This window comes from Schistocerca americana, chromosome 1 (genome assembly GCF_021461395.2).
Source record: "Schistocerca americana isolate TAMUIC-IGC-003095 chromosome 1, iqSchAmer2.1, whole genome shotgun sequence".
Classification (NCBI taxonomy): Eukaryota; Metazoa; Arthropoda; class Insecta; order Orthoptera; family Acrididae; genus Schistocerca; species Schistocerca americana.
This window is the reverse complement of record NC_060119.1, coordinates 63,178,982-63,251,070: the sequence shown is the minus strand read 5'-3', so window position 1 is coordinate 63,251,070 and position 72,089 is coordinate 63,178,982. Positions and strand designations below refer to the sequence as shown.

The 72,089-nt window shown below is 44.0% G+C and overlaps 1 non-coding gene across 1 annotated transcript; it reads right to left on the bottom strand.

Annotated features, from left to right (window-relative positions):
- Positions 1-46,786: 46,786 nt before the first annotated feature.
- Positions 46,787-46,861, bottom strand: Trnat-cgu. Its single transcript has one exon. It is a non-coding gene; the product is annotated as a tRNA-Thr (tRNA).
- Between the last annotated feature and the right edge of the window lie 25,228 nt (positions 46,862-72,089).

The window sequence follows — 72,089 nt, the reverse complement described above, 5'->3', positions numbered from 1 at the left end:
CGTTCGCATTTTTATGGCGACTGTAACACAATACACTTCAGAAGCTCGTTTGCATTTTTGTGGCGATTTTAGCACAACACACTTCAGAGTTGATCGTTTGCATTTTTGTGGCGATTGTAGCACAATGCACTTCAGAGTTGATCATTGCCCAACGACTCATCCAGCTTTTCTTCGTTATCAGGTCGCCGGAGACATTCTGCAAGCTCCCATGAATATCTGGGATGCTCTGGTTTTCCTCCAAAAGAAACTGAATGACAGATCTCTACTTGGAACCAATCTTCGTTAAAGATGGCATTTTGAAGGCTACGTATAGTGTCACCACCTACTGAAACTTCATGAAATTATAGGGGCTAAAGTTGGAATCTTTCAGGATGCCCCACGGCCAATTCCGCATATTTTCAACCGAAATTGGCCGAGAAGGAAAGTGTACTGCATTAAGTATTGAATGCCCTCGTAACTAATAGAAATGTACTCAATAAGAAGCGTTTCTTATATCTTCCAAACTTGTTTTTGGGGGGGGGGAATAACAAAATTAAATTCAAGGAAAAGAAACTTTCAGTATTGGCTTCTTTTTCTTATACAACTTCATTTTAATATCAGATTCTGTAAAGATTGTTTTAGAACACCATGAGCTGTTCAGGAGGAAACGGCAACATCGTCCATAGGTCTTTCTGCTTTGCAATTGATAAACAAGACTGGAGTTTAAGATGAAATGTAGCATGATATACCTGAGACATGTTATTTTCTCATTTGAAGACACTGAAATTTTTCTGTTCTTCTGTTTCAGAGTAAGAATTTTAATAGTTATTTGAGGTAAATGAGGATAAAATACTTTGATCATACTGCATACCTTACACACGTGCTTTGACAACATTGTTTCAGCAGCATATTTTAAATCAAAAAAGTCAGTCGTATGCATTATAAATACATGACATGGGTTCCTAACTCTAGTTACCTCAACAATGATCTGTAAATCTTGCTTACCTTTCTTCTACCATGTGTCATTTACTAATGAATGTCTGAAACCTTTCTTTCATAATTTGGCACATGGAACAAGTCTGTGGAGATGCAGCATAGGACCAATAACACAGTAGCACTTAAAATGCATTTTATGAAAATATGGCACTTAAAATGTTTGACATTACCGCTTTTATGATGTTCATTTCATCACGAATCCGTGTTATATTTCACGACGAACGTACCACTATGATGATTATTATTATTTTTATTATTGTTCGTCTATGTACAAACGTGATTCGTTGTACTGTCTCGTTTAGTGGAAGGTTAGACGAAAAGAGAGCTGCGAAATTCGAAGGTAGTAGTTTGTCGCCTTAGCCAGTTGCACCTGCGCCACTGTTCAATGGCTGGTGTTCTATACTCCGATCGAAATTACACTGTCTTTGACAGGTGGCTGTGCTAGGGAGAAGAGTTGCCGGCTTGTACACAAAATGCCTCGCGCTTATGCATTCGACGGTTGCAGAGAAACATGTCGTCAACTGACGAGCCGCTGCAGACGTATTTGTGGGTGGTGGGGAGGTCAGTGTTGAGGCTGGTGCTGTTGCAGATATAGTGGTTAATACGATACCGTAACCGCACGTTACAGGCGAATACCAGCGATAAGACGAGCATTCAGTCACACACATGTCGCACAGTAAGGGAGGCCACTGGAGTGGGATTGTCCATGCAGGTATGTTAGCTATAGTTCTATCGAGGTAATGGCTGCCATTCCTGCCTAGTAATCTAGGAGACCTGGGTTCAAGTCCTATCGAGGGTACAAATTTTAATTCGTTTCTTCAACTTCCGTCAATATTGTAGGTAAAGATGAGAGCCAAATGTCTCGAGGGAAATTTAATTACATCAGAGAAAAATAACACATAGTCTAAATAAGCTGAGAAAACTGTAAAGAATGAACACAGCTGAATTTTTGGTAACACACTATACCACTAAGAGATGCATGCCATTTATATCTGCATCACTTTCACTATCGTCTGTGTAGTCACTACAACTGCTGTCAGATTTCAATGAAATGATGTTGTCCTATGCTATTTTCCACTACACAATCATTCTGCCATGCTTTCATTATTACTTCCTTCGTGTGTTTGAACATTATGCCAATCTGACGGTGAAGTTTGGTTTATAGCGTCCTTTGTCAATCTTTCCACTTTTGCAAGAGTACATTTTTTGCTGTTTCTTGCCGCATAACTCTTAACATGAGTCCATATGAGTAAACTGGAACTAAAATGGCAGTGATGCGATGGCGACCTGAGGACCAAACGGCCATATTGTTTGCCAGTTCATGTACAACGTATGAAAAGGTAAAAATGGTTTATTCTCTACCGCGAGATGCAGTAATGCGCCCATTCTACAGTCTTCTTGTATGGCAATGTTTTCTCGTTGTAACCAGTCGATAATTTCTTATTTTCTGGAGGATACCGTAGGCACCTTATCAAGGATAGTCGAATGATACAAAGCAATGTCCATAGACATTATTGAAGGTTTGTACAATTTTGTATGGCTCTTTGGTATTAAGAAGTGCTAGAGACCGAGTCACAGATTCTAATTCTGTATTGCATTAGCTGAGACAAATCTCCATTGCATTTTAATACATCGATCAACTAAATCCAAGGAATAATGATGTATATAAAGTCTCAGTTTTGTACGTTTGTGGATACAGAAATAAAATAAGCAAACAGTCTATTACATTGATCGCATTAAGATGGGACATAGTTTGCTTAGAGAAGAAAAAACAGTAAGTTTAAGAAAAAATGATCTAGTATGTATTTGAACTCACTACTTTTCCATTAACAGTCCAGTGGTTTGCTTTTATGTTAATGTGTCAGATAGACAACTTCGTTTCATTTAATCTTGTTACAGTACAGTGTAAATGCAATGCCAACTTAGATTGCGGTGTGATTGATGCAATAAAATGCATAAGAAACAAAAAAAATTGAGCATGAATTCCGCATAGTGCACGTTGGTAACTTTAACTGTGGCTCACAGTGGCTTACAGGGAACATATGAAATAGAAATTCTCCGTATCATAGTGAGATATGGCTCTCCTTTCATCCATAAGAACAATTTCGATAAGATGGATGCATTCCGTGTGCAGTAACATTTGACCTAAATTCCACTGAACGTAAATGGACCACATTTTGACAGCAAACTCTCCGGGTTAACTACAGTAGGTTTCGTAATCTCAAAACATTATATAACTGTGGCCACCAAAGACAAATTATGATGTGAGACTATAAGATGCCATAGAACTGAAGCTTTCAACCAAACAATCTATGATCGTGTAGTAAAGATAGTGAATCTGACATATTTTCTTTAATATTTTGTACAGAAACTAAAACGTTACCTACGTCAAACTTCAGCAGCAGATGTATTTTTCCCTTATTTCCATAAAAATATTTTCATAGCGGCGCAACGCATAAAGCACTGCGTTTTGTTCGCTCCTACCCCTCCCCACCGACCCCTTGCGGCTATCCCCACCTGGCCCTTTCACAACCTCCGCAAGGATTTTCTAGTCAGCTGGCAAGGCTTACGCTCGGAAAACAGGCAAAAAAGCGAACACATGGAGCCTGGGTCCCGGCAGTGACTGGTTGACGCATGACACTACTAGTCGACTTACCGGGAGACAATCACAAAGTAATTTTAATCAGAGTATAGTATGGTATTCAACAGACTCTTAAGACTTTGAACTTCATTTCTCGAAAACTCCTAAGATGCACATCATACGACATACAGAGTGGTAAAACTACCGTATGCTATCATATATAGAGTGGTCCATTGATAGTGACTGGGCCAAATATCTCACGAAATAAGCATCAAACGAGAAAATTACAAAGAACGAAACTCGTCTAGCCTGAAGGGGGAAACCAGATGGCGCTGTGGTTGGCCCGCTAGATGCCGCTGCCATAGGTCAAACGGATAACTGCGTTTTTTTTTTAAATAGGAACCCCCATTTTTTATTGCATATTCGTGTAGTACGTATAGAAACATGAATGTTTTAGTTGGACCACTTTCTTCGCTTTGTGATAGATGGCGCTGTAATGGTCACAAACTTATAAGTACCTGGTATCACGTACGATTCCGCCAGTCCAGTTGGTATTTGCTTCGTGATACACTACCCGTGTTAAAATGGACCGTTTACCAATTGCGGAAAAGCTCTATATCGTGTTGATCTATGGCTATTGTGATCAAAATGCCCAACGGTAGTGTGCTATGTATGCTGCTTGCTATCCTGGACGACATCATCCAAGTGTCCGGACCGTTCGCCGGATAGTTACGTTATTTAAGCAAACCGGAAGTGTTCAGTGACATGTGCAACGTCAACCACGACCTACAACGAATGATGATGCCCAAGTAGGTGTTTTAGCTTCTGTCGCGGCTAATCCCCACATCAGTAGCGACAAATTGCGCGAAAATCGGGAATCTCAAAAACGTCGGTATTGAGAGTGCTAAATCAACATCGATTGCACCCGTACCATATTTCTATGCACCAGGAATTGCATGGCGACGACTTTGAACGTCTTGTACAGTTCTGCCACTGGGAACAAGAGAAATTACGTGACGATGACAGATTTTTTGCATTCGTTCTCTTTAGCGACGAAGCGTCATTCACCCACAGCGGTAACATAAACCGGCATAATATGCACTATTGGGCAACGGAAAATCCACAATGGCTGTGATAAGTGGAACATCAGCGACATTGGCGGGTTAATGTACGGTGCCGCATTATGGGAGGAAGATTAATTGGCCCCATTTTATCGATGCTGCAATGTATCCTGATTCCCTACGTAATGTTCTAGCGATGTTACTACAAGATGTTTCACTTCATGACAGAATGGCCATGTACTTCCAACATGACGGATGTCCGGCACATAACTTGCGTGCGGTTGAAGCGGTATTGAATACCATATTTCATGACAGGTGGATTGGTCGTCGAAGCACCATACCATGGCCCGCACGTTCACCGGATCTGACGTCCCCGGATTTCCTTCTGTGGGGAAAGTTGAAGGATATTTGCCATCGTGATCCACCGACAACGCCTGACAACATGCGTCAGCGCATTTTCAATTCATGTGCGAACATTACTGAAGGCGAACTACTCGCTGATGAGAGGAATGTCGTTACACGTATTGCCAAACGTATTGAGGCAGACGGACATCATTTTGAGCATTTATTGCATTAATGTGGTATTTACAGGTATCCACGCTGCAACAAAATGCGTTGTCAGAAATGATAAGTTCACAAAGGTACACGTATCACATTGGAACAACCGAAATAAAATGTTCAAACGTACCTACGTGTTGTATTTTAGTTTAAAAAACCTACCTATTACCAACTGTTCTAAAATTGTGAGCCATATGTTTGTGACTATTACAGCACCATCTATCACAAAGCGAAAAAAGTGGTCCAAGTAAAACATTCATATTTCTATACGTACTACACGAATATGTAATAAAAACTGTGGGTTCCTGTTTTTTAAAAAAAACGCAGTTGACTTCCGTTTGACCTGTGGCAGCGCCATCTAGCGGGCCAACCATAGCGCCATCTTGTTTCCCCCTTCAAGCTAGAGAAGTTTCGTGCTTTGTAGTTTTTTTCGTTTGCCGCTTATTTCGTGAGATATTTGGCCCAGTCACGATCAGTGGACCACCCTGTATAAGTGTAGACTACGGTAGTTTTCCTAGTACCCTTGGTCAGTTAAGATCGTCACCGTGTAACTTATATATTCGGTGTGTTACGTATCTATTGGGCGTTACCTTATTTCCATCGCTTTGTTTCCATATGCGATCAGCGTCTTAATGGACTCTTCTAGAAACCAGAAGCAAAATTGAAACTGATAAAAGTTTAATTGAGGTTTTATTCGAAAATTAGTGATTTATAACATGAAACAGTGGAACGTTGTAGTAAAAATAAAGAAAAATACAGATTTATCACATAACGCTAGAAATCACAATTTCAGAATGGCGAAAAAAAACAGTTAACCAAAACATGCCAGACTTCGCTTCAATAGTTTGTTGAGCTTATATAAAACATGTTTTGGTTATTCATAAACAACTTCCCACTTAACACTAATAAAAGTTAACTCTTCCCTTTGATCATAATTATGAAAGTTCTATGAACAAAAAGAACAACAATAATTTTATAGATTTATTTCAAACATTTATGCAGATTAACTGTGGCTTCATCGAGTGATATTGCTCTGGTTACATAAAAACGCAGAAGTTACACTATCAACTAATATTTGTTACCTACAAACTGAAATTTATATTTTGTAAGGATATAAAATATACTACTGCCCATTAAAATTGCTACACCAAGAAGAAATGCATATGTTAACCGGGTATTCATTAGACAAATATATTATGCTAGAAATGACATGTGATTTCATTTTCACGCAGTTTGGGTGCATAGATCTTGAGAAATCAGTACCCGGAACGACCACCTCTGGCCGTAATAACGGTCTTGATGCGCCTGAGCATTGAGTCAAACAGAACTTGGATGGTGTGTACAGGTATAGCTGCCCACGCAGCTTCAACACGATACCACAGTTCATCAAGAGTAGTGACTGGCGTTTTGTGACGATCCAGTTGCTCGGCCACCATTGACCAGACGTTTGCAATTGGTGAGAGATCTGGAGAATGTGCTGACCAGGACAGCAGTCGAACATTTTCTGTTTCCAGGAAGGCCAGTACAGGACCTGCAACATGTGATCGTGCATTTTCCTGCTGAAATGTAGGCTTTCGCAGGGATCGAATGAAGGGTAGAGCCACGGGTCGTAACTCATCTGAAATGTAACGTCCACTGTTCAAAGTGCCGTCAATGTGAACAGGAGGTGACCGAGACGTGTAACCAATGTCACCCCATACCATCACGCCAGATGATACGTCAGTATGGCGATAACGAATACACGCTTCTAATGTGCGTTCACCGCTATGTCGCCAAAAACGGATGCGACCATCACGATGCTGTAAACAGAACCTGGATTCATCCGAAAAAATGACGTTTTGCCATTCGTGCACCCAGGTTCGTCGTTGAGTACACCATCGCAAGGGCTCCTGTCTGTGATGCAGTGTCAAGGGTAACCACAGCCATGGTCTCCGAGCTGATAGTCCATGGTGCTGCAAACGTCCTCGAACTGTTCGTGAAGATGGTTGTTGTCTTGAAAACGTCCCGATCTGTTGACTCAGGGATCGAGACGTGGCTGCACGATCCGTTACAGCTATGCGGATAAGACGCCTGTCATCTCGAATGCTAGTGATACGAGGCCGTTGGGATCCAGCACGGCCTTCCGTATTACCCTCCTGAACCGACCGATTCCATATTCTGCTAACAGTCATTGGATCTCTACCAACGCGAGGAGCAATGTCGCGATACGATAAACCGCAATCGCGATAGGCTACAATACGACCTTTATCAAAGTCGGAAACGTGATGGTAAGAATTTCTTCTCCTTACGTGGGGCATCACAACAACGTTTCACCAGGCAACGCCGGTCATCTGCTGTTTGTGTATGAGAAATCGGTTGGAAACTTTCCTCATGTCAGCACGTTGTAGGTGTCGCCACCGGCGCCAACCTTGTGTGGATGCTCTGAAAAGCTAATCGTTTGCATATCGCAGCACCTTCTTCCTGTCGGTTAAATTTCGCGTCTGTAGCACGTCATCTTCGTGGTGTAGCAATTTTAATGGCCAGTAGTGTATATTATGGACTAACACTAAACGATGAGCAGTTCTAATAATGTGCCAGACAAATAAAAAACAAAGGGAAGTCGTCAACTCCCACTTTCTCTTTCACACATTTATTTATACGATACTGCAGTGCCTGTTTTGTGGACAAGCACGATGCGATTTTCATCGCCCTTAAAAATTCAGCTTCTGCAGCATCACATTTAGCCGCCATTGCCATGCAGCACCTTTCAATGTAAATATTTTCCCGGGGTTTACGTAATATGTCTATGAGTGCAGGTTGTGACCCTGAGTGGAGTACGGACAACCAAAGTGGTTAAGGCGACCGATCACCAAAAGCGCGGAATTCCAGTTCCAGCCCCCAGTACGGAACAAATTTTCATTGTCCTCTTTCCCTCATGCAGCTCAGGGTTTTCCGTTATCACAGCTGCAAATACACTTCAAGTACATTATGTTTCGTTCCCTAACAATCAGGCAATCCCACCATTTACTACGCCTTTTATGCACTGTGTCAAAACTATCGAACCGTAGTATCAGTAGAGAACAAGTCTAGCTAGATCTAAGTGTGTGCTGAAACAGCACGGAAAGTGAGCGGTTTCGGTGAGCTGCTGAGTGTTTCCTTTCATCTTGTCAGTCGTGCTCCCGTGTGGAAGCCGCGGTTGGGAACACGGCTGTAACTTGTCAGCGGACTTGTGTGACCAACTCGTGTGATGACGGAGGTGGCGTTGTTTGTGTTGCAGGTAAGTGGCAATACGGGCAGCGGAACCCAGGGAGCGATCATCTGGTCCCGGGCGCACGCCTCGCGTCCCGACGCCGGGCATCGATCCAAGTGAGCAGCGGCCAGCCGCCGGCGCCGCCAGGCAGCAGGTGGAGACAGAGAGAGCGAGGTGCTCCAGTGGGCACGTCACCAGGGCAACGCACAGCACGGCCACTCGAGGTCAGGCCGCCGCGGTCTTCCCAACCCTATATACACTGCCCGACAAGAGAGGTATATCGTATAAAAAGGGTATATCATCGCATTTCAGTGATTACCAACTCGATTCAAATTTACTACGGACATGGCAGTATTAGCACTAAAGGAGGCTGCCAGCAAATTTGGGCTTAACATAAACGAAGTCATTGTCAGACTGCTTATCATCTACAATCATTGCAGGTTGGGGAGCAGTCCTACAAGAGAGTGCAAGAATTCAAATACCTAGGGGCACTTTTCACTGAGAACTCGTCATGTGAAGCAGAGATCAATGCCAGAATACAAGCAGGAAACCGATCTTACCACAGCCTAGCACAACTGCTTTGGTCCAGATATCTTTCCAGACAGTTCAAGATTCGACTGTACAAAACCCTGATCCAGTTCTATATGGCTGTGAGACATGGAGTATCCAGAAACAGGACTTCCAAAGCTCCTTGTTTTTGAGAGAAAAGTGCTTCGGAAGATCTTCGGTCCAGTTCTGGATGCATATACAGGGGAATGGAGGATCAGATACAACCAAGAGCTTGAGGAACTATACCAGCAGCCCCAAATAGCAGGAAGTATAAAAAAAAGGCCAAACGAATGCAGTGGGCCGGTCATGTGGCCCGGATGGAGGATCACAGATGGCCTCGGAAACTCCTGGATTTCACACCTACAGGAGAGAGACCGCCAGAGAGATCCAAGAAGCGTTGGAGGGATGGACTCCATGAAGATTTAAACCAAGTATCAATAGATGTGATCGGATGGCGGATGGCAGTAATGGACAGAAAACAGTGGAGGAGGAAACTTGTAGATGCGTGCGGTCCACTGGGCCTGGTCACGTAGTAGTAGTAGTATGGCAGTATTAGCCTACTTATCACTATGAAGTATTATCGACAGGAGTTAACAGATTTATACAAAATAAATTATGAAACAACGGAGCTGATCACCCTTGGTACACAAAATGGGGCAGAACACTGTTGCAGAAACAACGAAAAAAGCGTCTCAAATTTAAAGGAACGCAAAACCTCCAAGACTGGCGATCTTTTACAGAAGCTCGAAGTTTAGTGCGTACTTCAATGCGCGATGCTTATAATAGTTTCCAAAACGAAAATTTTGTCTCGAAACCTGACAGAAAATCTGTGGTGTCACCGCGAGACACCACACTTGCTAGGTGGTAGCCTTTAAATCGGCCGCGGTCCGGTAGTATACGTCGGACCCGCGTGACGCCACTATCAGTGATTGCAGACCGAGCGCCGCCACACGGCAGGTCTAGAGAGACTTCCCAGCACTCGCCCCAGTTGTACAGCCGACTTTGCTAGCGATGGTTCACTGACAAAATACGCTCTCAATTGCCGAGACGATAGTTAGCATAGCCTTCAGCTACGTCATTTGCTACGACCTAGCAAGGCGCCATTATCAGTTGCAATTGATCTTGTTAATCATGTACCGTCAGACCGACGTTCACCTTTAACGGATTAAAGTTAAGTATTCCACCAGCTACGTACGTTTTTCTAAATTCTAATTTCCTTGTCCTGTTCCTGACCTCACGCCAGCCTGGGTGAGCTAAAACGCGTGCCGTTCGGCTTCCTCTAGTATTCCTGGGTTGGCTCTCCTGCCAATCCACAACATAATCCAAAGAGATTCTGGTAGTATGTGAAGTATGCTAGCGGCAACATACAGTCGATGCCTTCCCTGCGCGATAGCAATGGAAATACTATCGACGACAGTGCTGCTAAAGGAGACTTACTAAACACAGCCTTCCGAAATTCCTTCACCAAAGAAGACGAAGTAAATATTCCAGAACTCTAATCAAGAACAGCCGGCCGCTGTGGCTGAGCAGTTCTAGACGCTTTAGTCCGGAAACGCGCTGGTGCTACGGTCGCAGGTTCGAATCCTGCCTTGGCCACAGATGTGTGTCTTGTCGTTAGGTTAGTTAGGTTTAAGTAGTTCTAAGTGTAGGGGAATGATGACCGCAGATGTTAAGTCCCATAGTGCTTAGAACCATAATCAAGAACAGCTGCCAGCCAAGTAAGTTAGAAGTAGATATCCTCGGAGTAGTGAAGCAACTTAAATCGTCTAATCAAAGCAAGTCTTCCGGTCCAGAGTGTATACCAATTAAGTTTCTTTCAGAGTACGCTGATAGAACAGCTCCACACTTAACTATCATATACAACCGCTCGCTCGACGGAAGATCCGTACTGAAAGACTGGAAAGTTGCACAGGTCTCACCAATATTCAAGAAAGGTAGTAGGAATAATCGGCTAAATTACAAGCCCATATCATTAACGTCGATAAGCAGCAGGATTTTGGAACATATACTGTGTTCGAACATTATGAATTACATCGAAGTAAACGGCCTATTTGACATACAGGCAACATGGATTTAGAAAACATCGTTCTTGTGAAGTACAAATAGCTCTTTACACACACGAACAATTGATCGCTATTGACAAGAGATATCAAATTGATTCCGTATTTCTAGATTTCCAGAAGGCTTTTGACACTGTACCACACAAGCGGCTTGTAGTGAAATTACATGCTTGTGAAATGTTGTCTCAGTTATGTGAGTGGATTCGTGATTTCCTGTCAGAGAGGTCACAGTTCGTAGTAATTGTATGAACTGCAAGTTAACTGTCATCGGGTAAATAGAAGTGATTTCTGGTTTTCCCATAGGTAGTGCTATAGGACCTCCGCCGTTCCGTATCTATCTAAACGATTTAGAAGAGAATCTCAGTAGCCGTCATAAGTTGTTTGGAGACGGTGCTGTCGTTTATCGTGTAGTAAGGTCATCAGAAGATCAAAACAAATTGCAAAGCGATTTGGAAAAGATATCTGTACGGTGTGAAAATAAGCAGTTGACCCTAAATAATGAAAAGTGAGAGATCTCCACATGAGTGCTAAAAGAAATCCGTTAAACTTCAGTTACACCATAAATCAGTCAAGTCTAAAGGCCGTAAATTATTCAACTAAATACCTTGGAATTACAATTAAGAGCAAGTTAAATTCGAAAGAAAACACAGAAAATTTTGTGGGTAAGGCAAACGAAAGCCTGCGTTTTGTTGACAGGACACTTAGAAAATCTACTAAAGAGACTGCCTACACTACGATTTTCCGCCATTTTTTGATGCACTGCTGCGCGGTATGGGGTCCTTACCAGACAGAATGAACGGAGTACATCGAGAAAGTTTTGTATTATCACGAAATAGGGGAGAGAGGTCACTAACATGATAAAGAATTTTGGGTGGACATCATTAAAACAAATGCGTTTTTCGTTGCGGAGGAAAATTCTCACGAAATTTCAATTAAGAACTTTCTCCTCCGAATGCGAAAACGTTTCGCTGACGCCGACCTAAATAGGGAGAAACGATCATCGTAATAAAATAAGGGAAATCAGAGCTCGCACGGAAAAGTATAAGTGTTCGTCCTTTCCGCACGCTGTTTGAAAGTGGAATAATGGATGATTACTGTGAAGGTTACTGCTAGGTGCCTGCTCGGTTAGCCGTGCGGTCTAACACATGGCTTTCCGTATTGGAAAGGAGCGCCTGGTCCCCGGTACGAATCCGCCAGGCGGACTTGTGTCGAGGCCCGGTGAGCCGGCCAGTCTGTGGATGTTTTTAGGCGGTTTTCCATCTGCATCGGCGAACGTGAGCTGGTTCCCCTTGTTCCGTCTCAGCTACACTATGTCGACGATTGCTGCGCAAACTAGTTCTCCACGTATTCGTACCCCACAATTACCCTACAACGCAGACATAGGGGTTATACATTTTGCTGTGAGCCGTACCCTGGGGGGGGGGGGGGGCGGCAACGGAGGCCGAACCGCACAATAAACCTGAAAGAGCGGTTCGGTGTGGGGCGGCGGAGGGGTGAAGTGGACTGCGGTAGTCGTCATGGGTTTGTGGACCACTGCGGCTGCGTCGGGGACGGAGCCTCTCCGTCGTTTCGAGGCAGCCGGTTAACAATACGATACTGCCTGGTAGTTAAGTGTTATTTGCGGAGTATCCATGTAGATGTAGGTGTAGATGGTGCTGCACGCCCTCTGTCCTGAACGTACGCATTGCTTCGGTTAGGAAGGGTGTCATAAAGGAGTTGTATCCTCTCCTGAAGCAATCCGGCGCACAGCTGTTGTAACCGCTGTGCGGTCTCATGGATACTGGTAATGGGATGGAATTGACGACTGAATTCGTCCCACACATGGATCTATTGCGGACAGATATGCGAATATTACTGGCCACAGAGGTAAGTCAAACCCACGAAGACAGTTGATGCAGATACGCACCGCGTAGACGGTCTTCGTGTTGAACACTGGCACCATGATACTGTCGTATGAGAGGTGAGACGTGCCGTCAGAGTTCCCCCAACCATAACCAGCCGTGGCCTGAACTCACACCCGATGGCTCCCTACTCCACAACACTGGGTGCAGCACTGCTTGCTTCTACAAAACATTGGAAGAATGGGATCCCTCACCAGGTCGCCACCATGCCGACGTTGGTATTCCCGGATAGTACAGAACAGACTCAGCACTGAACGCAGTGCGACGCCATTCATCAGCAACAGCTTCCCACACACAGTCCCGCCACAAACGCAGCGGTCTGCGTTGCGGTGTAAACGGCGACCGACGCATGGTTCCAAATGGCTCTGAGCACTATGTGACTTAAGTTTTGAGGTCATCAGTCCCCTAGAACTTAGAACTACTTGAACCTAACTAACCTGAGGACATCACACACATGCATGCCCGAGGCAGGATTCGAACCTGCGACCGTAGCGCCGACGCTTGGGCCACGACGTCCTTCGCGCACATTACGGCGATCCTCCTTTTTGTGGGTCAGACGTGACCTACCGGAAACTTGGCCTGCCCTCACGTTCCCATGCAGTCCTACGTCTGGCCGCTGTTGCATCCAAATACCCCGCAAATCTGGATGGAACACGATTCTACCAGCCTGCCAAAAAGGAGGCCCTCAGTGAGGCCGCTTTCAAACTAAGTCACGCGCTAAGAACGCTTCCTCTCATCTGTACACGGCACTCCGTCTGATTCGCAGTGACCACTCAACACCTGGCGTTGTTCACACCTGCTAAAAACACTGCACACTAGCAAAACTAGTGCACTGTGGTGTCAGCTCTACAGAAGGGGAGCTACAATCATTTACATACCACGTCTAAGAAGTTACACTGAAAACCGACCATGTCTCTTGGGTGCTTCAACTTTTTTTGTTGTGCAGTTTGTTTGCAACACAAATCTTAGTGTTCTGCAAATCAAGTGTTTCTCTGTGTCTGATTTCGAGAGATCTTTATATAAATGGTTTACTTTGTTGTTTTCTACACTTTAATTTCTTAATCTTCTCCAAAACTTTTTTTCTGCGTTAATGACTTAAGGACTTTAGATCTGAGGTATTCTTGGGATACAGATGTTTTTATTTCTGGAACGTACCTTAATCTTTCGTGTACCATCCCTTTTTAGCGTGCAAAGTCGTATATCTTTTTGTAAATGCTACTTCCAGTGTTTCAGTTTTGAGTTATATGTATGTATCTGCTTCGCTTAGTACGATTTGGTGAGTTTTGATCAATTTCGGGTACTAAGTTTGCACTGCCTTGAATTTGGTTACACTGATAGTAGCTTTTTGGTCACTATCAGGATGTAATGAACGTCATGTTATATCCGACAATATGGTTGAAGAGTACAGTGTAACTTGGCTTCTGTATTAAGCCTTCTTTCTCACGATGAACGCAAGCAATGTTTTTAGGTTCCTAGTTAATTTGTTCCTTTTCATGCTATTTTTTGTTTTTCTGTTCTTTTTGTGTTGTTGGTGATGGTAGATGAGTTAGAGTGGTTCATGCTGCATTCTAAAGTGTCATGTGCCGATAATTTTAATGCGGTTTCTCAAGTTCTCTCCGCTATTCAATGTTCCCCTATTGTCTGTTACGTATTTGTTTTAATCTTATTTCATATGCATAAATTATCCCTATCGGAGGATAAAACATACAAACATACGCCAATACTGTTACTAATCTCGATATCTACATTATATGTCACATGTTGCCTCGATTCAGTACTTTTACGTCGCTGTTTACATTATTACCACGTCATTTTTCTACGTGAGACTGTTTTTTACTTGAGAGGAAAACTTTATTTCATTGCAGATTTGCTAATTTTCTCCCTTTGGGAATTACGAAGCAGCGTAGCACAAAAATTACGTTACATCTTTCCGTCTGTTAACATACCAAGATCCATATAGAAGCATTGAAACATCAGACACCAACACACGTACTTTAAGGATCTTGAGGCCGTGCTAAGAGAGAGCATATAGTTGACCTTATATGGGATGTTGGTTTATAATTTCCAAGGGCGGGAAATTTTCTAGTCTTCAGTTAAATATTACGCTCGTTTGAAATTTTTAAAACAGCCGCATGGATGAAAACGACTTCCTTCAAGAAATTTGATCCAGCTAATGATGAAAAAGGTGATTAAAATACACTGTAACAGACGAAGTAATACACTTAAAAAATGGTGCACTACGAAGAATTTATCGGAATGGGACGGAGCTGGGTAGATGTGATGTTACATATACAAATGATTACAATTTCAAAAGGCCGGCCGGAGTGGCAGGGCGGTTCTAGGCGCTACAGCCTGGAACCGCGCTACTGCTACGGTCGCAGGTTCGAATCCTGCCTCGGGCATGGATGTGTGTGATGTCCTTAGGTTAGTTAGGTTTAGGTAGTTCTAAGTTCTAAGGGACTGATGACCTCAGAAGTTATGTCCCATAGTGCTCAGAGCCATTTGACCCAATTTCAAAAGAAATTGGAGGATTTATTCAAGGGAAAGGACTTCATAAATTGAGCAAGTCACTAACGCGTTGGTCCACCTCTGTCCCTTATGCAAGCAGCTACTCGGCTTGACACTCATTGACAGTGTTGTTGGAAGTCCTCCTGAAGGATATGGTGCCAAATTCTGTCCAACTGGTGCGTTGGCTCGTCAGAATCCGGAGATGGTCGGAGGTCCCTGGCCATAATGCTACAAAAGTTCTCAACTGGGGAGAGATCCCGCGACCTTGTTGGCCAAGGCATTGGAAAACACGAACGCACGAGGACAAGCAGTAGAAACTTTCGCCGTGTGTGGGTGGGCATTATCTTACTCAGATGTAAGTCCAGGATGGCTTGCCATGAGGGGCAACGCAATAAAACTGGGCACAGAATATCGTCGACGTACCGCTGTACAGTAAGGATGCCACGAATGGCAACCAAAAGGATCCTACTATGTAGAGAAATGTCAACCCAAACGATTACTTCACGTTGCCAGACCTTGGGGCAGACGACAGTAAGGTTCGTGTCCTAGCACTGTACGGGGCGTCACCAGACACGCCTTCGGCCTGGAATCTCATTGGTTGCAGTAGAACTGTCTACGATCAAGAGTCCAACTTCGAACTGAGCCCCGATGACCGGCGACGACGTGGCTGGAGACGGCTCGGACTGCAGTGGGATACCGACCAGACTGTCGCCCGCCATACGGGCCGACAAACAGGAGTGGTGGTCTGGGGAGCCATTTCTTTTCGTAGCAGGACCCCTCTGGTTGTCATTCGCGGTACTTTTGCAGCACTGTGGCATGCAGACGATATCCTGCGTCCCGTTTCGTTGCCCTTGATGGCAAGCCATCCTGGGCTTACTTTTCAGCGAGATAATACCCACCGACACACGACGAGAGCTTCTACTGTTTGTTTTCGTGCTTTTGAAAAGCTAGCTTGGCCAGCGAGGTCGCTGGATCTCCCCCCCCCCCCCTCACCCCCTCCCTCTCTAATTGAGAAAGTCTGGAGCATTATGAACAGAGCCCTCCAAGCAGCTCGGGATATTGCAGCTCTAATGCGCCAATTGGACAGACTTTCGCACGATATCTGTTGAGTGCTATTGACAAGGGACTTCATATCGATTCCGTATTTCTGGATTTCCGGAAGGCTTTTTACACTGTACCACAGAAGCGGCTCGTAGTGAAATAGCGTGCTTATGGAATATCGTCTCAATTATGTGACTGGATTTGCGATATCCTGTCCGAGAGATCACAGTTCGTAGTAACTGACGGAAAGTCGTGGAGTAAAACAGAAGTGATTTCAGGCGTTCCCCAAGGTTGTGTTATAGGCCCTTTGCTGTTCCTTATCTATATAAAAGATTTGGGAGACAATCTGAGCAGCCGTCTTCGATTGTTTCCAGATGACGCTGTCGTTTATCGACTAATAAAGTCATCAGAAGATCAAAACAAAGTGCAAAACGATTTAGAAAAGATATCTGAATGGTGCTAAAAGTGGTAGTTGACCCTAAATAACGAAAAGTATGGGGTCATCCCCATGACTGCTAAAAGGAACTCGTTAAACTTCGGTTACACGAAAATCAGTCTAATCTAAAACCCGTAAATTCAACTAAATATCTAGGTATTACAATTACGAACAACTCAAATTGGAAGGAACACATAGAAAATGTTGTGGGGAAGGCTAACCAAAGACTGCGTTTTATTCGCAGGTCACTAAGAAAATGTAACAGACCTACTAAGGAGTCTGCCTACACTACGCTTGTCCGCCCCCTTTTAGAATACTGCTGCGCGTTGTGGGATCCTTACCAGATAGGACTGACGGAGTACATCGAAAAAGTTCAAAGAAAGCAGAAAATTTTGTATCATCACGAAATATGGGAGAGAGTGTCACAGAAATGATACAGGATTTCGGCTGGACACCATTGAAAGAAAGGCGTTTTCCGTTGCGACCGAATCTTCTCACGAAATTCCAATCACCAACTTTCTCCTCCGAAAGCAAAATATTTTGTTGGCACTGACCTACATATGGAGGAACGATCACCAAGATAAACTAAGGGAAATCAGAGCTCCTACGGAAAGATATAGGAGTTCATTCTTTCCGCGCGCTATACGAGATTAGAATAATAGACAATTGTGAAGGTGGTTGCATGAATCCTCTGCCACGGACTTAAATGTGATTTGCAGAGTATCCATGTAAATGTATGGGGCCATCCAACAACTCCCTCAATCAATGCCAAGTCAAATAACTGCATGCAAAAGGGCCAGAGGTGAAACGACACGTTATTGACTTTCTGAATTTGTGAATATCTTTCTCTTGAATAAATTCTCCGATTTTCCTGAAACTGTGATGATTTGTTTGTCTACACGTGTAAATCACCTCTGTAGATTTCCGTCCCATTCGGGTAATGTCTTCGCGCTTTTATTTGTGTTAGAGTGTACTTGATATAGGAGCATAAGTATTTTATTTTCCGTAAGTACGAACATAAACAGACAGAGAGAGCAAAGAGAAGATAGTAAGAAATACAACCAATCAGAGCTTTTGACGTTCTAGTTACTTTGCCGCAGTAAGTCTCGGAAAACAGAAAAGGGTTAACCGATCGAAGTCGTTTCTTCCCGAGTACCTGTTTTCCCTCCATGTTAAATTTTATGGTAATCTAGAGTGGAGTTCCCGCCCATCGAGTTCCACTTTGTGGAGCCGAGGGAGGCAGACCCATCGCGATGATGCCGGGTGAGTGCGGCAGCTGGGCCTTAGCAAACAGTTGCTCCGTCTCGCAATAGAGCCACCGATACACAGCTGTTAACCAGCTGTCGCGTAGCCTCTTGACTCTCGTCGCGGAATCTTCAGCCGACGGTCGTTAATTGACTGTCATGACGTTTCGCCAGTACGAGTGTTAGGCATCGTTAAAGATTCATCCACCATTGCTTCTGGCGAGCTATAGTCGAGCCTGCAGCCGTACGTTAGACAGGACAATTCAGCTGCCCCTAAACTTGCGACTTTTGTACTCTCGCACTTGCTACCCGCAAACTCTTACTCCTACAGGTAAACTGGGCATAGCTTTTACGTAGAAAATTTTATGTAGTTAAATCTTGTACTGAGATACGTTTCCGATGGAGTTACTCAAGGAAAACGCGCTTTAAGGTCTCTTTTGTACGTGTTTCTTTCATAATTCGAAAATTACTACCTCTAGCGAAAACGTACGCTTAATTTCTTACAAAAAGGTCGTGTTAATTTTTTCTGTACGGCTAGTCGTTTGAGCGTAGCAAGCGAGAGAATATAAAAATATTGCAAACGGTGTCTGAAGGTGTTGCGGATTGCATAAAACCCAGCAGGTGGGACAGCTGTATCACCCTGCATATACGAGGGCTATTCAGAAAGTAAGGAACGATTATTATTATTTATTATGTAGTATTCTGCCTAGTGGCAGGTCCACGTCTTCGTACGGAGAATTTCTGATTCCATTGTTCCCTGTCTTCACTCTGTTGTATCTCCTTCCATCTTTCATGTCGTCCAGATGTTGTTGTTCCTCGTCCTGCGTTTCCTCTGAGTTTCCCTTCGATGGCATCATGTATGAGTCCCTCGTGTCTATGTGCATGTCCAATCCAGATGGTCTTCCTTCGAAGAATTGTACGCAGAATACTTCTCTTCTCTCCTACTCTTCCCAGTACATCGTGATTTTTTAGGCGATCTGTCCACTTGATCTTTTCCACTCTCCTCCAGCACAACATTTCAAAGCTCCTTAAGTATTTTTTCTCCTTCGTTCTCATGGTCCATGTCTCTGCTCCATACAGTGCAATGCTCCAAATGAAGCACTTTATCAGTTTTTTCCTCAATGTCAAACTCAACTTGCTGGACAGCATTGTCTTCTTCTTGTTGAAAGCAGCTTTGGCCATGGCGATTCCTGCTCGGATTTCGTTGGTGCAGTGGGCATCCGTTGTGATAAAACTTCCCAGGTACTTGAACTGATTCACGTTTTCCAGTTCCCGATTGTCAACAGTTATCTTCAAGTGTTTCTCACGTTTTGTTATGCGCATCACTTTTGATTTTTCGATGTTGATTTCCATGCCGTATTTTCTTCCCGTTTCCGCCAAGTTGTTCATCATGTGTTGCAGCTGTCTCTGATTTTTGGCGAGCACTACCAGGTCGTCTACATACTTGATGGAGTCGATAGGTCGCGAAATGGAAACCACAGTGAAAATCAAAACTGTTTTATTTGCAACGGCTAACTACACCTTCCAGCTACTTCTCTACACAGTAGCCACTCAGACTTAGACACCTGTCGTACTGTTGCACCAACTTTTCAATTCCCTCGTTACAGAAGACAGCCGCCTGTGTTTTTCGACAATTTTCTACTCTGGACGGCAGCTCGTTGTCTGTGTCAAAATATTGTCTTCATTGCCAGCGGTTCATTTGAGCAGAGATGAACCTCAGGGGTAGCCAATTATGGGCTGTATTGTGGGTAATCAAACACTTCCCATCGAAAACGCTGCAAGAGCATCTTCACTGCCCCTACAGAGTACGGTCGAAAACTGTCGTGCAAAACGAACCGCAAGATAGTTATGTGGATTGCATAGCTTCAGGCGAAATCTTTCTCCAGGCCTTCATACTTGCATTCTCACTGTGCGAACAGAACTATAAAGAGCGATATGATGCGATCGACAGGCGCACTAAACACAGTACCCAACACTTCTGTGCAAAGCTTCATCAGATTTTCGCTGTATTTTCCATTTCGCGACCGATCGTTCCTTACTTTCCGAATAACCCTCATACATACCATGCCAACATCCGACTCGAAAGCATCACACTACTTTCAACAACAGATAAGAACATAAATAGAGCATGGATTCCCACACCTTACCAGGTACCAAGGGAATAATTACAGCTGTAAGAACCAGGTGAAAGCCATCTGATGCTAATGTGGTAAGTAAACTGGCACCCCTACGTAATGCAGAACTGATTAATACACGCCACGGGAAGCGTACTTGCCTTTATAAAAAGGGAGGGGGTTGTTGCGTTGTCATCAGAGAAGTGTTGACAGCAGAGTAAGTCGGCCAGGATAGCACAGTGACTTGGAAAATGTACCAGTCACTGGATGTCACCTCAGTAACAAATCCATTAGGGACATTTCAGCCTGTCTAAAGCTGGCAAAGTGGACTGTTGGCGATGTGATTGTGAACTGGAAACGTGAGGGAACAACGACATCTAAACCAAGATCAGGCACACCTCGTGTACTGATGGACAACGACCGTCGAGCATTGCGGAGGGAGGTTCTGGAAAATCGCGTGAAATCAGGAGAAGGAGTCGGTAGTGAGTTCAAAGTACTACCAACTCTCCAGACAGCACAGTTACATTGTGTAGGTGGTTAAAATTAACGGGTACAGTGGTGAAGCAGCCCCTCATACGCCGCGCATTTCTGTAATCAGCGCTGAGCGACGGTCGAGGTGATGTAAACAACGACGCACTATGCATTGGGTGACTGGGAACAAGTGATTTGGAGTCATGAATCCAGCCGTACACTGTAGCTAACCAATGGAAAGGTTTTGGCTCAGCCTGGACAATGTTAGCTGATACCATGCGTAGCGCAAATAGTGACGTGTTGTGGCGTCTTTTTCGTGGTTAGGGTGTGGTCTCCTTACTGAGATTAAGTAAACGCTAAATACGGAAGAAATTGAACATACTTTGCGTCATTGCCTACTGTGTTTAGTAGAGGAACAGTTGAGTCATGGCTGTATCAGCGTGACAAGGCACACTGTCGTAAAGCACCGTCCGTGAGGCAATGCTTTGTGTACAGTAACACTTCTGAAATGGACTGCCCTGTCCAGAGTACCGAACTGAACTCAGTGCAAACCCTCGCCGGTTTCGGCTGTTGAGGAAGAATGCGCTGCCATCCCTCCACAGACATTCAGACACCTCACGGAAAGTGTCTGTAGCAGAGTTCAAGTTGTCACAACCATTTCAGGCCCATTGGGTACAATTTTGTATTTTAAATTTTACTGTCCTTTATTTTCTCCAGTGAAAACTTCATGTCCACATTTTAGAACATTCAACGTTTTTATAATGTGCAAGTGCTGCCAACTGTTGGTCTTCACTATAAAAATATCGGTAAGTGAATGTAGCAATGCACAGCAGCTTGTGACCCCAGAATACACAGAAGTGTTTGTTAGTTATATATCACTCTGTAAATGAATATTATTATTCGTTTGTTTGTATAGCCATCTTCCGCAGCAGCTGTTAAAATCAGTTACTATTGGTTATCCCTTTTGAGGTGACTGAAATTTAATTGAAGAGTATTACTCCACGCGCGTTTCGCTTTTATTTATAAAGCATCTTCCGTAGTTATTCTGCAAAGTGGATACATACGTTTGTACATTTTTAGTTGTTTTAGTTTATAAACAGCGTTTTATTTATTAAGGTGGTGTGCTACATATTCTGCTCCTTCCCTACTTGCTAGCAGCGGTTGACGTCGAAAGACTTCGATTCACATATCCACTTGGCCGTTTTTGTCATTTTTCAGTATTTCTTTCGCTGCAATATTTACAATTCAGTTGTGTAAACTATTTTATACTGTGCACAGTAACAGGGTTTATGTCTGTTCGTTTGTTTGCGGTCATCATTTTGTGAGTGTTACCAACGTGTGAAACTACTTTGTGTGTGTGTGTGTGTGTGTGTGTGTGTGTGTGTGTGTGTGTGTGTGTGTGTGCGTTTAGGTACACCAGAGACACAGATATGGAAATCATGAGGATAAACAACTAAAATAAAACCACCTACTCACCTCACAAGAAAACTACATAAAAAAAAACCACAAGAGAAAAGAAACAACTGATAAATGATCAGACCAGCTTGGTAAACCACACATTTTTTAAGCTGACTGACCACTTAATATAACATTAAATATACACATATAACCACAGGCTCCATTTTAGATTACCATCTTCTCCCAGATTCTAGCTGGCCAGAGTGGCCGAGCGGTTCTAGGCGCTACAGTCTGGAACCGCGTGACGGCTACGGTCGCAGGTTCGAATCCTGCCTCGGGCATGGATGTGTGTGTTGTCCTTAGGTTAGTTAGGTTTAAGTAGTTGTAAGTTCTAGGGGACTTATGACCTCAGCAGTTGAGTCCCATAGTGCTCAGAGTCATTTGAACCCAGATTCTATCCTGTAATCACCAATCAGGCCTATTCCCGCCCCCTCCCCGAAAAGAAAATGTAATCAACACCCCCCCCCCCCCCCTCTTCCACCAATCTCCTCTCATATCGCTGCCTAAGATACAAGACAATTTCTCTACTTTACACATACACACACACACACACACACACACACACACACACACACACACACACACACACCGCACAGACACAGTTTCACAGGTTGGCTACATTCACAGCATTAACGAAAACAGACGAACAGACATAAACACTGTTACGGTGCGGAGTGAGAAACAGTTTAAAAAACAGAAATGTAAATAATGGAGGGCAAAAAATACTGCAGAACGGCATAAACTACCAAGTGAATATGTGAATCGAAGTCTTTAGACGCCCACCGCTGCTAGCAAGGAGGGCAGAAGCAGAATATACAGCACACCAACTTTATAGACAAAGCGCTGTTTTTATCCTAAAACAACCAAAAATGTCCAAACGTATGTATCCAATTTGCAGAATAACCACGGATGATACTTTACAAATAAAAGCCAAATGAGTCTCTTTAGTTAAACTGTAATCAGCTTAAGGCGGATAACCAACAGTAATTGAATATTATTGTTGTTATTTTACATGGCAATTATCGAATGATTAGTTTATTTAATACAACAGTGAGTATATCGAAATTAGTTATTTTCGCCCGTAAAAAAGCCAAATATTCAAAGTATATTTTGGAAGCATTTACATGTTTTTGTATAAGTGTTGCATCTAAAAATCGTTAGTAAAATCACCTAAGAGCATAACAACTAAAGGAAAGTTTTCCCTCCTCTAGAACAAATTTTAGTCTGAAAAGGATAAAGGCGAAGGGTGGACACAACCCATATTAAAGTCCACTAACAGGTGTCCAGATACTTTTGATAAGATAGTGTATAACTTCGGACGTGGGCTCCACTCCAGTCCGCCTGCAGCAATACAAGGAATGCTGATCACTCGGGCTGGTGAAACGTCACAAAAACCATTCGACGGAGATCCCGACAGATTACCTACGGGCAGTACGTCACGAAATGGCTGCCAAGGCATTTACAATTTTATAGTTCAACGATTCTCCGCCGAAGGCCCCATTCACAACGTTCCACTTGCGGATTAATAATTATAACACAAATCAATTAAGCCAGGCACATTAGTTATGAGATTACATTGAGCTGCTGCCATTAAGTACCGTAATCGTTACGGTACGTTACATTCTCGTTTACTGAGACATTCTTGGTTATAAGTAGATTTGAATCTGTCAAGAAGAATTTTGTTCTGAAGAGGTAGTAACTAGAGTTGTGAGGGGTATGTGAGCTGTGACTGGGTAGCCAAGTAGACAATCCACATCGTAGCTCAGCGTGTTTGGTCAGAAGACTAGCCACCCTCCATAATAATAAAACAAAAATAAAAAATTTAAAAAAACCGGAACTGAGTGCAGTTCTCACCGATAGAATTTCAGAGGAGTCATGCGACATCTGCACACAACTGCTGAAGAAAAAGGAAGAAGAAACATATAAGGAAGAAAAGGAGGTAAGAGATTGCTTATTGAATGCAAAGTTCCTGGCTCGAGTTCTGGTGAGGCATACAGTTTCATTCCACCAGTATGTTTCAGTATTTTAGTGGCCAACCGAACAAGTGTCTGTTGTTTTAACGATGTTCCTCTCGGATGACTTGCTCCTCTCCCTAACCGCCTCATAGCTTCAACTTGCTGCCTACTCCTACCTATTGTTCTGAAACTCCACGAGACGGAAGCTGTGGTGAGTTAAATTCCTAAGCCTCTTAGTAGGAGACTACCACAGCGTCGTGATAGAAGAGCAGAGGAGTTTGGCAGACAGGGAGAGGAACCGGGGCCACTTAGCCGTCCTGCGAGGAGTTCCCTGGTAGCTCAGTCAGAAGAAACTGCCCTGCGGTTCCGGTCTCAGTCCTAGTCCTACACAAATTTGTTTGATAATTAAGCAACTGTAATTATGAAATCAGAACAGACTGTAAGCTGATTTTATTTATTTACAGACTAGCTGAGTCCCCGGCATAGTCTGGGTATGTATTTATTGCAATCTTATATTACTACATCTCCCCTTCCACCCTCTCTCTGTCCACCATCTCCACTCCCTTTCTCTGTCCATCCCTTTCACCCCCACTCTCCGCTTCTACCCCTCTCTCTGTCCATCTGTTCCTCCCTACTCTGTCTACATGATCCTTCCCCCTCTGTCAAGCAACTCCACCCCCTTTAATTCAGTCTCCTCCTCCTCCATCTCTCTATCTATTTCATTTCCTCCTCCTCATCTCGCAGTCCTACTCCTCCCCTTTCCTTTCTCTGCCATCTGCTCATCCCTTTTTCTCTGTCCATTCACTTCTACCCTTCTCCCTGTTCCCTGTTCATCTCTTCCTTCCCCTCTCTCTGACTACCTCTTGCTCCCCATGTCCCTGTCCATCTCCCCCTCTTTCCTTTCTCTATCCATCTCCTCCACTCTCCCTCTCTCTTCCTGTTCGCTTCCCCCTCCCATTCTCTCTCCATCTCCTTATGCCGATCTAGTCCTTGCGCCTCGTTGTCTGCTCTCTCCCCTTCTCTCTCCATGTTATCGTGCTCACCCCAATAGCAGGCTGGTAGTTCTTACTTCTCACAGCATTTATTTCCAGATCGTAACAAAACGGAGAGAGGTGTTGCAGTGGTTAGCACACTGCATTCGCATTCGAGAGGACGACAGTTCAAACCCGCGTCTGGCGATCTTAATTTAGATTTTCCATGACTTCCCTAAATCGCGCTGATTGGTCCTCTCCCGCGAATCAACCAACTAACCAAGCGAAACCAATAGAGTACAAAATTTGGATGAAATCGTTTCAGGGGCTTAAGATGAGCTTTTTACTCTTGGCTTTGCCCCTGTATGGACATATCAAATATATATTACATGCACTTAATACATTTTACTCGTATTTATACACGTATTTCACCTGTATTTCTAGCAAATTCCGCTCTAGAGTTGCATTTTCACGCAGCCCAATGTTAATTACGTCGTATCTCCTTAGCCACGTGTAGCACAATGATACAGTTTTGCAGGTACATCGAGTACATATATATCGCCTGCGAAAAATTGTGAATGGAGTTAGTAGTACAGAAATAACAAATTAGAACATCATGCATGATGATGAACATTTTACACGCACCCCCATGTTGATGACGTCGTATCTCCTGAAGTATTTTGTCGTGCAATGATATAATTTTGCAGCGACATTCATTGGTGTATGCGTATACTGTCTGCAAAACGTGTTGAGAATACAATTAGTAGCCAAAAAACTAGTGTATTAATACGTCTTGCTTCATGTGGCAGCTTCACTGCATGAACAGCGAATATGTACTCCGTCCGAACAGGCCTTCGAAAGACAAACCGTACCGACTGGCCGCCGTGTCATCCTTTCAGCTCAGGGGCGTCACTGGATGCGGATATGCAGGGGCATGTGGTCAGCACACCGCTCTCCCGGCCGTTGCCAGTTTTCGTGACCGGAGCCGCTACTTCTCAGTTAAGTAGATCCTCAGTTTGCCTCACAAGGACTGCGCTTACCCCGCTTGCCAACAGCGCTGGGCAGACCGGTCACCCATCCAAGAGCTAGCCCAGCCCGACAGCGCTTAACTTCGGTGATCTGACGGAAACAGATGTTACCACTGCGGTAAGGCCGTTGGCAGCTAATATGTAATAAGCATTAAACTTTTTTTCTTTTCATCATGTAATGGGGGTCGTCAGCGAAAAAAAGTTTCGCAAAGGTTTGAAATTGTGTGTACAGCTTGTTGCAACTGAGTGCTCTCATCCTCAAATAATGGATGGCTGCAGTATGAATATTCGCGCGTCGTCACTTACACTGCATTTTCATTCCCACCCCCACCCCTCTGACAGATAGGTGGTTCTCATCCCCATAACTGTTCTTTCCATATATTAAGTGACATGTTCGCCAAATTTAATTTTTTGCCTTCACCCCTCTGACTGGTTTGATAAAGCTTGCCACGACTACCTCTCCTTTACTACTCATCTCAGAGAAGAACTTCCACACACTCATTGCATCAGTGGAGTAGCAGAGAATCTAATCTTTCGTCTCTTATCATCCACTCTGTTTTCAGAATCGTTGCGCAACACCACATCCCAGTTATATTCGATTACTCCGCAGGCACAGAATGTTCGAGACTTACATTTTCAGAATGCTTTTTCTCAAACTGAGGTCTGTGTTTGGTAGTAGTAGGCATTTTTTGTGAGAAAAGATCTTTTCACTTGTGCTAGTATGTTTACGAGTCCTCTTAGCCTTATCCACCGAGCAGTTCCTATTTTCCATGGTGGCAAAAGTCCTTTACTTTGTTTGCAACATAGACGCCTAGTTTGATGCTAAAATTGTCGCTAATCTCATTTATGCTATTGTTCAATACTTTCGTGTCTGTCTGATTTACTATTGACACTTTTTAATCATGGGCTCAGACTTTCCCAAACTACATTTGTTGTCGATCCTTCCGTATATTCTCTATTTATTTCCCCAGGCGTGCGGAATTTCTACAGAATTACGACATGACGTAAAAAAGGCGATCTCGGTGAATATCATTTTGGCTTTCGATGAAATGCAGGAAGAAGTGAGGCAATGCTGACCCTACTACCTATCTTAGAAGATAGGTTGAATAAAGGTGAACATACATTCGTAGGATTTGCAGATTTAGGAAAGGGTTTAGACGATATTAACAGAAATGCTTTTCTTTTTCAAAATTTGAAGATACGGGGGATAAAATACAGGAAGTGAAAGCTTATCTACAACTTGTTACAGAAATCAGTGTGCAGTGATAAAGGATGATCGACATGAAATGGAAGCAGCAGTTGAGAAGGGAGTGTCACAGGTTTGTAGTCTAACGCCAATTTAGTTCAGTTCGTACACTGATAAAATAGTGAAGAAAACCAAGGAGAAATTCTGGAACGGAGTTAAAATTTTGGGACATGAAACTTTAACTTACAGGTTTGCCGATTACACTCTAATTCTGACTGAATTATGGAACAAGTTTTATGCTCCTGTATTATGACGTTTTTAAGAACGAAAAGTCCTCTGTGAAAATCAACATGGATTCCACCAACACAGATCATGTGAAACTCAGCTCGCTCTGCTTGTCCATAAGGTCCACAGCGCTGTAGAAATCGGCGCTCGGGTTTGTGCCGTGGTCCTCGACTTCAGAAAATCATTTGACACTGTCCAGCATTGATGTTCAGTGGGAAAAAAAGACGAGCTTATTGAGCATCTGAGCAGATTAGCTACTGGATTCAAGGCTCCCTTGCAGACAGAATTCAACACGTAGCTCTTAATGGAACAAAATCGATAGATGTAAAGGTAATTTCGGTGTACCCGAAGGAGGTGTGATAGGAGCGTTACTATTTACCGTGTATGTATCTAGTGTAATGTGTCTGAAGCTCTTTAAAACTGTTAGCAGACGCCGCCGCAGTTTACAAGAAGTTAGAAATGTCAGAAGACAGTATCGGTTTGCAGGAGAACCTGTAGAGGTTTGAATGCCAGTTGACCATGAACGAAAATAAGTGTAACATATCGCGCACACATAGGAAAATAAACCACTACTATACAACTGTGCTACTGATGATAAATTGTTGGAAATTATAGTAAGTTATCCATGAGTATTTTTCCGGAGCACAGATGACCATATAGCCGGCCGCTGTGAACGAGCGGTTCTAGGCGCTTCAGTCTGGAACCGTGCTGCTGCTATTGTCGCAGGTTCGAATCCTGCCTCGAGCATGGATGTGTGTGATGTCCTTAGGTTAGTTAGGTTTAAGTAGTTCTAAGTCTAGGGGACTGATGACCTCAGACGTTAAGCCCATAGTGCTTACAGCCATTTTGAACAAATGACCATATAAACAAATTAATAGGAAAAGAGGATGCGAGATTGAGATTCATAGGAGGAATCTGAATAAAACGTAATTCATCCACCAAAGAAGTGGCTTATAAGGCTCTTATTCGAACGATTCTTAAGTATTATTCATCAATCTGGGGCCATTACTCGTTAGAAGTGACAGAACAGATAGAAAAGATCCAACTATGAGTAGCGCATTTCGCCACAGGATCGTTTAGTCGAAGCGAGAGCTTCATCACGATGCTCAACGAACTCCAGTGGCAGACGGTACAAGAGAGGCGTTGTGCAACACGGAGAGGCTTACTATTGGAATTTCGAGAGAGCACTTTCGGTGAAGAGTCGGACAACATAAGTTTGTCCCGCCTATGTCTCGCGAAATACCTCAACGAGAGTATCCGAGAAATTAGAGCTAATACAGAGGCTAGCCGATAGTCATTCTTCCGATGTCCGCCCCCGGTAGCTCATTCGTCAGCGCGACAGGATGTCAATCCTAAGGGCCCGGATTCGATTCCCGGCTGGGTCGGAGCTTTTTTCCGCTCAGGGACTGAATGTTGTGTTGTCCTAATCATCATAATTTCGTCCCCATCGACGCTCAAGTCGCCGAAGTAGCGTCAAATCGAAAGACTTGCACCCGGCGAACGGTCTACCCAACGGAAGGCCCTAGTCACACTTCATTTATTATTATTCTTCCAATGCATCATTCGCGAATAAAACAGGGAAGGGAGGACCAAGTTGTGGGACTAGAAGTACCCTCCGACACACACCGTAAGGTGGCTTGTGGAGTGTTGATGTAGATGTAGACGTAGCGTGCAGAGATTGATGAAGCTAGTCTTCGAACTGAAAATCACAGCTTGGACAAGTAAATTTCGTTTCGGAGTATCCTAGTATCTTTGCAAAAAGTAATTTCTGTATGATGGCACGGGAAAGAAAAGGATCGATTTCGTAAGTTGTTAAATTTACTGTATGCACAAGTATCCGGACAGACTGCTGCGCGAGCCATTCATACACAGCACGTGGGTCCGTAAAGCTGAATCGTTAAGGGGGGACGTTCTGACCCGTGCTGCACTTGCAGAATCGTAGTTTCGCTGATGACGTCACGCCATTCGCCATGTAGGGCGCACGACAAATGCCGCTATCAGGCGCAAGATTTCCCGGGGGAAACTGCGATTGCTGACGGTGGCGGACGCAGACAACCGGCGAGAGATGTTCGCTGCAAGCGCGATTCTAACTCTCGCATTTTGGTGCGTGGAAGGGTCAAAACAAGGCATTCATTATCTGCAAAGCGTGGGCATTCTATCTTTTTATGTTCAGTCGACATTGTTGCGTGAACTTGCTCGACTACACACAAACTTTCTAAAAAGGGTTTACGTAACGAGTGGAGTAATAAGATAAGAAATGCTTAGGTTCTCCGTGGAAACCTTGAACAGAGGAATTGTGAAATCATCCAAAGAACGTGGCGCCACATCAAAGTCGGCAAAACACTTCGATACCACAGACATTTCCGATGTGTCGCTGCAATCCACAACGACGAACGGGAGAGGCTGATGAAAAACGACGCTCCTCTTTCAGCACTGCACGTCGCTCACATGGAGGTCAATATAGAGGCGAGCTTATACCACTGTACCTCGGTTCATGACATCAGCTAAAGCGGTCAAAATCATAGAGTAGGACTAAAGAGCTATCCAGGTCCCTAACGGAAACGTACTTCTGTAAATGTTGAACATTGTACTTCAAGAGAATAGTTTTCAGAATGAAATTTTCACTCTGCAGCGGAGTGTGCGCTGATGTGGATCTTCCTCGCAGATTAAAACTGTGTGTGTGTGGGACAGAGACTCGAACTCGGGACTTTGCCTTTCGCTATTTTAATCTGCCAAGAAATTTCACATCAGCGCACACTCCGCCGCAGAGTGAAAATTTCACTTTGGGAACATCCTCCAGGCTGTGGCTAAGCCATGTCTCCGCAATATCCTTTCTTCCAGGAGTGCTGTTTCTGCAAGGTTCGCAGAAGAGGTTATGTGAAGTTTGGAAGGTAAGTGACGAGGTACTGGCGGAATTGAAGCTGTGAGGATGGGTCGTCAGTCGTGCTTGGGTAGCTCAGATGGTCGCACTCGGCATTTAGCCGTGACACGGCTCGGACGGGCGGCGCGCTGAGCAGCGCTCCGAACGTGTTTGTTTACTCGTTGTTACGATTTATAGCTCTGACTAGATATGGCGTTCTCTTCCCGCCAGGTGACAGTGAAACTCACGTTCGAAGATTCCTACGCGCGTCCGAATGCTTATGAAATCGAACAGTTTTTGAGAGACGACAAGCATGTCAGTCTCCACGAGCTGATAGGCGCACATCTGTCTATCACTTCCAGTACAGTCTACCTCAAGATGAAGAACGAAGAGGCATGTGACAACCTAGTCCGACGTTCCACCGACGGCTACCGCTTTCGCCATGCAGACGGTAACGTCAGCACGGTAACTGTGGACAACGTGGGCATGAGAGTGCGCACGATGCGCATAGTCGAGCTGACATTGGAAGTCCCGGCCGCGCTAGTCACTGACTCGTTGCGGCCATATGGAACGGTCCTCAGCTACACGGAAGAGAAGTGGAACACCTTCGAAACGTACTGCGATCTCAATGGCGTCCGACAGGTACACATCGAACTCCGCAAACACTTGCCGTCGTAAGTGTTCATCCGCTTCAGTCTGGAACCGCACGATCGCTACGGTCGCAGGTTCAAATCCTGCCTCGGGCATGGATGTGTGTGATGTCCTTAGGTTAGTTACGTTTAAGTAGTTCTAAGTCTCGGGGCTGATGACCTCAGATGTTAACTGTCATAGTGCTCAGAGCCATTTGAACCATTTGAAGTGCAAATCGGAGGTTGTCGAGCCATCATTATTCATGACGGACAACCGCAGACGTGTGCCGGCTGTGGACAGGAAGGCCACGCCCAATGCAACTGCCTCCAGCGCCGCGTTCTCCAGGTGCCACGTGCGGAACCAGTACGGACCGCTGTGCCGACCGCAGTACCGCTTACGTACGTGGAAGCCGTGCGGCCGGTGAGCACAAATGCCGCGTCCACGCTGCAGTCTCACGCGACCGCGAGCTCAACCGACGACCACGCCGTGACGGCGGCACCGCACGACGACACGCCCTCGATGGACACAACGCCCGCCACCACCACCGCCACCACCACCACCACCGTCGTCGTGCCTGAGGCGTCGGCTCCGGACGACGGTCTCATGGCTGAAGGAACTGACCCCAGCCCTTCGACGGGAGCGGACACACTGACGCGGAAACAACGTTCCCCGATGCGTCATAAGAAACGCCACCTCTCGACGGAAGACGACGAACGGGGCGGAGGCATGGAGCACGCTGCTGACGCCGTCTCTGACGCGTCGTTGCCAACAGACTCTACCAGTACCGCTCCAGGCCGGCCGGAGTGGCCGAGCGGTTCTAGGCACTACAGTCTGGAACCGCGCGACCGCTACGGTCGCAGGTTCGAATCCTGCCTCAGGCATGGATGTGTGTGATGTCCTTAGGTTAGTTAGGTTAAAGTAGTTCTAAGTTCTAGGGAACTGATGACCTCAGCAGTTAAGTCCCATAGTGCTCGGAGCCATTTGAACCAGTACCGCTCCAAGGCATCCATCCGACACCACGTACAGGACGGTGGCCTCACCCACCCCAGATGTTCCCACGACTGAAGCCCCTTAAGACAAAGACCAGCTGTCGGAGCCGAATGCCCACTACGACGCGCCGTCACTGACCGCTTCCCCGCTCGGTGACTGCGATGATGAAATGGAGGTGGGGGACACACAAGACACGCTTCACACTTCTTCGCCACACGGGACCTGCACCCCACATGGGGAGATCCTAACACCCGCAGACAGGCTGCGTTAAAGATACCTTCCACAAGGATGCGTAGCCGAGCCACCCCATTATTACCGAGAGGCCGCCATTTGCACCTACACACTCCGCATTAAGGTGTCCCAATCCCACCGTGAGAGCACAGTCATTGTTAACGTCATACATTCTGTCATCAAAACGCGCATGTTCCATGATATCCTCCGGGCGGCGGACCTGGACGTCACCCTCTTTCAAGTCCATGCAGAGTTGCAATTCAGCATTTATGGATACACAGCCCACAGCATCCCATAAAGCGACGGTGTCGGCGGAACCGCCATCCTATTGCGCGAAGGCATCGAGACATCGGAAGTCAGGTACCTGCCATCTGCATGAGGTGTTGCCGTCACGGTGGGGGCAGTCTGCATTGTCAATTTTTACGCGCCCTCCGGGTCATCTCGTCGCAGTGAAAGGATCACAATTTATTCCGACGAAATTGCTCCATGGGAATACGGAACAGTACATCATAGGCGGCGATTTTAATACTCCACATGCCCAGCACTACGGGCACTCGTGCGAGATTTGGCGCTACACGACACGAGGCGTCTCCTTCACGGGGACCGCCGCGGCTACACATACTTCACCGAACACTCTGCCACCCGCATCGACCGGATAAACGTCACCCGGTGACTCCACGCTGCGACAAGGGACGCAGAACTGTGGCCGACAGCCTGCACCGACCATTTGGCGTACATCTGCTCGGTCGAACTCCCCCGACAGCCCACATACCACAGCCGTGGTCCGTGAACGCTGAACGTTTCCTAACGGTACGACGACGCATGTCGGCGGGAGATCGCTGCTACGTGTGACCGCTGCCTCCTTACATTGGTGGCTCGACAGCGCCAAGCCGACACTCCGCCGGACACTCATGAGATATGGCCGTGACAGAGCGTGTTGGCGTCGGGCGACGTCGGAATTCCATTACACTGCGCCGAGTGAGCTGATGACACAGCTGCCATCACGAGAACGGCAGACAGCTCGCCTACTCCGCCTCACCGCGGAACAGCTTGACGGAGCCTGAGTCAGGGCGAGGGTGCAGGATACCATACCCACCGAAATGGCATCCGCATATCACGTTATCAGACAGAGACGCCACCGCAAGCACCACCTTATAACATCAGTAGAGACAGCAACGGGTGGACACGTCGAGTCGCAGAGTGCCATGCTGCAGCATTCGTCCACCATTACAGGACATTTTATACCGAGGACCACAGGCCATGCGCGAATACAAAGACATCCTGGCTCCCATAACTGCTCAAGACTTAATAATGGACTTGGAACGCGGTGCCCCAAACAAGTCAGCGAGCCCAGTCGGCTTACCGAACGAATTCTATCGAGTCTTCTATCCCCTGATGGCTGCTCAGTGGATTAAGATGTTTCAAGACCTCTTCCGCGACGATTTTTCCGTCCCCACAGATTTCCTCGAACGCGGATTATAAACTTTTCGCCCGTACCCTCCGCACACGTCTTCAGATCACCATCGAACGCGTGATCCATTCTGACCCGACATGTTTAGGCGGTGATAACAACATCCACAGGGCACTTACGCGCCTACCGCAACGCCACGGCGCTGGTGGCGGCCTGCCGCCTCCGAGGCGCCCTTGTCGCCGTCGATTTTGATCACGCCTTTAATCGTAGCGACCACGGTTTCCTTTGCGGCCGTGCTAAAGCACATGGGCCTCTCGCAGACGTCAGCAAAGGTGTTCTCACGCTTAATCCACGGGCGCACTCCCGTATTATGTCAATGGCCACCACACTGAACACATCACTCCTGGACGGTCGATGCGACATGTATGTCCTTTATCGGGAAGCCTATTCGCGGCGGCCCTCGAACCTGCGCTGTACGGCCTTCAACACTCACTGGCAGGCATCTGCATTCGAGACGTGACCTACCGATGTGCTGCCTTTGCTGACGAGGGGGTGTTCCCGGTGCGGTCAGGCGATGTAATCCAGGCGACGCTTCAGTGGTTGTGTCAGTACGGCGCGGTATCGGGCATCGTCGTCAACATGCGCAAGACGACGTACATGGCTGTCGGGAGAGGCCTTTTACACCCGACAGCGATCCCCTTCCAAAAGGTCCCCTCACTCAACGCATCGGAGGTGCAGTTCTCCAGTACAGTTCGCCACTGTACGACAGCCGCATATCGCCAACTACTACAAAGGACACGGAGCTGCTCTGTGACAGCAGATTCCGCAATATGGATATGATTACGTCAACACATACCTAGCATCCAAACTTAATTATTTCGCGCATATTCTTCCACTGTCACCATGGCCCATAGTTTCCAAGCAGCGGACGGACAATTTGTGGGTACGGACAATTTGTGGGCCAACTTATCAAAAGGGAGGATGGATTGTTAGGACACGTCCCAGGGTTTCAATAATTTGTTCACTTGGAGGCAGGTTCAAGTGGATGTGTGGATGGAGAATGTAGAAGTTATACAGAACTGAAGAGACTTGTTCAGCGTAGAGTCGCTTGGAGATCTGCAACAGACTAGTCTTCAGACTTAAAACCGTACCTAGACCGTATAACTATTACAGATTATGTTGCAGACACCCACAATACAATTCTGTGCCAAACGTGTGGGAAGGTAGTACCGCCATATTTACTTTTTCAAAAGCGCTAAAATCCAAGAACCATCGTGTACTTCAGCAAGTAAATGAAATCGAATGTAACAACAAGTTAACTGTTGCCAGCCACAGTGTATTTATTTCCATAATGCGTCTCGAAGCTTTAAACCTGGATCATCAGGTGGATTTATATGGATTAATGTGGCGTGTATGTGTTGTGTTAAGACTTTGGAGTTCCTCTTGACACTGCCTGGTAGAGGTAAACGAAACATTATTTCAGTACACGGCTCATAGTGTTGTGAAGGACTTTGAAAGGACGAACGAAAATATAAATGTGATAGAAATAAATATACCTCCAGTAGCCAAAGGCCCCTTTCTCTGACATGTTACATAACAAACAAAGTCACACTTAGGAAGCACTGATAGGAGCAAACATGGCTTCTGGGATCTAATAAGTGCGAAGAACATACAGAAAAGTAAAACACGATTATCGAGGAGCTCTCAAACAATTGCGGAGGTCTGAGGTTGTGTAGATGTATTGAAATACAAGTGTAAGTATCTCAAGTGGACACAGATTCTTTGTCAAGTTTACATAACTTTATGTTCTGCATAAACTTAAGTGATCATGGGGATATGTTAGAAACATGAAGCGTACCAATTATGTTGCCAACAGCGGCAGAATTTGTATATAAACAATCATTTACTTATTATTATATGTTACATACGTAAAGCGTGCGCGCGCGTGTGTGTGGGTGTGTATTAATGTATACGTGAGAGCTCAGGATTCAGAGATAGGGTGTACAAAAAGTGACAGACGCAGAGCAACGGTTCGTTCTTCCAGATTTGTGAGTTGCTAAGATCACACCTCTTAAGTGGTATATCTAAATAAATTTTAAATAACACATTGATTATGATTTAAAATAACTTATGCAAATAAGTACATTCTTTTCTCAAGATGAAATGGGGGGGGGGGGGGGGTTGGGGGCGGGAGGTTTACAAAGTTTTGGTGTGTGGATGATTCTGCTGGGTTTTGTGAATCAGGTCAAAGAACAGTTGATTTAAAAAATATCCCACAGACTCATATACGAATGCGAAATAGTAACAATAAGTAAACTGTAATTATGTATAAATTCTGCCGCAGTTGACAACATAATTACTACACTTTATGTTCCTAATATGTCAGGATCATTACTTAAATGTATACGAAATATCGAGTTATGTAAACCTGACAGAAAAGAATATGTGACCACTAGAGATTTGCACTTGCAATTCTGTTCACCTGAGGGCGCGATCCAAGATGTCCACAATACTTTTAGAGTTACTCCAAAATCGTGTTATATTTTGCTATCTATATTCCTTACAATTATTAGTTTCTAGACGCCATCTTTGTTACTATCAGTGTTTTCAGTGTGTGATCGTGTATGTGATGTAACGAAACAGGGAATGATCTTTTGACCACTGGAGGTATTTTCATTTTCATTTGATTTTCAGATTTATATTTTCGTTTATCCTTTTAAAGACCTCCACAAAATTATGAGCCATGTATTGATGTAGTGTTTCGTTTTCCTCCACTACACGGTGCCTCATGTGAATCCATAATCGCAACACAACAGATTCGTGCCATATTAATTCGCATAAATCCACCAATGATCTAAGTTTAAACCTCAGAAACGCGTTGTGGAAATAAGATAAAGTGACCTCAGAAACGCGTTGTGGAAATAAGATAAAGTGACTGGTAACAGTACTTTTGTTGATTCATTCGGAATCAATAACAGTCACAGTAAGGACTAAAGTAAAGTGTTGGCATTTTACTGAAAGAGTGGATTAGATTGTGAAGATGTCCAGGCGGAATGTTTTCCACAGAGAGCTCCAGCCAGCACAGGCCGAACGTTTGCAGAATTTTCCGTTCGCCCGGGCTGCTACCTGTCAGGTAAGAGGCTCCAGACGGCCGTAATCCACAGCTAGGCGGCTCCGCCCGAAGCGTTACCCGGCAGCACCTTTCCGTCAGTTTTATCCCAGTCGCTGCTGTAAGTGGATTGTAAAAGTTTTAAGGTCTGAAGACCCTTTACGGAGGCGAGGAGAAGGGAAAAAATAAGCTACTGGAAAATATTCCCACTGCCTTCTGTGAGCTGGGAGCCGCCCGCCTAAACAGACGCGGGCGAATGTTTTCGGAGAAAATATTGCCGCGAAAACAGCTACCGACCGTCTTCCTGCGAATCTGCGAAATGGAACAGATGGGGCCAGTTTAACCTCCTTCGCAGGAACTTACGTGACCGCTGTTGAGCTTAGCTCAAGCCGAGCAGTCCTCTTACAGGGAGACTACACTTGTAATGAGTATTATCTGTTACTCGGATCTGTTTTGTTCTAATAGTTGAATATATGGTATTTTTATGTAGTCCTACAAAACAACCAAGTGACGTGACTTATCCGTCAAACACAGGAAACACATTTGGCGCTATGGCGGTTCAAACCACCCTCCAGCCATCCACGTCTGGATCTTCCGTAGTCTCCCTAAAACGCTTAAACCGAATGCTGGGGTGGTTCCTTTTCCTATCTTCACCCGAACAGACAATCCGATCTTGTTATCTACCACTAATGAATATTCGGCGACGGAACGATAAACTGTATTTTTTTCCTCGACGTTATGGTCAGCTCAGGAATATATGTAACGTCAACTAGCTGACGTCTCCCTGTCCAATTCATGTTACATCTAGTATGGTTTTTCCTGCAAAAGATTTGCTGTAGATTACAGTTTTGAAATTAGTTCCGTACTGAAAGCCATAATTTTTGTGTGGTGCCTCTTTCGTGATGTTTCTTTCAGACTGCACTGGCAAATCATTCCAAAATTTCATTGGGTGGAAAATTTCTTGAATCCTTGCAAAACAACTCAATCTGAAGCTGTGCCCGTAAAATTTAATTCGTCTCTTCCTAAAACTGTTGTTCTAAATTGTCAACTGTATAAGATTTTAGCAGGATATTAGTATAATGCACAGGATTTTCTTCAGATCAGGTTCCTACTGAGCAGAATTATTCAAACATTCTGTATTTCCTTTTTCTATCTTTAATTAGCAATGGCCTTCCATTGATTAACCCTTCGATGCATTTAATCACTTTGATTCCATTATCTTATTTTTATTTCTTAGTTTCGCAATCCAGGTGGTTGTATATTTTATTCGCAACACCAGGGATATCTGATAATTTTACTAGCTTCACGATTTTATATAAAATTTTAGACTATTTTTCACAGGTGTTTTACTTTAACTGAAATATTTTTCCGTATCGAGTTACCAAGTGTTGGCCATCAATGTCATGTGTAAATACAGGGTGTTCGAAAATTCCCGTCACAAACTTCTAGGACCTGTAGAGGGGAGTGAGTATGTAATATTTTGAATAGGAACCTACGTTCTGAAACGTACTGACTCCTTGCTACAACCGTGTGGAAACATATTCTTCATGGTGGTGGTGAGGGTGGGGGTTACGTCGGATCGGCTGATGTTGTTTGATGTCTGTACTACTTCCCCCATCTGGTTCGAGTCTAATTCCCGTGTCTGCGAATGTTAGAGAAACATGGCTAAGTACACGTTTGCAGAATACCCCGACATGATCCTTCGTATGTTGACTAATAGAGACCGCCGACAGTTTAAGAGTGTCGTAATGTGTAATGGATGGACAGAGTAAGAAATGAAGAGGTACTGAGAAGAGTGGGAGAGAAAAGACAGTTACTAGATGTAATAAAGAGAAGAAAAAGAAATTGGATTGGGCATATATTAAGAAAGAATGACGGACTGATAAAAACAGTTTTAGAAGGTTATGTAGAAGGGAAAAGGAAGCGAGGAAGGAAGAGATTCCAGATACTGGATGACATGATGGACGGTACAACATACAGCAGCCTTAAGAAGGAAGCAATGGATCGCAGAAAATGGAGAGGCAAAGGACCTGCTAATATAGCAGATAACTGATGACGATGAATGTGTAATAGGCAGACATACATCCAGACCATCACACAGGAATTCCAAACTGCTTCAGGATCCGCTGCAAGTAAGATAACAGTTCGGCGGGAGGTGAGAAAACTTGGATTTCATGGTCGAGCGGCTACTCACAAGACACACATCACGCCGGTAAATGCCAAACGACGCCTCGCTTGGTGAAAGGAGCGTAAACATTGGACGAATGAACAATGGAAAAACGTTTTGTGGAGTGATAAATCGCGGTACACAACGTGGTGATTCGATGCCAGGGTGTGGGTATGGCGAATGCCCAGTGAACGTCATCTCGTCATCTGCCACTGTGTGTAGCGCCAACAGTAAAATTCGAAGTCGGTGGTGTTACGGTGTGGTCGTGTTTTTCATGGAGGGGACTTGCACTCCTTGTAGTTTTGCGTGACACTATCACAGCACAGGCCTACACTGATGTTGAAAGCACTTTTTTTTCTTCCAACTGTTGAAGAGAAATTCGGGGATGGCGATTAAATCTTTCAACACGATCGAGCACCTGTTCATAGTGCACAGCCTGTGGCAGAGTGGTTACAGGACAATAACATCCCTGTAATGGATTGGCCTGCACAAAGTCCTGACCTGAATCCTATAGAACACCTCTGGGATGTTTTGGAAGTCCGACTTCGTGCCAGGCCTCACCGACCGACATCCATACCTCTCCTCAGTGCAGCACTCCGTGAAGAATAGACTACCATTTCCCAAGAAACTTGGCAGCATCTGATTCAACGGAAGCCTTCGAGACTGGAAGCTGTCATCAAGGTTAAGGATGCGGCAACACCATATTGTATTGCAGCATTACCGACGGAGGGCGCCACGGACTTGTAAGTCATTTTCAGCCAGGTGTTCGGATACTTTAGATCACATAGTGTATATGGCACTGTATGACAATTTCGTTTCTTTTTAAGAGATGCATCTGTGACCTGTAGATGGCATAGTGGAATGCCGAAACTCGTAGTCAAAATAAAATAATATAACATCTCAATTACATGGATGTTGGCGAATTTCATTAATAATTAGTGATGTACTGGGTCACGCCTAATCAGTTACTTGAAAAAGTGGTCGCGTTACCAATAAGTTTTGAAACGGTTATGTAGTACGGAAACAGTATATTTCCGGACATGAGTTCCAATTGGAAATATTATCTACTCAGTCCTCTCTAAAAGTCCCAGAAGTTTATAACGGGAATTTTCGAATAACATAGAAAAAAAGTAAGAGAACTGTTTATTGTTTCTAAAGTAAGCGCCGTAACTATCAGTGGCTTCATGGAAAAATGTTTGCTGCTGTTTACGGAACCGTGAGTATACACAGACGTGCACCTCTTCGTCCGAAGCAAATCGACGGCATTTGGAAATCGATGGGAAGAGATTGTGACTGCATGGAGGCCTTCCCAGTGAAACAGCCTTGGTAACATGTGGTCGGGCCATATTTAGACGAGATTGTTTCGGCTACGGTGCAGAAGTTTCAGTGGGAAACCCTTACACATCCACCATGCAGACCGACTCTCCTCCCACGCGACTTGCATAGTTTTGGATCCCTGAAGAAAGACATTTTCGACTTGCTCTGGAGGAAGTGGTGCAGTCCTGGGTAGGCAACAGCAAACATTTTCCCACGAAGACGTTGACCGCCTTGTCTCACAGCGAGGTAAGTGTATTAATAGTCATGGCGATTACTTTTCAAGTAACAAACAGTTTACATCCTTTTTAGGGTTCTGTAGCGCAATCGGTAAAAACGGAACCCTAATAGGATCATGATGGAAGCTGAAGGACTGAATTAAAATTTGTGCTGCAGACAGGACTTGAACACAGATCTCTTTGCTTACTAGCCAGGGATGCTAGCCATTACATCACCGCAGCGGTATACTTCCACCGCTGCGTGATCTATGGTAGTTTTTTGCTCTCCCCGACACAAATTTCTATTCATGTCTTCAATGTATGTTCCATTTCTTCAGCTTCGATCATTTTTGTAGGTAAAGATGAGATGCAAACGTCTCAAGGAAAATTTAATTATATTAGACTTGTAGGCTCAGTTTGCTGTCTGTTCGTCTGTTTCTGCATCCATCAAAAACCACCTCTCTTTCTCAGGAACTGGTAAAGCTATGAAGTTGAAACTTACGTTTTATCCAAATGTCTATAAACCCTCGGCAATGTAACAAACGTTAGCGTCTATGACAATGCAATGAAGTGATACGGCCATTCATGGCACATATAGTGATATTCGCAAACTCGCACTTCAAAACCCACACGGTACTACACGTTGATCTAGACTGACGAAATTTGACAAGAAGCAAGGACCACTGTACAAGTAAATGAAGACATCAGAAAATTGTTAATTTGTAGTTGTATCACATAGCAAAAATATTTCTTTCGTCATTTGTTATCTGATTGCAGATGTGAAATTAAAACATTCTCGAAAGTCTTCGAATCCCTGGGACCGATATCTTGCGAGTATCGATGTCGACAACAGGCAAAAACCGTCGAGATTCACAATTTCCGGAATAGATGAAATGTGTCTATGCGTGATTATGTCTATATGGAACCTCCACAGCATAAGTCCTACTCGTAGCTGCCCAATGTTCTTTCCATCTCTCTCCTTTTCATTTGGCTGCCCCTTCTACATAGACACTTCCTGAAATAACAGAATAATACCCGTGTATCCAAGCATTATGACCGGAGTTTCAGGTTTTCCGTGCATAACAATTCTTTCATTAAAGTTAAGTTAATGTGCTGCGGTTTTAGTATTACCACAAAGTTAGAAATGTGCCTTTTGTCGTTTATTCGGAGAGATCGCCCCACGCGAGATCACGCCCAGGAGCCACGCACTTTTAAGCCGTCCTCGTAAGCGACGCTTTTCTCACTATTAAGCACGCCAGAGGTCTTACTTTGTTTCCATCGTGGTTAGTGCACGCTTAGGGAAGAGCTGGCGAGCCACAAGGAAGGCGCTCTGCACCGTGATTTGCGACCGCAGGGCTCTCCAGCGCAGCATTCCCCTGTACCTGGTTCCCAAATCACACGGATGGTTCACGAAAATGGACGCGAGTGAAATTTCTACATAGGCTCTATTAAACCACAAATTTCCATATGCTTGCCATATTGTTCTGTCGGTAGCATACGTAAATGACAACAGCAGTAACCACGAAAATTATATAAAGCAAAAAAGGAAAACACATCCATTCAATAAGGACACCAGCATTAAAAACTTCCATAACAAATAGTGTGATACAAATATACAACAGACTACAAAAGAAGGTAAAAAATATTTCGTCATTCTCACTTTCTTCTCACTGCTTCTGTTCAGTAGCAGAATATTTAAAACATGTGAAAACCAATACTTGGAACCAAAGAGTGCAAAATATCCTACTGCAAGTAGTGAAAGCTCTCCTGTACGTAGAGCCAAGACAATCATTTCTCTTCTGCAATATTAATGTCAAATTTTCTCTGCTTCATGTACACTGAAGCACCAAAGAAGCTGGTAAAGGCATACGTATTCAGATGCGTATGTAAAGAGCGAGAAAACGGCACTGCGATTAGCAATGCCTATACAAGACAGCAAGTATACTTGGAAGGAGAGACAGCATTGGTCGTATTTTTTTTCTTTTTTTTTAATAAAAAGAAGTACGACCAATGCTATCTCTCCTTCCAAGTATACCCATTATATGGTCGTGGTGCACAGGACACTCCATGGAGTCGCCAATCAATAAGACAGCAAGTGTCTGGCGCAGTTGTCAGACCGGTTACTGCTGCTACAATTCCAGGTTATCAACATTTAGGTGAGTTGGAACGTGCTGTTATAGTCAGCGCAAGAGCGATGGGACACAGCATCTCTGAGATAGCGATGAAGTTGTGATTTTCCGGTACGATCATTTCACGAGTATACCGTGAATGTCAGGAGCCAGGTAAAACGTCAGATCTCCACCATCGCTGCAGCTGGAAAAAGATCCTGCAAGAACGGGACCAACGACGACTGAAGAGAATCGTTCAACATGACAGAAGTGCAACCCTTCCTCAGATTGCTGCAGATTTCAATGCCGGGCATCAACAAGTGTCAGCGTGCGAACCATTCAGCGAAACATCATAAGTGTGGGCTTTCGGAGCCGAAGGCTCACTCGTGTACTCTTGATGATTGCACGACACAAAACTTTACTCCTCGCCTGGGCCCATCAACACCGACATTAGACTGTTGATTACTGGAAACATGTTGCCTGCTCGGACGAGTCTCGTTTGAAATTGTGTCGAGAGGATGGACGTATATGGGTATGAAGATAAACTCATCAACTCATGGATCCCGCATGTCAGCAGGGGGCTGTTCACGCTGGTGGAGGCTCTGTAATGTGGGGCATGTGAAGTGAACATTGAGTGATATGGGACCCCTCACACGTCTAGAAACGACTCTGACAGGTGAAACGTACGTAAGCATCCTGTCTGATCATCTGCATCCAGTCAAGTGCATTGTGCATTCCGGCGGACTTAGGCAATTCCAGGAGGACAATGCGACACCCCACACGTTCAGAATTGCTAAAGACTATCCTCAGGAACACTCTTATGAGTTTATACACTTCCGCTGCCTACCAAACTCCCCAGACATGAACATTATTGAGCATATCTTGCGGATTTATCGACAGTCCTGCAATATTCTGGGTGTCAGTTCTCTCCCGCACTACTTCGGGCATTATTCGAGTCGATGCCACGTCGTGTTGCGGCACTTCTGCGTCCTCACGGGGCCCCTACACGATATTCTACATCTACATCTACATCCATACTCCGCAAGCCACCTGACGGTGTGTGGCGGACGGTACCTTGAGTACCTCTATCGGTTTCCCCTTCTATTCCAGTCTCGTATCGTTCGTGGAAAGAAAGATTGTCGGTATGCCTCTGTGTGGGCTCTAATATCTCTGATTTTATTTTCATGCTCTCTTCGCGAGATATACGTAGGAGGGAGCAATATACTGCTTGACGCCTCGGTGAAGGTATGTTCTCGAAACTTCTACAAAAGCCCGTACCGAGTTACTGAGCGTCTCTCTTGCAGAGTCTTCCACTGGAGTTTATCTGTCATCTCCGTAAAGCTTTCGCGATTACTAAATGATCCTGTAACGAAGCGCGCTGCTCTCGGATGGATCTTCTCTATCTCTTCTATCAACCCTATCTGGTACGAATCCCACCAGGTGTACAAGTTTCTTCGTGTATGTATGTATTTATGTGTGTGTGTGTGTGTGTGTGTGTGTGTGTGTGTGTGTGTGTGTGTGTGTGTGGGTGGGTGGGTGGGTGTGTACGCACATGCAGGTTTGTGATCACAACACACTATATTTACAAACGAATTATTTGTCCCACAATCTGGAAAGTTTTCTTGGACGAACACTCCTGAGAGAGAACGCTCCTGTATTTACACAACATTTAATATTAAAGAACACACTTCTGTTAAATCAATGAAAATCTAAAGTATTTTAGAAAGCGTGAAGCTGAGCAAGAAAAAAAATTTGAATGTAACAAGACATGAACCAATTCTCTTTAACTCTCTACCTCCACCCGTTTACCGACTACAACACAATTTTTAACCAATTATTTAGTGCACTGAAATACAGTAATGTGCAACGTTTTACAAATGTGGATGATTAGCTTAACCACTATCAGTATGTCCTTTAATTTAAATAATTTGGACAGGGAATTAATAGTTATAATAAAAAGCTTAATTCCCTCTAAAGAGGGCCCAACGGTACCGATTGGCTGCCGTATCATCCTCAGCCGAATTCTTTAGCCGCCAATGACGACAAGTTTTGAAGAGATCCTGAATGTGTTGGTGATTTGAATGAGTATGTATAATAGGAGGTAAATTATGATACAAAATCCATCAGGTACGAGCTTCAACTGAAGACAAAGAAATCCCGTATTATAAGTTTTGTTTGTAACGTGGAAGACCATCTTGTATCTCCTTGTCTGTGTTCCTTTCCACAAACTAAAAATGTGACTTGCCTTATTCAGTCTTTCACACTACAGAATGCTTTTTCACTTTACGATCTCTACCATCTCCGCATTCACGAACGCTTTCCCGTCCCGTATGAGGATATCTTTAGCGACGTTCGGCGTGGGAGACAAGTTACTCGACGCAATGTTTCGCAGATTAACTGGGAAATATTTTTCAATGGATGTGTGTTAATTCTGAGGCTAATAAACGTATAGAATTTGGCCTGCGAGATAGACCTAAAATTGTCACAACACCAAAACAAATAATTAACGCTCCGTAACTATATAAATGCATCCAGAAAATGTCCGAGGCCAAGCACTGGACTTAAAGATTTCAGTAGGTAAAAAGACACTAAAATAAAAAATTCTTAAAATCTCTATCTAGCTGGTTAACTAGCTACATTTTACATAGATGAGTTGAACAATTCTCTTATCGAAACGGTGGTGAGTTAGTTTACAAGATATGTACACATTAGTAGAGCTAAAATTGATAAGCACTTTATGCTTTAGTCCTGTTAACGCAACTTCACTTAAAAACACATTTCTTTAGACTATTAGTTTTTGAATAGATGGAATTGCCCAGAAGAAACGATTTCAGTTCAGATTTAAAACTTGCTCTGCTATCTGCTAGACAGACGTATCATACGTTATTGGGCAAACGATCAAAACTTTTTGCTGCTGTATATTGAACTGTTGTTCTGAGCCACTGGCAGTTGTAACAGTTGGTCATTAAGGTCGTTTTTTTCTCTAGTGTTGCACATGTGGATAGCACTACTCTTCCCAAATAGCGATGGACAATTTATGACGAATTTGATTAGTGAATAGTGTACTTCAGTTTGGGGGTAGGTTTCCAGTTGGTGTGCCATTTGGCTTTCACGCTATGATGCATCACCTGTTAGCAGCACAGCGAAATTGTTCTGCAAGAAACCCAAAAAAATGTACTGACTTCTGACAATGTGGCATTCTTGTTGCGCAACGATCTTGGCGTGGGAAGATCGTAGTTGCTGTTTTCCAAGTATATCTGTTATGTTCAGACGAAACTACAGGATGAGTCAAAAAGGACTTTACAACTTTGAATGATACAGAAATTTATTTAGATAACTTACTGAGTCGGCAGATGTGTCATTTTGTAGCAGACTACCTCAAGCTTCACAGAAAAATGTCAAGCGCCAGTTTGGTTCCATGTGGCTACCATTTGTGATGCGGCAAACATATCACTGCTAATAAATTTCTTCCCCCACACTCGTTGAAGCAAATCGGGCATAACTTGTGCAACGGCAGCATAGTTTCAATTTTTCAGGTCGACTAAATTGTCTGGTAGGGGAGGAACATACACACGGTCTTTAATGAAATCGCAGAGAAATAAATCCAGTGGCGGCAAGTCTGGGTAGCGAGGTGGGCACGCTCCGCACCAGTGAAAGAAGCCATTTTAACTATGCACTATGCTGGCGCTCCTGGTGGCGGAATGAGGTACTTATCCGCTACGTGAAACGAACTTGAGTTTGTTTGCTACAAAATGACACATATACCGACTCTGTACGTTACCTCAATAAATTTCTGTATCATTGAAAAGTTGCAAAGTCCTTTTTGATACACAATGGACTCGCATTCGGGAGGACGACGGTTCAATCCCGCGTCCAGCCATCCTGATTTAGGTTTTCCGTGATTTCCCTAAATCACTCCAGGCAATTTCCGGGATGGTTGCTTTGAAAGGGCACGGCCGAATTCGTTCCCCGTTCTTCCCTAATCCGATGAGACAGATGACCTCGCTGTCTGTTCTCGTCCCATAAGCAACCCAACCCTTTTTGATGCACTCTATACAATCGTCTTGCCGCAACTGTTGGTTCATCGGAACTACAACAGGTGAAATATTATGAAACTTCCTGGCAGATTAAAACTGTGTGCCGGACCGAGGCTCGAACTCGGGACCTTTGCCTTACGCGGGCAAGTGCTCTACCAACTGAGCTACCCAAGCACAACTCACACCCCCTCCTCACAGCTGTACTTCTGCCAGTACCGCGCTAAACTTCGCGCTTCTGTAAATGATCGCCAATCTTAGGGATTTTGCTCAGTTTAAGTTTGGCATGTTGGTTTCGTTGTTTCCGCAACAGTGTTCTAACCCGTTTTGTGTACCAATGAGGATCAGCTCCGTCGTTTGGTAATTAATTTGGTATAAATCTCTCAATTACTGCCGATACTATTTCTTTGAATTTAAGCCACATCTTGTCTTATATTATTTTGGAATGACTGGAGATTGTCTCTTAGGAAGGCGTCAAGTGAATTTTTATCTGCTTTTTTGAATAGGTATATTTTTCGCTTATTTTTCGAGGGTTTGGGGATTAGAATATTCAGTCTCCCTACGACAACTCAGTGTTCACTAATCCCTGTATTCGTTTCGATGCTGGTTATTAACTCAGGACTATTTTTTTCCTAAGAGGTCAATTGTGTTTTCACAACCGTTTACTATTCGTGTAGGCTTATGAACAAAGTGCTCGAAATAATTTTCAGAGACTGCGTTTAACACAATTTCGGATGATATTTTATGCGTATCTCCGAAATTAAACACGTATTTTCGCCAACAGATAAAGGGTAAATTAAAGTCACCACCAATTATTATCCTATGAGTCGGGTACGTGTTTGAAATCAAACTCAAGTTTTCTTTGAACCTTTCAGCAACTGTATCATATGAATTGGCAGGTCGGTAAAAGGATCCACTTATTATTTTATTCCGGTTGCCGACAATGACCTCTGCCCGTACTAACTCACAGGAAGTATCTACTTCAATTCCGCGACAAGATAAACTACTTCTGACAGCAACAAACACACCACCGCCAATCGTGTTTAGCCTATCCTTTCGGAATACCGTTAGGTTCTTCGCAAAAATTTCGGCTGACTTATATCCGGCTTTAGCCAGCTTTCAGTGCCTATAACAATTTGAGCATCAGTGCTTTCTATTAGGGCTTGGAGCTCTGCTACTTTCACAACACAGCTACGACAATTTACAGCTGTGATACCGATTGTTCCTTTATCTAAGTTCCTCCACTGTTTGGCCTGCACCCTTTGTGACTGAAGCCCTTTTTTTGTTTTCCCGAGGCTCTCTAACCTAAAAAAACAACCCAGTCCACGCCACACTGCCCCTGCTACCCGTGTAGCCGCCTCCTGCGTGTAGTGGACTCCTGACCTATTCAGCGGAACCCGAAACCCAACCACCCTTTGGCCCAAGTCGAGGAATCTGGAGCCTACACGGTCGCAGAACCGTCTGTGCTTCTGATTGAGACTGTCCATTCAGCTCTGTACCAGATGTCCACAGTTGGTCCTGTCGACTATGCTGCAAATGGTCAGCTCTGCTTTCATCTTGCAAGCAAGACTGGCAGCCTTTACCACTTCTGTTAGTAGCTCGAAACCAGAGAGAATCTCTTCTGATCCAAAGTGACACACATCATTTTTACCGACGTGAGCAACCATGTGCGGTTGGCTGCATCATGTGCTCTTCATGGCATCTGGGAGGACCCTTTCCACATCTGGAATGACTCCACCTAGTATGCACACGGAGTGCACATTGGTTTTCTTTTCCTTCTTGGCAGCCATGTCCCTAAGGAGCCCTATAATGCGCCTAACGTTGGAGCTCCAAACTATCAATAATCCCACTTTATGTGATTGTCCGGATCTTGCAGGCTGAGTGGTTTCCTCTGAAACAGGACAGGCGACAGCATCTGGCTCAGCGACAGTGTCAGCCACAGACAACACCTGGAACCTGTTTGTCAGACAAACTGGGGAGGCCTTACGTTCGGCCGCCTGGGAAGTCTTTCGCCGCCTGCTTCGCTCCGGGCCGACCTCCGTAATGGTCAGTTATTCTGCTTGTCAAACTTCAAAACTCTTTATAATCTATTTTCCTAATTTAGTCCTCTCAGCATCACCTGATTTAATTCAACTGCATTCAATTGCTCTGATTGATGTTCATTTATTAATCTGTTTTAAAGTATTATCTATTTCGTTTAAATAATGTCCAAAGTCCTTTACTGTCCATACTGTCCATGACAAAACTACAGTGTCATTAATAACGATAATGGTACTTACCTGTTCTCCATAACGTTTATTCCGTTTCCAAAACTTTCCTTAGTTTCCTTTAGTTCTGTCTCTATGTACACATCGTGTAACAGAGGTAGAAGGATAGGCTACAACACTGCCTCGCTCTCGTAGCAACTATTGTCTCCTTCTGATGCCCCTCAAAACCGCGAGGTATGTAGGGATTGAAAAATTCCTACCACTGATCTGGGTTTGATTCCCAAAACGGTTATAATTTTATCATTTGTGACCATTTCCAGAGATCTGCTTATTTTTATTTAAATGAATTATACCAGTTTATAAAAAAACTGACACCTCTGATTTCTTCATTGCATGGGCGACTTAGTTAAATAATTAATGCAGGATATGCTTATAAGCTTTTCCAGTGACATCAAAATGTGCACGTCCCCGTCATTGTAACCGAGCCCTTAGAATGTCTGTCTACCCAGGTTAGATTCTCGGGACTGCCAAGGGTTTTTCCGCAATGAGCCACCCTACTGAAGAAGGACAGGAAGGTAACCCAAGAAGAAAAAGTGGTTCCGATTGCTAAAGCGCACATTGCCGACCATGAAGGCGACGTAATGGTCACCACATGAATCTCAACCGTTACCCTCAGTCAAGTGGCACGGCATTAACACATTGGACCTTCTGTAAGGACCGTATCAACCTACTGGTATTAAACCGCTACAGGTGCATGTCGTAAAAATTGAGCAGATCATGCCCCACTCCTTCTCTGATGCCTCATAAAGTGAGTTTCAGACCCAGACTACGCGCACATCCTCATACTGAACAAAAGTAATCATTCATGTCTGGGACGTTAGAAACGATGTACTTAATGTTGTCTCTTGGATACAACAGCCTATTATCAGCATAACATACACCTAGCTCCCGGTTGCCCCAGTGAAGAGTACGCGGTTTGCGGATCATTTGTGTGTTATCCGGCGATTTTAGAAAAATAGACACGACACGTGAAGTCTTTTGTTACGATTAAACAAAGTTTTTCGTTTAGAATACATGTGCCTCATGTTTTATCACGCACAATGAGGCACTGTAGTATGTTGACCGCTTACTAAAGTAGGAAGTAAGTGCGCTGAACAAGACTCTTTTGACAGTATCAATGATTCAGCTCTACGGAAAATAAGAATCGTCTTCAGTTAAAAAATGAACAAAAAATAGAAACACTGGATAATTATTTCACGAAACTGAAGTGGAACCAAATGTCACGAAAACAATTTTGGAAATAAAATGGAATTTTCCGGTGAGTAAGACGTGGGTAGTGCAGTGTGCTTTCAAACACGGCATTAGCATGTTTTGTACATGAAGCAAAGACAATTTCCGGTAACAATGTGTATAGTTTGGATTATGGGTGCAGTGTTACTTCCCCATGAACCAGTATAATCCTGTATCGTAGATGTCATTTGTTCACTGGGAGGAATTAACGAAGGACTGAGACATTCACTGACAGTACATTTTTCCACCAAAACGTTTTCGTTCCACAGACGGTTCACTGATATAAAGTTACGTGTTAACTGCCGATCTACATAAGTGTACATTTTGAGAAATTCTGCTGTGTCATTTTCAGGGGTAAGGCAGCGATATCTGCGGTATCAAATACCCATGATTGTCAAAATGACTACATTTCCGCGTTCATACCTTGATCTTCCTCAACTTATTCTGTTAGCCCCAATGTAACGACCTCAAAACCCCTTCATCCAAGGATGAAACGTCTCTGGTATTATTTTCATTTTCCTTTCTTCTCCTCTTGCTCAGTCACTTTTTCTACATAACACTACCTCATGAAGTTAAGTCTCGAAAACGTGACCTTTTCAGGCGGAACGAGGTCTCCTGCTCTTTTCACTGGCTTCTGAATATTTTATCTCCGGGCGGCGCTCCAACCGCTTGTTCTTGCCTACCCTCGAGCTGTGATGGAATTCATCGACTTGGGAATGTGGTGGGCGTGGAGCGTCCGACAGTTCGCGAGGACGAATGTGTGACTATAAATTTGCCAGCCATGAATGTTTGCCATCACCCATCCTACTGCTTTTCTTTCCTGTTTTCTGTTCCGACTGCTGTTTACTGTTTACAAGATTTGGTTCCTAGTACTACGAAAGTTGTGTTGTGTGAATAATTTATTACCCGTCCTCTGTGATACTAGTAGGTTTTGTTTATGCAAGACGTTATTTTCTTCCGCTCGGAACTGACGTATCTAGGCTGATACTCGCACGGGCTCTCATGACATCTAATCCTCCATCAACAAACAGCTCTGCCTACGTAAGCCTCAGCCATCCCTAACGCTGCAGTTGTTCTTGCTGTTGTGTTGTTCAGTCCGAAAATTGGTTTGACGCACCTCTTCACGCTACTTTTCTCCTTGCAAACTTCCTCATCTCCGAATAATTGGCTCTGAGCACTATGGAACTTTACATCTTAGGTCACCAGTCCCCTAGAACTTAAAACTACTTAAACCTAACTAACCTAAGGACATCACACACATCCATGCCCAACGCAGGATTCGAACCTGCGACCGTAGCAGTCCCGCGGTTCCGGACTGCAGCGCCTAGAACCGCATGACCACCGCGGCCGGCTCCGAATAATTACTGCAGCCTACATCCACCTAACCCCTTCGTCTCCCTGTACAGTTGTTACCCATCCTCTTTTCCAACACTTCTCTCCGTTACTAAAAACCGACCGCTCCTTTTACTCAAGTTGTGGCATAGATTTCTTTCTCCCCTACTTTCCTCGTTTGTTGCTCGGGCTTCCGATCTAAATATCAGCATTCATCTACTGCGGTACGTTTGAGAAGCTTCTATTCTCTTCTTGTCTGAACTGCTTATCGTACACCTGTGCCTTCCGTACAAGGCTGCACTACGCACAACTACCTCCTGAAAACAATTTTTATACACTACTGACCATTAAAATTGCTACACCAAGAAGATGACCTGCTACAGACGCGAAATTTAACCGACAGGAAGAAGATGCTGTGATATGCAAATGACTAATGTTTCAGAGCATTCACTCAAGGTTGGCGCCGGTGGCGACTCCTACAACGTGCCGACATGAGGAAAGTGTCCAACAGATTTCTCATAACACAAACAGCAGTTGACCGGCGTTGCCTTGTGAAATGTTGTTGTGATGCCTCGTGTAAGGAGTAGAAATGCGTACCATCACATTTCCGGCTTTGATACAGGTCGGATTGTAGCCCATCGCGATTGCGGTTTATCGTATCGCGACATTGCTGCTCACGTTGGTCGAGATCCAATGACTGTTAGCAGAATATGGAATCGGTGGTTTCAGGAGGGTAATACGGAACGCCGTGCTGGATCCCAACGGCCTCATATCACTAGCAGTCGACATGACAGGCATTTTATCCGCATGGCTGTAACGGATCGTGCAGCCACGTCTCGATTCCTGAGTCACAGATGGGGACGTTTGCAAGACACAACCATCTGCACAAACAGTTCGACGACGTTTGCAGCGGCATGGACTATCAGCTCGGAGACCATAGCTGCGGTTACCCTTGACGCTGCATCACAGACAGGAGTGCCTGTGATGGTGTACTCAACGACGAACCTGGGTGCACGAATGGCAAAAGGTCATTTTTTCGGATGAATGCAGGGTCTGTTTACAGCATCATGATGGTCGCATCCGTGTTTGGCGAAATCGCTGTGAACACACATTGGAAGCGTGTATTCGCCATCGCCATACTGGCGTATCACCCGGCGTGATGGTATGGGGTGCCATTGGTTACACGTCTCGGTCATCTCTTGTTCGCATTGACGGCACTTTGAACAGTGGACGTTACATTTCAGATGTGTTACGACCCGTGGCTCTACCCTTCATTTGATCCCTGCAAAACCCTACATTTCAGCAGGATAATGCACGAACACATGTTGCCGGACCTGTACGGGCCTTTCTGGATATAGAAAACGTTCGACTGCTGCCCTGGCCAGCACATTCTCCAGATCTCTCACCGATTGAAAACGTCTGGTCAATGGTGGACGAACAACTGGCTCGTCACAATACGCCAGTCACTACTCTTGATGAACTGTGGTATCGTGTTGAAGCTGCATGGGCAGCTGTACCTGTACACGCCATTCAAGTTCTGTTTGACTCAATGCCCAGGCGTATCAAGGCCGTTATTACGGCCAGAGGTGGTTGTTCTGGGTACTGATTTCTCAGGACCTATGCACCAGAATGGCGTGAAAATGTAATCGCATGTCAGTTCTAGTATAATATATTTGTCCAATGAATACCCGTTTTTCATCTACATTTCATCTTGGTGTAGCAAATTTAATGGCCAGTAGTGTATTAGTCTAGTCGCCCACTTCGACTTCACACGGGTAGCACCAAGTGTCTATGCCAGACGACTCTTTGGAGTAGTGGTAATAAATTATATGCATAAACCTTCCTCGTGAACCAGTCTATCTGTTACTGTAGTTCCGGTAGTTCCTGAGATTAACCTTCACACACAGACAGAAAAACTCAGAGGGATTTTTTAATTTGTTATATACCTTAATGTGGAAAGAAGCGGGATACTCAGATGCTGAGTAACGAAGTGTTTGAAGTTCTCTGAGTCTATAGACACTGAGATAATGAATACCGCATTTGGTGGTTGAGATTCATAGGAAGGATTTTAAGAGAGTGTAATTCCTCCACTATATTAGTGTCTTACGAGGCGCTTATTCGAACGGTTCTTGAGTACTGTTGATGAATCTGGGATCTTTCCAGTTAGCAGTGACAGAAGGGACAGAAAAGATCCAAAGATGAGCGACGCGTTTCGTCACAGAATCGTTTAGTCGGCGCGAGAGCGTTGTCAAGATGCTCAAAAAACTCCAACGGCAGAGGCTACAAGAGTTGCGTTATCCATAACCGAGAGTCTTACTACTGAAATGTCAAGAGAGCACTTTCGGAAAAAAGTCGGACCACATTTCGTAGTTCAGTTAAATGGACATGTATAAAACGCCCAGTCACTGAAGTTGGACAGACAAACATGGGTGCAAGGAAGGTAATGGCGAAAACTTCTTGGATAACAACGTGTTAAAATGAGTGTAAGACTATTTTTCAATCCGTACACCGGAGAACTAATGAAGGAAATAAAAAAAAGGTTCAAGAGTGGGGTTAAAATTCATGATGAAATGATAAGATTCACTAATGACTTTGCTATTCTTGGTGAAAGTGCAGAAATACTACAGGAAGTGTTGAATGGAATGACAGTCTAACGAATACAGAATATGGATTGAGAGTAAACCGAAGAGAGACGAAAGTAATGACTAATAGCAATGATCTTAGTATACAGTATCAAAATTGGGGACCATGAAATAGACAAAGTTATGGAATTTTCTTACCTAGAAACAGAATAAATTAATAGACGAAGGAAGGAGCACACAAAAAGCAGTCTGGCGCAGGCAAACAGGGCATTTATGGCAAGAAAAGTCCGTTAGTATCCATCATCGGACTTAATGTCTCGAAGAAATTTCTGTGCATGTACATTTAGAGTACAGCATTGAATAGTAGTGAGATACGGACTATGGCAAGATCGGAAAAGAAGAGATTTGAGGCGTTTGAGATGTGGTACTGTAGAAGAATGTCGAAAATTACGTGGAGTGATAAGAAAAGTAAGGAATGAGGGGCGTTCTCCGCAGAACTTCCGAAGAAATAAACTTGGAAAACACTGAGAAGAACAAGGGACAGGACGATAGGGCGTGTGTTAGAGCATAAGGGTATAACTACAATGTAGTACTAGAGGGAGCCGTAATGGTGAAGACAGAGGTTGGAATACTCCAACAAACAATTGAGGACGTAGGCTGCATGTGCTACTATGAGGTGAATAAGTTGGCACAACACAGGATTTCATGTCGCGCCACATCGAATCACAACGATTACTCGAAACAGAAGAAGAAGAAAAAAATGGACAGAGACCAAAAAAATTAGACAGATACCAATCGCTATCATTGCTCCTGTAATCGATTTAAAATAAAATGTTGATTTTACTCATTCTTTTAATGGAATAGTGTAATGAATTTGAGGTTACTATCTTATACCGACACTTGAGATATGCGATAATTGTGTTTTCATCAATCGCGGTCTGGTTTAATACAGGTAACGTATTTTGAACAGCGTTCCAATGTCTGACATGCGCTACCCACTCGCAGATCATCAACGCTCCTTGTATTTTAATGAGACGTCTGTTCGATGCCGTCCCGACGTGAAAAATATACGCGCTATGTTCCCAACAATAACCTGTTACACGAGTCAACTAAACACGTCTCAGTGATGTCACGCAGTTAAAAATGATATTACTGTATGGCGTCATAGGCCGGGAAAACCACTCTGGTGTTTTTCGGCCTCCTGGCACAATCTTTTCTGCTTCACGCCACTTCTGAAACTTGCGCAAATGATTACCTCGTCAGCCTGTGAAATGATTCCGATGGAACTTGCATCTGGAGGAAAACTGGAAGGACTGTGAAGAACATTTTGAACGTACTAGATGGTGTACTGTAAAGACATGGACATAGATGAACGTAAATAACAGAAAAGGAGTGAAGTCGAGTTCAGATAGATGATGCTGTGGAAATTAAGCTAAAACTGAGAAGGTAAAAATAGTAGATGCGTTTCGCTGTACGGGCGGGAAAATATCTGATTCCAGCAGAGTAAAGAGAATAGGAATTGTAGACCGGAAACAGCAAGGAAAGCATATCAGGAAATCGAATGTTTTGTGAAAGTACCGAACAGACAAAAAGAGAATACAAACTTGTGATATGCAATGTTGCAAAAGAGTCTTTTAGTTACATGGGTAGATCTGGTAACTGTGAAACCGCCTGATTTTTTTTCCAAAGTTGAAGTTTTTCTTCGAATTTGCTGGGTTACCTTTATCTGGAATAACCACAAATCGTATGAAGTGGTGTAGTGATAGTTTATTGATAGTGTACTGTGCACATAGAGATTCTATGATCTGCTTGTCTTTTATTAATTCCTACCTTGACTCATTCTATGTTTCTGAAGAGTTTGCTTATTGATTGTCTCTATGGAGCACGATGAATGACTGGGTAAATGAGTACTTACTGAAGCGAATGGGGGATAATTAATCTTTATGGCACAACTTGATTACAAGAAGCAACACGTTGATAGAAGGTATCCAGAAGCATCAGGGAAAGTCAATTTGGAAACGGAAAGAAGTGTGGAAGAAAGAATTCTTTAGGCTTGATACAATAAGCTTGTTTATAAAAATGTTCGGTGCAACAGGTATACAGAAATGAAGAGGCTTGCACAGGATAGAATAGCTTGGAGGCATACAACAGACCAGTCCGCAGACTGAAGACGTAACAGGGACAGGTGAGTGTAGCCACCTTGTAGCGATCACAATACGGGCCATGCTTTCGCTCGCCGAAGCCAACTGTCCAAGTTACAAAACTGCTGGAGACACCTCGCACCGCCGGCCGCGGTGGTCTCGCGGTTCTAGGCGCTCAGTCCGGAACCACGCGACTGCTACGGTCGCAGGTTCGAATCCTGCCTCGGGCATGGATGTGTGTGATGTCCTTAGGTTAGTTAGGTTTAAGTAGTTCTAAATTCTAGGGGACTGATGACCTCAGATGTTAAGTCCCATAGTGCTCAGCCATTTGAACCGTTTGAACACCGCGCACCATGACACTCGATCGCTCTCTCGCCAGGTCACTTGTGGAGCTCACTCATTCGTTTCGTCTCACCGTGTACACTGACGCAGCAGTCTGCCGTCATAAAAACAAGATCTGACTCCCATTGCCTTGGAGTCAGTCTTTCGGAGTCCACGTTTACTATAAATTCCGTCACGTCGAGAGGTATGGTATCGACCGACGCTGGGGAGGAGACGACACTCGTCTGGGTTCGATGCTACTACCCGCCGCCCACATACGTAGTGCTAACACGTGATGCAGTCTGTGCTACCACTTGGCAAATGAAGACATGCGCGGAAAAACGGACTGACCCTCAGATATAAAAACTTAGAGGTAAGTGCTGCCATCTGTTGCTGATAAAGGAACTATCAAAGCTGACATTGGTCTCACCCCTAAAAAATGTCTCCAGAATGAAATTTTCACTGTGCTGACATGAAACTTCCTGGGAGCTTAAAACTGTGTGCCGGAGCGAGACTCGAACTAGGGACCTTTGCCTTTCGCTGACAAGTCCTCTACCGACATTTGTACTTTTTTTGCTGATTTCATTGTGTCCGTTACTGTTAGTTGCATTTGTTTAGTGCGGGCGTCCCATGACATCTGTTCAAGTTCACCGTTGCTTCCTTTACTCAGTTTTTTGTTACAGAGGGCAGCTAGCCCTGTGACCGAACACGCTGAGCTACCGTGCCGGTCCCGACTGAGCTACCCAAGCACGACTGACGACCCGCCCTCGTGAGCCACGCTTGGGTAGCCCAGCCGTAGAGCACTTGCCCGCGAAAGGCAAAGGTCACGAATTCGAGTCTCGATCCGGCACACAGTTTTAATCTGACAGGAAGCTCACATTAGGATGTAATACAACGTGGGGAATTCGTTGCGTTTCGCTGTATATTATTTCTGCAATGTCAAAAACGAGTTACGTTCCGCTTCACTACGGCTTCCCTCCAGCAGAAAGAAGCTGAATAGCTGAGTATCTGGATGACCAATACTATGTCATACGAATAAACAAACAATAGATAATAACTCTAATTTGAAAAGGTTTGGGGGGCTAACGCAGGTTGTATTTGAATTAATAAAAGCTGAAAACGAAATATAATCCTTGAATAAAATGTAATGTCAATCACTTTATGAACCTAGTTTAGAGTATCTGAACTGTTAATTAGCACATTCATTACAGAAACCACGTAGAAACGGGAAACCTTGACGAAAGTTCGAAAAATCGGTGGAAATTATCGAAAGAGGAACTGGTGCAAATAAGTTGAGAAGAAGTAGCGAAACAGTGGTAAAAAGAACAATAATTATTAGGATGTAGAGAAAAAGGCAATATCACGAGGTCCAGATTGAGCTTATTCGAGAAAATGCTTCCATATTGTACCGGCGGTACAGGGAAGAAGCTGTTTCTTGACTTCCGAAATCTAAGTAACAATGATCTTCAAGATCCTTACATATTTGGACGTGTGAATGTGAATCCTGTCGAGCGGGGGTACACTGACGATCCGGAGAGGAGTAGGCGGCAGACATCAAACATCTATTGGGTTACAGCAGGTGAAGTAGACGTTCAGATTTGTAAGAAAGCTTGTCTAGCAATCTCTGGTACTTGAAGTGGACGCCTATCCTATGTGAATCAACAAAAGAAAACCTCTGGAACTCCTGAAGTTAGTTTCTGTGTCAAATTAAGCAACAAAACACTAGACCTACATTCACAATGATAGATTTATGAGTACCGTGAAATTAAAAGCTAAATATTTTATTTAAGGTTGATAAGCATGGGTGACTTAAAAATCGCCCAAATAAATGCAGCGTGGAGGACCAGGAGTTTGCGTTGACTCATGTATCAATAAATATCTTTCCTACGCAGTCAAGTGACTACTCCGGGAGAAAGAACCCCAACATGACGTATCTGCTTGCAGATCTGAACATTAGCAAGATCTACAGTCTTTATCAAGTTACGTGTAAAGACAGCAACAAGGAACCTCTTAGCCTTGGCATGTGTTGTAAAATATTTTATCAGTTTTTAAATATTGGCTTTGGAAAACCACGTGGTGGCACCTGTCAAGTTTCTTATCACCTTAAAATGCAAATTTCATTTGAGAAAAACGGTCAGAAGAAGTAAAAACTTGAAGCAAGGCAGAACTTTCGGACTCAGAATAATTAAAAACTTATACATCTGTTGTCGCCATGGCTTTCATCAATGAATGCGTTGTTTTGCGACATCAGACTATGATGGTGGCAATTGGCTCGATCTACTTCGGCCATGTGTGATGTGTTACCACTAATTTTCCATTTTGCAGTACTCTTTACTACAGATAATGGTTATTTGTGGTTGCGGATGTTTGAAAATGTAAAAAACAAGTCTTCACGTATTATTGTTCTTCTTTATTATTATTTTTTATGTTGCGTTCCAATAGAAAGGAAATGACGGATTATAAACAATACTGGTCCATACCATATGGATTCACGTACAAAATATAAGAACTAAATAGTGTGGTATATTTTTCCCGGCCCCATTTACATATATCCATTTTTCTCCATTTCTAAATACTGTAAGTTAGCCCTTTTTCCACGCATGTCGTCAAATTCCCAGGACTCTCCTGCACAGTTAACAACTCCCATCCTCACTCAGCACAGTTTTCTCCCATGCCCGGTTCGAATTTTAACAGTTTTCTTTGTTTCTTACGCAATCTGCGATCTCGACGCTCCGTTTATAATACGTATGGGCTAGCATAAACGAACTTTTGCATATTTTTAATACCAAGCGTTTCAAAATGAATGTCGGATTTTTAAGGCTTTGTAACATTTATTACATTCGATTTACAATTATAAATAACACATCAGCTGAAAGAGTAACTCAAACAATCTTGTTTTTATACCTACGCGCATGCACTGTTTTCTGTGATCCGTTAGAAAGCACTAATAGCAAAGATTGCGGATAGTGAACAGAAAGCTTTTTTTGTTTTACAGTTTGCATGGACTGCATCTATCGGTGCAGCACAGCGTGCGTTCTGTATTAAGTTCCATTGTAATCCTCCAACTGATAATAACATCCATACGTGGTATCATCAGCTTTAAGATACCGGCTATTTTTGCAAAGGCAAACCAATAGTACCTGAAGAACACGTTGAACGAGTGGGAGAATCTTTCACGCTTAGCCCCAAGAAAACAGTTCCGAAGGCTAGAGGCGAATTAGCAGTTCCAGTGACGTCTTTGTGGAGCCTTTTAAGGAGACGCTTACACCTTTTGTTTGTAGTTATTACAATGACAGGTTATCATGATTTAAGCGAGTTTGAACGTGGAGTTATAGTCGGCGCACGGGCGATGGGACACAGGATCTCCGAGGTAGCGATGAAGTGGGGATTTCCCGCACGACCATTTCACGAGTGTACCGTGAATACCAGGAATAAGGTAAAACATAAAATCTCCGGCATCGTTGCGACCGGAAAAAGATCCTGCGAGAACGGGACCAGCGACCAACGAAGAGAATCGTCGAGCGTGGCAGAAGTGGAACCCTTCGGCAAATTGCTGCAGATTTCAATGCTGGGCCATCAACAAGTGTCAGCGGCGAACTATTCCACGAAAGATCATCGACATGCTCTTTCGTAGCCAAAGGCCCACTCTTGTATCCTTGATGACAGCACGTCACGAAGTTTTACGCCTCGCCTGGGCCCGTCAATATCGACACTGGATTGTTGATGACTAGAAATATGTTGCCTGGTCGGTCAAGTCTCGTTTCAAATTGTATCGAGCGTATGGACATGTACGGGTATGGAGACAACCTCATGAATCCATGGACCCTACATTTCAGCAGAGGACTGTTCAAGCTGGGAGAGGCTCTGTAATGATGTGGGGCGTGTGCAGTTGGAATGAAATGGGACCCCTGATACCTCCAGATACGACTCTTACAGGTGACACGTACGTACGCATCCCGCCTGATTACTTACATCCATTCATGTCCATTGTCATTCCGTCGGACTTGGGCAATTCTAGCAGGACAGTGCGACACCTCACACATCCAGAATTGGTACAGAATGGCTTCAGCAACACTCTTATAAGTCTAAAACACTTCCGCTGCCCACGAAACTCCCCAGGCATGAACATTATTGCCAGCCGCTGTGGCCGAGAGGTTCTAGGGGCTTCAGTCCGGAATCACGCAGATTCTCCGGTAGCAGGTTCGAATGGTGCGTCGGGCATGGATGTGTGTGATAGGTTAGTTAGGTTTACGTAGTTCTAAGTCTAGAGGACTGATTACCTCAGATGTTGAAGTCCCATAGTGCTTAGAGCCATTTGAACCGTGACTATATCTGGGATGTCTTGCAAAGTGCTGTTCAGAAGAGATCTCCATCCCCTCGTACTCTTACGGGTTTATAGATAGCCCTACAGGATTCATGGTGTCAGTTTCCTCCAGAACTACTTCAGACATTAGTCGAGTCCATGTCACGTCGTGTTGAGGCACTGCTGCGTGCTCGCGGTATCCGTACATGATATTAGGCAAGTGAACCAGTTTCTTCGGCTCTTCAATGCATAAAGCGTACAGACTGTAGTCTACGTGCCAACTTTGCAAGCGAAATATTGTTGCATGACGATGAAAATTTTCTGGATGAGGCGTCTTCAGTGATAAATCGACATGACACCCAAACGGAAATGTGAACACACATAATGAGTACACATGGGTGTCAGCAAATACCCACGAGATGGTACAGTTGCAACAAGAGTCCTCTAAATTGAGTGTTTTTGTATCCCGGCAGAAAATTAACGTGCCTTTCCTTTTCGGTTAAGTACCCGTAACTGGTCTGCCTTATCTTGATGCGCTAGAACTAGAGCTCTTTCGTCGATTGGAAGAAGCTGAACCAGAGAGCTTCATTAGTCAAAAGACTATTCGCTGCCTCGCTGGTGTAACTCAGTGTAAGCGATTTGTTAAACGATATTGTACCCGATCACTGGAGCTGTCCACAAGAGGCCGGGTGACAGAGTTTGTTTTGCATGGACGCCATGTTCACCTAATCAGACGTCATGCGATTTTTACCTTTGAGGATTCATAAAGGATCATGAGTAGCTGCCTCCGTTACCAGTTAATCTACCCTACTAAACTGGGCTGAATATGTTGTTGCAACAATTACTCTGGACAGACTGATTCGGGAAGAACTCGTCTATAGACACGACGTGAGCCGTCTGACAAATGTTAAATGTAAATGTCGTGTGACTAGGGCCTCCCGTCGGGAAGACCGTTCGCCGGGTGCAAGTCTTTCGATTTGACGCCACTTCGGAGACTTGCTCGTCGATGTGGATGAAATGATGATGATTAGAACAACACAACACCCAGTCCCTGAGCGGAGAAAATCTCCGACCCAGCCGGGAAGCGAACCTGGACCCCTACCATTGACATTCTGTCGCTCTGACCACTCAGCTACCGGGGCGGACGTGACAAATGATGCCTACACTGAACACTTGCACGAAAAATTATTTGAATTGCTCTTTCATTTGATGCACTACTTACAACTGCAACTCGAAAATATAATATGGTACAAAGCCATAAAACCCCGACATTCATTTTGAATCATCTGGAATTTTTTCCAGCAGTTAACTGCGTGTGACAGCGCTATTTCCACCAATAATCCGGTATTGTGCCTCAAATTCCACATGTACAGAAAAGTAGCTAAATCAGGTTAAGCTTCTACTAACTGTTCCTCGTCTGTAGCGTCCCACCTGCCCGAGTATATAAAACAATCTTCTGCAGAAATACCTGCTACAAGACAGGAAGTCAGACGCTCTTATGGTCACGGTGTCGAGAGAAATAATCTGAATGTAAGACATATTTGCAGGAAGGGAAGGAAGCGACAGTTACCGAAAGACAACAGCCCAATGTTTACGAGAACAAAGAGCTTTTACTGAATGTTGTCACAGAAACAAATTTTAATCAAATTTCTTTCTTCTCACTATAACTCAATGGGAACCAAGAGGATGAAAAGAACATTGCTAAATGCCTTAAAGCCTTTGCAAATTATCCTATTTGCACCCTAGTTTGGGAAGTCTACTGCTTTGGCGTTTAAATTTTTACTCTCTGACAGCTTTTCTATGACTGTGCGGAGGGAGAGAACATTGCGTTGGTGGTGCCTGACAATTACTTTGCCGTACAAGTATCATTACTTCCGTTGAATCACTGCGCAGCTTATGGAACTTCAGTTCCTTTCTTTTGAATAATCAGAATATCTGGTAATGTTAATGCTGATAACATGAAACTTAACTTTATGCACTATAAATGTACGTAGAATCTCTGCAGTCAGTAACTGTTTGTAATGGAAGGCATTATTTTCTTTCCACATCTTTAATGTCCTCAGCTGCTGAGCGGAAAAAAAAAACCAAATACATTCTGCCTCGCACCTGAAACACGGGCATCATCATTACTTTTAGTTTCATTCCTGCTCCGTGGACAGTAGGCAGACCCTCTTTCCTCTGGGAGTTCCAGGGCACCTGAAAGATAAGAGTGAATTAATCGCGCTGTATTTCACCCGCCCGCTGCGAAGAAACGGCCGAGGAGCCACACCGCTATCTTGCTTTATGGCAGTCTACCGTGCTGAATTCCACCTTCACTGAATTTGTAAGAGGGTGATTGCAGTATCTATCTCTTTACGTGAGACATCATGATAATTAAACCCAACGGTGAAACCGATAGCAACATTTTAGTCTCTCTATTCGGGTGGAATGCAGATGTGATGGAGACTAGTAGGATGTGTTGTAAATAATCAGCGAACGACGAGCAATAGTGAAGTAATAATTATACAACGCATTGCTGTTCTGTACTGCATCATGCAGAATGTCGTAAAACATTAGCATATTAAGTACTTTTTATATACATGTAATCCACCCATGGTTGCAGCCATTCGATTTGTAATTTCATCACCTGTCTGAATCCACTTGTCTCTATTTATAATATATTCTTTGTTTGTATAGACTGAATGTTTTCAGTTCCAAGAGCATAAGTTCCTAGAAGAGTCAATCAGTTTATTGCTTCCTCCTATGTGTATCTCGTCAAAAGACCATGAAGTTACACAGAAGCGCCAAAGAAACTGGTACAGGCATGAATATTCAAATACAGAGGTATGTAAACAGCAGAATACGGCGCTGCGGTTGGCAATGTCTATATAAGACAACAAGTGTCTGGTGCAGATGTTAGATCGGTTACTGCTGCTACAATAGCAGGTTATTAAAAGTTAAGTGAGTTTGAACGTGGAATTACTGTCCGTGTACGAGCTATGGGACACAGCATCTCCAACGTAGCGACGAAGTGGGGATTTTCCCGTATGACCGTTTCATGAGTGTACCGTGAATGTCATGAACCCGATAAAACACCAAATCTCTGACATCGCTGCGGCCGGATAAACATCCTGCAAGAAAGGGAGCAACGACTGGACAGAATCGTTCAACGTGACAGAAATGAAACCCATCCGCAAATTGCTGCAGGTTTCAATGCTGGGTCATCAACAAGAGTCAGCGTGCAAATCATTGCCGGCCGCGGTGGTCTAGCGGTTCAGGCGCTCAGTCCGGAACCGCGCGACTGCTACGGTCGCAGGTTCGAATCCTGCCTCGGGCATGGATGTGTGTGACGTCCTTAGGTTAGTTAGGTTTAAGTAGTTCTAAGTTCTAGGGGACTGATGACCACAGATGTTAAGTCCCATAGTGCTCAGAGCCATTTGAACCATTTTTTGCAAATCATTCAACAAAACATCATCGATATGACTTTAGGAGCCGAAGGCCCACTCGTGTACCACTGATTACTGTACAACAAAAACCTTTTCGCCTCACCTGTGCCCATGAATACCGACATTGGACTGGTGATGACTGGAAACATGTTGCCTGGTCGGACGAGTCTCGTTTCAAATTCTGTCGAGCGGATGGACGTGTACGGGTATGGAGACAACCTCAAGGATTCATGGACCCTGCACGTTCAAGCTGATGGAGGCTTTGTAATGGTGTGAGGCGTGTGCAGTTGGAGTCATATGGGACCCCTGATACATCTAGAAACAGTACGACTCTGGCAATTAACATGTACGTAAACATCATGTCTGATCAGATGCATCCATTCATGTCCATTGTGCATTCCGACGGACTTGGACAATTCCAGAAGGACAATGCGACACCTCACACGTCCAGAATTGCTACAGTGTGGCTCCAGGAATAGTCTTCTGAGTTTAAAGAGTTCCGTTGGCCACCAAACTACCCAGACACGAGCATGAATGAACATATCTGGTATGCTCTGGACCGTGCTGTTCAGAGGAGATCTCCACCCTCTCGTACTCTTACGGGTTTGTGGACAACTCTACAGGATTCGTGGTGTCAGTTTCCTCCTGCACTACTTCAAATACACACATCAGAAAAAAGTTTTGCATCACCTAGTTTCCGAGAGTTCGGGAACCTGTACAGAAAACTGGAATAGAGATCAATATAAACTTCATTTCCGCCCTTTTTATTGCTCATGAAAAACACACACTGTATGTTGTGCCACCTTAAAGCGAGACCTTCAGAGGTGGTGGTCCAAATTTCTGTACATACCGGTACCTATGATACCCAGTAGCACGTGCTCTTTCGTTGATGCATACCAGTAATCGTCGTGACATACTATCCACAAGTTCATCAAGGCACTGTTTGTCCAGATTGTCCCACTCCTCAACCTCACAGTGGTTAGTGGGTCACGTCGTCCATAAACAGCCCTTTTCAATCCAGCCCAAGCATGTCCGATAGGGTTCATGTCTGGACAACATGCTGGACACTAGCCGAGCGATGTCGTTATCCTGAAGGAAGTCTTTCACAAGATGTGCAAGATGGGGGCGCGAATTGTCGTCCATGAAGACGAATTCCTCGCCAATATGCTGCCGATATGGTTGCAAAGAAGGGAAGGCAGAAAGGTGGAAGGAGTATATAGAGGGTTTATACAAGGGCGATGTACTTCAGGACAATATTATGGAAATGGAAGAGGATGTAGATGAAGACGAAATGGGAGATAAGATACTGAGTGAAGAGTTTGACAGAGCACTGAAAGACCTGAGTCGAAACAAGGCCCCGGGAGTAGACAACATTCCATTAGAACTACTGATGGCCTCGGGAGAGCCAGTCATGACAAAACTCAACCATCTGGTGAGCACGATGTATGAGACAGGCGAAATACCCTCAGACTTCAAGAAGAATATAATAATTCCAATCCCAAAGAAAGCAGGTGTTGACAGATGTGAAAATTACCGAACTATCACTTTAATAAGTCACAGCTGCAAAATACTAACGCGAATTCTTTACAGACGAATGGAAAAACTGGTAGAAGCGGACCTCGAGGAAGATCAGATTGGATTCCGTAGAAATGTTGGAACACGTGAGGCAATACTAACCTTACGACTTATCTTAGAAGAAAGATTAAGAAAAGGCAAACCTACGTTTCTAGCAGTTGTAGACTTAGAGAAAGCTTTTGACAATGTTAACTGGAATACTCTCTTTCAAATTCTGAAGGTGGCAGGGGTAAAATACAGGGATCGAAAGGCTATTTACAATTTGTACAGAAACCAGATGGCAGTTATAAGAGTCGAGGGGCATGAAAATGAAGCAGTGGTTTGGAAAGGAGTGAGACAGGGTTGTAGCCTCTCCCCGATGTTATTCAATCTGTATATTGAGCAAGCAGTAAAGGAAACAAAAGAAAAATTCGGAATAGGTGTTAAAATCGATGGAGAAGAAATAAAAACTTTGAGGTTTGCCGATGACATTGTAATTCTATCAGAGACAGCAAAGGACTTGGAAGACCAGTTGAACGGAATGGATAGTGTCTTGAAAGGAGGGTATAAGATGAACATCAACAAAAGCAAAACGAGGATAATGGAATGTAGTCGAATTAAGTCGGGTGATGTGAGGGAATTAGATTAGGGAATGAGACACTTCAAGTAGTAAGGGAGTTTTGCTCTTTGCGGAGCAAAATAACTGATGATGGTCGAAGTAGAGAGGATATAAAATGTAGACTGGCAATGGGAAGGAAAGCGTTTCTCAAGAAGAGAAATTTGTTAACATCGGGTATAGATTTAAGTGTCAGGAAGTCGTTTCTGAAAGTATTTGTATGGAGGGTAGCCATGAATGGAAGTGAAACATGGACGATAACTAGTTTGGACAAGAAGAGAATAGAAGCTTTCGAAATGTGGTGCTACAGAAGAATGCTGAAGATAAGGTGGGTAGATCACGTAACTAATGAGGAGGTATTGAGTAGGATTGGGGAGAAGTTTGTGGCACAACTTGACTAGAAGAAGGGATCGGTTGGTAGGACATGTTTTGAGGCATCAAGGGATCACAAATTTAGCATTGGAGGGCACCGTGGAGGGTAAAAATCGTAGAGGGAGACCAAGAGATGAATACACTAAGCAGATTCAGAAGGATGTAGGTTGCAGTAGGTACTGGGAGATGAAGAAGCTTGCACAGGATAAAGTAGCATGGAGAGCTGCATCAAACCAGTCTCAGGACTGAAGACCACAACAACGACAACATGGTTGCACTATCGGTCGGCGGATGGCATTCACGTATCACACGGCGCGTTCCATGACCACCAATGGCGTCCGTCGGTCCCACATAATGCCACCGCAAAACAGCAGGGAACCTCCACCTTGCTGCACTCGCTGGACAGTGTATCTAAGGCGTTCATCCTGACCGAGTTGCCTCCAAACACGTCTCCAACGATTGTCTGGTTGATGTCATATGCGACACTCATCCGTGAAGAGTACGTAGTGCCAATCCTGAGCGGTCCATTCGGCATGTTGTTGGGCCAATCTGTACCGCGCTTCATGGTGTTGTGGTTGCAAAGATGGAACTTCCCATGGACGTCGGGAGTGAAGTTGCACATCAGGCAGCCTATGGCGCACAGCTTAAATTGTAACACTACGTCATGTGGCATGAAAGGGAAGCAGTGGTTGGGAAGGGAGTGAGACAGGGTTGTAGCCTCTCCCCGATGTTATTCAATCTGTATATTGAGCAAGCAGTAAAGGAAACAAAAGAAAAATTCGGAGTAGGTATTAAAATCCATGGCGAAGAAATAAAAACTTTGAGGTTCGCTGATGACATTGTAATTCTATCAGAGACAACAAAGGACTTGGAAGAGCAGTTGAACGGAATGGACAGTGTCTTGAAAGGAGGATATAAGATGAACATCAACAAAAGCAAAACGAGGATAATGGGATGTATCCGAATTAAGTTGGGTGATGCTGAGGGAATTAGATTAGGAAATGAGACACTTAAAGTAGTAAAGGTGTTTTGCTATTTGGGGAGCAAAATAACTTCTGATGGTCGAAGTAGAGAAGACATAAAATGTAGACTGGCAATGGCAAGGAAAGTGTTTCTGAAGAAGAGAAATTTGTTAACATCGAGTATAGATTTAAGTGTCAGGAAGTCGTTTCTGAAAGTATTTGTATGGAGTGTAGGCATGTGTGGAAGTGAAACATGAACGATAACTAGTTTGGACAAGAAGAGAATAGAAGCTTTCGAAATGTGGTGCTACAGAAGAATGCTGAAGATTAGATGGGTAGATCACATAACTAATGATGAAGTATTGAATAGAATTGGAGAGAAGAGCAGTATGTGGTACAACTTGACAAAAAGAAGGGACCGGTTAGTAGGACATGTTCTGAGGCAACGAGGGATCAGAAATTTAGCATTGGAGGGCAGCGTGGAGGGTAAAAATCATAGAGGGAGACCAAGAGATGAATACACTAAGCAGATTCAGTAGGATGTGGGTTGCAGTAAGTACTGGGAGATGAAGAAGCTTGCACAGGATAGGGTTGCATGGAGAGTGGCATCAAACCAGTCTCAGGACTGAAGACCACAACAACAACAACGTCATGTGGCTGAATGGAAAGAATTATTCAACATGGTGGCGTTGCTGTCAGAGTTAGGTAGCTGTCATCCACTGCAGTAGTAGCCCTTCGGTGGCCTGAGCGAGGCATGTCATCGACAGTTCTCTCTGTATCTACTCAACATTGCTTTGGTTCACTCCGAGATACCTGGACACTTTCCTTATTGAGAGCCCTTGCTGGCACAAATTAACAATGCGGATGCGATCGAACCGCGGTACTGACTGTCTAGGCATGGTTGAACTACAGACAACACGAGCTGTGTACCCACTTTCAGGGGAATGACTGGAACTGATCGTCTGTTGGACCCTCCCTGTCTAATAGGTGCTGCTCATGCATGGTTGTTTACATCTTTGGGCGTGTTAAGTGACATCTCTGAACAGTCAAAGGGACTGTGTCTGTGATACAGTATCCACACTCAACGTCTATCTTCAGCAGTTGTGGGAACCGGAGTGATACAAATCTTTTATGACATGTGTGTTAGTCGAGTCTATGCCACGTCGTGTTGCGGCACTTCTGCGTGTTGGGGTGCCCTACACGATATTAGGCAGGTGCACCAGTTTCTTTGGCTCTTCAGTTTTATCATTAGAGAGGTTTCAGCCCACACGGAGGCTTCACAACGGTCGGTCGTTCTACTAACCATTCACGATTGAAACGGGAAAAGGGGAAAGCGACTGTGATGCGCGAAATACGCTCTGCAACACACCGTAAGGTGGTTTGCGGAGTATTGATTGAGGTGTAGATGTAACGGTTGGCTCGGTCTTGCCAAAGCGAGCGTGAATTGTCCTGGGAGGTCTATGATCTAAATCAAATGGTTCAAATTGCTCTGAGCACTATGGGACATCTGAGGTCATCAGTACCCTAGAACTTAGAACTACTGAAACCTAACTAACCTAAGGACATCACACATATCCATGCTCGAGGCAGGATTCGAACCTGCGATCGTCGCGGTCGCACAGTTCCAGATTGAATCGCCTAGAATGGCTCGGCCACAGCGGCCGGCTATGCCGTAAATCATCATTACCGGTTTCGTAACTATAGTTCCATTTCCACGTTTTTCATGATAAAATCTTTGATGCTATCTTGTACAGTCGCCGCAGCTGAGCATACATATCACATGCGTCACTACAATGAATCTGGCCAAGTTGCCGAAGTAGCAGGGTGCACCCGACTGGGAGCCAAACGAAAATTATTAATTTGTCTACGACAGATCGAAGAAATTAATCAATTCCATCTCTGCGTGGTGCTGCTACAACCTTCTATTGCTACTATTAAAAAAAAAAAAAAAAAAAAAAAAAAGCATTCGTAGTTTGCAGGATGTTCATTATTAGCTTAGGAACGACGTGTTTCGCCCGGACAGCACGTTATCAGGTTATCTAAAAATAAGAGGGGACGACGATATTCAACAAATCTAGCGTGGTCCTATAGCGCACTACTATCAAAGCAAAATAAGCTTCAAAAACTGACCGAATAAAATTATATAGAGGAACGTAGTGGAACTCACGTTAAAAAATCAAAAATTTTCTGGCAAAAAGCATTCCTCAAGAACGTGTGACACCGCATAAAACTTATTAAAAAGCATCCTATTCGAAAAGATATTAAGATTAAGCATAATTACGCCTTCTCTGGCACATTAGATCCAGTCGCCACCAGCCACCTACGCTCCCAAAGGTAAGAGGTTCAATGTGCTTGAAGAGATCGGAATTGTTGAACATTCAGACGCTATGAAGGATATGTTACTAAATGACCAGTTATCGAGCAACAATCATATTTTATATGATTGCAAGTTTCCCATTTTTAAACAAATTATTACTAGTTTTTAGCTTTTTATTACCAGGGCCTTGACAGCTTGCCGTGCGTATCAAGTTGTACTGCAGATTTTTGGCGTTGTTACCTTTTAGCCATATATTTGTAATCTAATCTTTATTTTACTACTCTACGTATTATATTTCATTATTCTTTCACACTGCTTTTGAGCATAAGAGTTTTCTATGTCTCTGTGCTTAGCTTGTCCTGCATTGTGTATATTCCCATGTGCTCTATTGTGTTTCATTTATTTCTTAATGTATTCGTTACTACTTGAATTTCACCCCTTTATCACACCGTACCCCCGACTGCTGCACTGCGTGGCGAATGTTATTACTGCTAGCCGAGTCGTTTGCATAAACTCCTACTATTTGTTAAGTGTGCACTGTGTGAATACGGACGTGGCTCTGCGGTCCTTGTAGTGTAGATTGTTTACGGTTTGCGGGCGAGGCGCTGTTCTGCGCTGCTATGACTGTCGTCGCCTCCCTGACGTTTGTACTTCGCTCTTTATTCATTGACGATCCAGGTGATTGTAGTTTTTACTATTTTTTCCATGTGGGTTGCTTTTTAATACGTTTTATGCGGTATCATGCCTTCTTGATGGATGCTTTTTGGCAGAAAATTTTCTGATTTTGTACCGTGAGTTAAGTTTCTTTATTCGTGCGATTTTTGAAGCTTATTTTGCCTTGGTAGTAGTCCAGGATAGAACCCCGCCGGGTTTATTGTAATATCGTCGTCCGTTCATGTTTTCAGATAACGTGATGATGCCTTGCCAGGGCAAAATACGTCCTTGTTAAGCTATTAAAGAACATTTTGCAACCTAAGACTGTATTTTAAATACTGCAGCGGATCATTTTTCATGATTGCCATATATTCTATATGCTTCCAAAACAAGATTTTCTCTCTCAAATGCTTGTAAACTAGTTCAAAAATCTGCAATGCAAAGGACGATGTTTCTCTGTATGCAGCTGTATGAGGTAAGTTTGATCATATTTATTTGCTACGATGCCTTTTGCCCTTAGAAATATTTTTCCGTATTAGAATGTCTTGCCTTGCCCAAAGAGAAGGAAATTTTAAGAATCAGGTATTTAATAAACTCGTCCCAATGAAAGGGGCCGTATGTTCTAATACCTGCCTATTAGTTTCCGCTTAGTGTATACATTCCGTCTCTACTTACAAATAGAAAGCTGTTTGGTAGCCAAATGTCTCTTGCTTTTTTTAAAACCAGTTTCTTCACCATAGTTTTATGGCTACATTTAGGTTTAAAAACAAGCTTTTGGTGCACCGTTTTTTTCCAATCCCTTAAGGTTTCGTGGAACATATGCGAAACCGACCACACGAAATCTTAGTGTACAACAAACGCTGTTAAAAACCTAGGGATACTTGTGAACCAAAAAGTTCTATTTATACCTGAAAATAGCAACAAAGACAAAATCTAAACTATTTCATCACAGACATAATACATGACCATTGAAGATTCTTAGGAAGAAGCTATGGAAAGTCTTTATTGAGTGGCGGAATTTATACACTGTAAGGGTACTAATACTCTCGCCCGTAATGAGAACAGAAGCTACATAAAAAGATCTGATACCTATACTTTGTCATGCTGTTATCTTCTGTTTGATAATAATAAACTGTGCAGTATAAAATCAGTTACAGTTGGAGAAAGAAAACTTACGTTCCTTTGGGAGCGAACGTGATGGCATTGGCCCAATTACGCAGGCGTCGAAGAGAACAGCGTCCATAAACGATATCAAAAGAATCTCCCCATTACTCTACCTTCACGGAGTGTCTACGAAATTGAGCATCTGAGCGTATGCAATGTTTTCGCG